The following is a 72,089-nucleotide window of genomic DNA, read 5'->3' as shown; positions in this document are numbered from 1 at the left end:
CAGTAATTTGCTTACACTAAACATACAAAAAACAAAATATCTCACATTTAGCGCTACCCTTGCAGGTCAACCCAAAACACCTCATCACCTCACAATACATAATATTAAGTGTAGCCTTGGAAATAATAACCATACTTGTAAATCCGAAACCCTTAAATGTGTTAAATCTATTAAATATTTAGGTATAATAGTGGATAACCATCTTAAATGGAAACAACAAATTGAAAACACAGCTAATAAAGTGCGCAAACTTATTTATATATTTATAGCATTGCGGGAAATTATAAAAACTCAAGACATTAAAAAAATATACTACGGGCTCTGCAACTCCGTCATAACCTACGGTTGCATTGGATGGGGTGGAACAGGATTAACAATATTATACCCGCTACTGATGGCACAGAAATCCATTCTACGCGTCATTATGAAGAAACCCTTCAGATACTCGAGCGACGCTCTCTTCAAGGAGTTTAATGTGCTTGATGTTCGACAGTGTCACATAAAAAATAACAATCTGCGTCCACAAAAATAAAAACAAAACGATAACAGTCGATCATAATCATCAAACCAGAAGTAAGAGCAGAAACGACCTTTCTATTCCAACTAGCAATACTGCGGCTTATCAAAAAGTTTTCTCATACCTGGGACCAAAAATATACAACAAAATCCCCTCTCAATTTAAACTGTGTGAATTATCAGCCTTCGGTACTAAAATAACAAAATGGTTATTAGACTTAGGTAGGACAGATTCAGAAAAATTATTAAAAAACGTAGTCTGAGTTGATTTCTTCGATTTTGTATTTTGTATTTACCTAAAAAATATTTTTTTTATTTTTCTTTCTTACATTGATATATTATATTTTAATTTTATATTGTACATGTACCTTTCTGGATTTTATTGTTTATTACTGCTAAATTGTATTTTCCTAAAAAAATATTTTCTTTCTATTTTTCTTTCTTACATTTATATGTTATATTTTAATTTTATTTTATATTTTACATGTACCTACCTGGAATTATGTACACGCAACCTGCCAATTTGACTGTCCAAAAACGGGAAACTTCCTAGTTGGACAGTCAAAGCTTCCTTTTATATTTGTATATCTTGTATGTAATAAATGTAATAATAATAAATAAATAAAAATAAAATAAATAAATAAATATGTGGCTATGGAAGATTATACTACAGCTACTGCCGGCTACATTCCAGAGTGGAAGACGTGACTGGTAACCCCATGGGGAAAGGCGAACATTCAGGAAAGTATCTTCTAATCTATTTACAATTTGGTACTGCCACCCCGGGAACCATTTATTGGATAACTACACCTCTGCCATAGGTCACCCCAAGTGGTTTGGTGACTTAGCGTGGGTTCATGGGGTGAGGTTTGCTCGGGTCTTGGCGGTGGATGTGTCCTCCAGCTACGTGGAAGGCCGGAGAGACAGGTTGAGGGAAACCTTGTGACCTTTCCGGCAGAACTCTTTTGGAACATCGTCTTGCACCGCAGTGGGAGGGATGGATTCATACGTCCGTCACTCCTGGACCCACAGACCTCGGTTTCCTACCCACCCCTCAAACCTTATCCTTCCCAAAACTTCCTCTCCTTCCCTTCCTTTAAAAGACCCTCCACACAGCATCTTCAAAGATGACATAGGTCTGAGGGAAAATATTTTCCTCGGGGCTTCCTGTGTGGAGCTATTGTTAAACAAACAAAAAAAAATGGCTCAGTAACATAACTAGTTCTGAATATTTCAAATAATTGAGGTTAATGAGGGCGTACTGTATAGGGCCCGCAAATACTTTAATAGTACACAACTGCTAACCCTGTACAAATCACAAGTGCGCCCCACGGTTGGATTTGGCAGCCCGAAAATACCTGAAAAAACCCTTATTTTAATTATTTTTTAACTGATTCTCAATATACGGGCCCATGTAAAGTGGGATTATTTTCACAATGTCTACATTTCTGTCGGTAGAGTGTCCGACTCCTGATTGTACGATACAAAATTTCAGCCCTTTGACTTTTAATTAATCGCTCAGATGGCTCAGTCTGTTTTCGGAGTTCCGCGCGTTCGTAGCGGCGCTGCAAGCAACTATTTTTTAAAACTTTTCGCGCTGCTAACATTGAATTTTACGACCATGTATCCCCAAGAAACAGAAGACAGCGTATTGCAAAACATAGTGAAAATAGTTTATTATTCCGGGTACAAATTAATACAAAGGAATAGACAGAGACATTATGGACCTCCTCCAAATTGGATCGGCCCGCCTCCGACGGGCTGCGAAGTCTTCATGGGAAAACTTCCCAGAGACCTTTATGAAGACGAACTTATTCCGGTTTTCGAGGAAGTTGGAACGATCTACGAGCTGCGACGGATGATGGATTTTTCTGGATTTAACAGGGGATTTGGATTCGTGCGTTACACCAACGAACAGGACGCCTGGAAAGCGGTAGAAATGTTGAACAATTGCAGAATTCGACCTAGTAATGCTATCGTGGTAGCAAAATCTTTCGATAATAACCGCCTCTTCGTTAGTGGGCTGCCATTAGACGCAAGTAAAGAAGAAATCTTGAAAGAATTTAGTAAGCTTGTGTCTGGTCTAGTTGATGTGATGATGTATCCTCTCATGCATAACCCTTTACATAACCGAGGGTACGTCTTTCTGCATTTTGATAGTCATCGTTCAGCAGCTTTGGCCCGAAGGGCTCTCATACCTGGTCCTCTGACATCCTTTGGAGACAAGCTGGTGGTAGACTGGGCCGAACCGGAACCCATCGTCGGAAATAATATCATGAAGCAGGTAAGAACCAATAGGTTATATTGTATTTTTTACATTTTTGTTGTTTTCCAATCTAAATTTTCTAGTTGTACAATCGTAAAATCCTAACTTAATATCATTTTCGTGTATGTTCGATGTAGATCTTTGGTACTTTTATTGGTAAATTTTCCGAACAATATTATAAATACGACCAAATTATCTAAATAACACTTCGTTTCAACGTAATTAGTACAATTTTGGCTTTATGTTTGAGATAGAAAATTGGTTATTATTTTTCGTAGGTAGTACGAATATTTTATAGTAAGTACCTTTGTTTTCTAATATGCACCGCCGTTTTTTTTGTTGAGTTTGTGATTGCACCTTCAGGTGAAAATCCCAAAACTGCATTGTGTCATGATCATCATTTTGATTATTATTGTGCAATACTTTTCAATTGTTCTCACTGCGTTTATATTTTAGTTCAAGTATTTATTTTTTTAATATTTTTATTTATTTTGTAAAATACTGTTTTATTATTCAAATTTACATAGTAAGAACATATTTCAATAAAAATTAACATGTTTACCTTTACAAGAGTCTAAAATTCGTGTGTAAAGGGAAAAAAAACTTTTCATACATATTTATTTATTTATTATTATAACACCCCCTAATGGGCTTTTACACACTACAAAGTTTAATAGTAGAGTATCACAGTTATTATAGATTCTACAAAATTAAAACAATAAAGGAAACATAATACAACGAAAAAAGAAAAAATATTAAATGTTACAACAAAAGCATATAATAAAATAAGATACATTAGTAAAAATGATAAGAAGTCTCACATAAATAGATATTCAAAATAAAAATTTATATATTGCGGAAATTATAGATGTCTATTTGTGTATCGATCTATAAAAGAATTGAAATAAACAATATTTATATTGATTATTTTTAAGATGAAATATATCTCCAAGATCAGAGTATTTATTTCCGAGACTGTGAAGTCTTGGAATTGGGGAATTGAAGTCTTGAATTTGGGGAAAAAACACAGTGACTATTCAACACACTTTTAAAAAGTGATATAAAGTCATTAAAAACGATGAAATTTTTTCTTCACGGGTGTTGTTACTCTTGTGCAATCATAAAAAGGCGAACAGACCATAATGTTACATTGATATACTCAAATTTCCGGTCGGTGGCGTCGTTAGTGTATATTTTGTGGTTATAAAAAATTATTGACAAAAATTATAGAAAATTTTGTTTTTTAATTCCTCTTTTGGCCACCTGCAAAGTTAAGTATGTCATTCTGTGCCGTTGATAGAACTGTTGTCACCTCTCCCTCTTAAATGAATCTAATAAATAATAACAATAGAACTAGAGTACAATAGTCAGCCACACGGAGTGAATCTTGAATAAAAATGATTGATTTTGTTTCATTTCTTTGTCATTTAGGTAAAGATTTTGTTCGTCCGAAACGTATCCGCCAGAGCAACGGAAAACGACATATTGATAACTTTTAGCAGATACATCGATCCATTCACTATCGAACGAATTAAAAAGGTTGAAGATTTTGCCTTTGTTCATTTTATCACCAGACAAGATGCTGAAAAAGCATTGCGATTGTTGAAATGCTGCACTTTGGACGGGTTCAAGTTAGAACTGAAATGGGCTAGACCTGTCGACAAGATATATACTAAGAATATACGCAGAGAAAGCAAAAATGGTTGTTTTTCGGTAGAGTTAAAAAATCCTCACCAGATATATGAAAAACAGGATTTGAAGCCTGTGAATTTGAGTATCAATAATTTAGGCATAATTGGTCAAATGCCAGAAAAAAGTAATAATGTTTATGCAAAATCTGCCCCCGATGTACTTGATGACTACTGCAAAAGGTTAGTTTTTTTCTATTTTATTATTTAAACATATATTTTTGTATTACAAAATATAATAATTATACATGTGTCCTGGGGTAAAGTGCACAAATCTTGGGAGGTAATTCTACATTGATGGTAGAAGTAAAAAATATATATAACTTTTATTCAATAATACTTTACTCCCAGACACCCTGAATACGAGCTGAAGTTCTCTGCTTTGTCCCGGGACTAACACAATAGTTTTTCGAAATCAGACCTTTTTCCATAGGAGAATATTTATTTTCCCATAAAAAACAATTCAACTTTTTTTAAATATTTTTTATTTACCTAAAAACTACCTTCAGATGTTGGAATTTCGAAAAAAGTAATGTCGACAAGATCTTCGTGTGATATTGACCTAGAAAGGTTTTTGATACTCTTAACAATCGGCGTCACAACACCCCGACGGGAACAACCCCTTATTTACACCGGTAAGAATACCCAGCAAGAAAAAACCCAACAAACAGAATACAGCGTATTGCAAAACATAGTGAAAATAGTTAATAAATCCGGGTACGAATTAATACAAAGAAATGGACAGAGATATTATGGACCTCCTCCGAATTGGATCGGCCGATGTAAGTTCCCGGCGACGTGGAATTTACAGCGTTTTCTGGAGTTGGCATGTAACTTGAGACCTTACGTGTCACATTTTCGTGACTAGATTCCAATTACTCGTTTATACGATTGAATCCCATGTGATTTAAATTCTAAACGTTTACACGTGCTTTAATATTTTGTGTGCTTAGTTCTTAGAAAAAATATAGGCATAACCAAAGCTAAAGCGGTGAATAAAATGTTTTTTGTAAAATTTTTATATTTGAAATTAAATATATACATTCTATTATTTTAATTCATAAAAGTTTTTATGTGTTAGTTTATAAAAGTTTTGCTAAATACACAAATGTAATATTTAACTATTTTATGATAATTTTATTATAAAGGTTTATAATACGGCACTTTGTACCTCTTAGCGTCTGCAAATAACCGGAACTATTGGATCATTTCGAGTTACTAGATCATTTAACACTTACTCAATCATCGACAAATCGAGATTTATATACCATTTTAATCGTCTCGGCGAGACGAGATCAGTGGCATTTTCAACTCAATTTGATTTGACAAGTACGATTATCGTGAGCAATAGATATGATCCTATATGCGATTTTATCCCAGATATTCAACGTCACTTTGTTAATTGTTTCTATCGTGTATTAAACTAACTCCATTGATATCAACAAGCGACGTTGCCGTCGTTATTTGTGTCAAACGCAGGTGTACAAATAATTTTATAAAGTAATGAAATATTTTAACAATTGTATGCCAAAATAGCCTCTAAAGTAATATTATTTAGAGCTCATTATCGTACGACATTGCGTATTAGTCTAAACAATATTCGAAAGGAACTATAAGGCTCAAGAATTGTGTGCAAAATCTAAAGTAATATTATTAAGAGCCCATTATCGAATGATGTTGTGTGCTAGCCAAAGCTGGTTTGTTTGTATTGGTACATCTGAAGCTAGCTTCAGTTTAGTTTACGGGAATACATGAATGACTTGCTACTGGCTAATTTATAATATTAAATATTACCGTTATTCATGTGTAAAACTCGGTTGACTGGTTGGTTTGTTCTTGCTTTTTGTCAGATAGTATATTTACTTACAATATGTCACAGAGGAGAGTTGATAAAATCTTTCAGCTTTGCGAAATGGATTTTAAATACGGTAAGCTATTACATATTTCTAAATAATAACCTAAATTGTAAAATATAGAAATTAACAATTTTAATCTATGCTTATCAAATGAGTACAGAATAATTACCGTATTTTATTATATAGGTCATGATTTTTTTCTTTCTTTTTTGAGAACCCAAGCAGTAAAATTATTACTCTGCCTACTTCTGCGCGGAAACGGCGTGATGGTTAGCTAGTTAGTTAGTTAGTTAGATAATAATCTGAAATATTACAGAGCTACCTTAGCTTGTAGTAAATTGTTATAGGTAATATCAGAAATGCTGCTAATTAATATTCCCTTGCAAATGCGTAATAAGTCTGTTATTTTGTCATTATATTAGGATAGGTTTCACATTTGTTTGACTTACTTACTACATTGAGCTATTATTATTAGATAAATATATAATATATTATGCTTTATTTTAGAAACCAAAACTGAAGTAATGTTAGAAAGGGGTCCGTCGATGTCCGACGATGATGATTCACTATACAAACCGAACAACGTTACTTCTTCGACTGAATCAGGTATCTACAGAAAACATGTTTAATACTCTTGAAACAATCAATACGTAACATATAATTTGATTATTATATGGTCAGAGGTGCGGCCCAGAAAGCCGAAGGTCCTAGGTGCGATTCCCAGATGTGACCGTATCTTTTCTGTTTCAGATTTTAGATTGAGTGATGCTAATATTGTCTTCATTTAATTAAATAATTTAATTTAATTATAATTATTTTACAAGCAATAATTATTCGCCTGAAACACTCATCCGAATTGAAAAAAACTCCTGATAAAAGATACATGACGCCAACGGGACTCGAACCCGTGTCCCCTCGATTTCCGGTCGACAGCTCTGACCACTGATCTATGGCGGCTTATCGCTTATCCGCGAAATAATTCAATATATACTAGTGTTTCATTAAAAATTACTGCTTGTTTATAATTTGAGGTTTTACTAATTAAGTTTAAAGAAAGCTAATTAATGTATTGTTCTTTTTTAGATATGAAAATTTCCAACGCCGATGATGAGCAACATCATTTAGAGAAGCAGGAGGCAATCGAAGTGTCATCGACTACAACTCGAAGCACTATTTCTACTAGTAAAGGAGCACGAGTGCATGACCGTAAAAACTCATGTCCTTATTGTACTAAACTGGTAACGAACTTCACACGTCACTTCACGTTCACTTGAGACCATGATTCCTATCACTATTGTATTAGCACCCAACATCCCTTAGAGGCAGAAGTTATTGAACACAATAAAATTTTGGATACTGATCTGCGAGAAAGAAAAAGAAAGCGAGAATTGATTTCAAGGCAAATAAGAAACATAGGTAATTATCTTTATAATCAGAACGTTATCAGTAAACCAGATGGAATAATGATACCGTATCGCCGTCCAAGGAAGACTGTGGATGCTAAAATCATCTTCTATATTACTATGCCCAGACAATTCTGAAATTTGAGAATCTTTGAGAACTCAAATATTTCCTGTATTTCAAAATGATAATATTGCAAAAATAGCAATGTCTGACCCATTAATATGTTTATATGGGTCTTTATTATTAAGTAATCACACGGAACACCATTTGAAGACACATATAACATCGAAGATGAGGGATTTAGCCAAGCTGTATATAGTTATTATAGAACCGAAACCTTCAATTTCAACCTTTGATTTAGCGTTTGACCCTGTGCATTTTGATGTTTTTATTAAAACCGTACAGATAAATAGTGGTTACGATGAAATTACAGGTTCTGTAAAAATTCCTAGCATGCCTCAACGACTTTGTACGGCTATAAAAGATTGTGCTGATATCTTTATTCGTCGAACAATACAGAATTCTACGCTAACCACTTCATCGAAAGAAATTTAAAAAAATAAATTGTCTGATTTTAAAACGGTCTTAAATCATTCTTGGAAGTTAGAAATATCTACCAATGCTGAAAAATCAAGAAAAAAACAAAAAATGTTGAAATCTGATGCTATGCCTTCAACTATCGATCTTAAAAAAATGTGCGACGAAGTTATGAAACTAGAACTGAATATAGCACAACGATTTGAAAATGAAAAATCTTATGCGGTCTATGAGGAACTTTGTAAAACAACAATTGCTCATATTATAATATTTAATAGGAGAAGAGCTGGTGAGGTAGCGAGAGCACCTTTGGAAAATTATATAGCCGGCCAACATGAAAAACAAGATATTCCTAAAGAAATTATGGAAATCATGAGTTCTGAGGAGCAAAATGCTATAAATGCTTTAAACTGCTTCCATATTCCAGGAAAAAGAGGAAGAACAGTTCCAATTCTTCTTCGAGATCAAATGAAAAAAAATATAGACACTCTATTTGCATACCGACATTTAGTTGGAATTTCAAATGAAAACAAATACTTATTTCCAAAGGCAGCAGGTGAACCTTATTTCTGTGGTACGCAAATTCTAAGAGACCTAAGAAGTAAGTTTTCCCTCATAAATCCGGATCATATGACTTCAACTGGGCTACGACACCATGTTGCAACCATGAGCCAAGTAGCTGGAAAAAATAATGCATATGTGAATGCATTGTCCCATTTCTTAGGGCATACACCAGGTACAAATAAGGGCAATTATATAATACCCCACCCGGCCCTCGAGAAAGGTAAAGTTGGCTTGAATTTACTACAATTAGCTGAAGAAAAAAAAGGTTCCTTAAGAAAATCTGATAAAACGAACATTACTTGTCAAAACGAAATAGACAATTCTGACCCTCTACCTACTGAACCACATTTGTTGACTGAAGAAACAGTAAAAGAGAATGTGAATTCTAATATGGATACATCGGATAATTGTTTAGAGGAGGCTGAAAGTAATACATTACCGACTCATTCACTTGCAAAAAGAAAGGGTAACATAATTAGAAGGAGATGGGATGAGAAAGAAAAAGATGCGCTTTATAAAAACTTTGAAAATTACTTTGTCGAAGGAAGAGATCCAGGCGCTGGAAAAATCAACGAAATTAAAAGAGAAAGGGGAATCTTATCAACACGATCGTGGAAACAGATAAATACATTTATAAATAATCATCGTGTGAAGAAATTGCCCTTACCTAAAGAACTGCAGAGAAAAAGAGATTTCTCCTTGCAAGATGCTTAACGAATGCTCGAACGACTCCAGTAACATACGTTATGAGCCAACGTCATGAAACGTAAAGTCATGCGATTCAGTTGGTGCCAAGTAAAGTAGCTATTGACTCGTTACTCGTTGTATCTATGAGTTTTTTTTTCAGTCTGATAAAGATTTGGTATGCATATTATTTTAAATAATTAATTAGTTGAAAATGAATGCAATTTTTTTTTTAATATGATTTATTTCTCTATTTTGTTAAACTCTGATAATGTCAGTTTTGTATAACGTATTGTATATAATTTTAAACTGCAATTATGTAAAAATCATTACTTAAATAGTTTTTAAGTTTGTTTTAGTTCTGTAGAATTTCCTAATGAAAGTTTTTAAGAATGTCTGAAAATAAATAAATGAAAATGTGAATTTTTTCAAATTTGTTTTTTATTTTACCAAACAATGAATTTGTGCAAAATTTTATTAAAACACAAGACTTGTGCAATATTCATGGCAACATATTGTCTACCAGTGTTGACGTATTTTGACAGCTGCTTCAATTGATCTAGCTTTAACAATCATAATACTAGAAAATCAAACTAAAAAAGTGGTTAACTCGTCTAATCAGTAGAGTGCGCGTTGGGACAGTGAATTTTTTATCCCACAAATTATCTCGCTAAGGCGGAATACTCGTCATTATTCTGGTGTTTGTACCACAAAATACAACTCAGTGCAAAAGTGACTCGATCATTATATAAACACAAAAAACCTATCCCAAAGGCGTTTTTAGCGTCACAAAGGCTCTGCCATCTCTCATACAAGAAACAAGCAATGTGTCGTTTTTTTCTTTTGTGTGAAACTTTGAAATCAACTACCTTAATGAATACACTATGCTCCATCTGTAAAAAAAACATTGACACCCCGTCAGACTTCATCTCATGTTGTATCTGCGACGATAACTACCACTTCATTTGTGCCGATTTTTTTTTTTTTTTTTACAGTGAATACCTCACAAGAGTCCCAACTGCTCCCGTCTGGAGCCAGTGAGACTATGGCATCCCCAATTGGGGGATGTTGTGAGGCTGAAGGTAAGTGGGGAAGGGAAAGAGGAAGGTGGGGAAGTACCTGGCTATTCAGATCTAGTCACTAAACACGGCTAAAGCCATTTGGAGCAACGTTTCAATTCTGAATGGTGGTCTTACACCAGGGCGATACTGGTACTATCTTCCACTCTGGAACGTGCCGCAAATATACTATATATTATTTTAATTAATTAATTGTGAAATAACACAAATTAATCAAATAAAATATCCGATATCGCAGAGACCTCACGGCGAGGAACTAAGATTTTACAGTGGCGCTGCAAACTTTGCACAAAAACACAAAAAAACTCAAAAAAAAATACGTCTGAAAAAAATCTAGAACTGACATCTATCGAGAAACCTAATAAACAACCATCATCAACACCAAAATCTACAATTGCCGCCTCATCATACGCCAGTGTGAACTTACCACCAACAACCACAGATGGCTCTAGTAATCTGACAATCGATCTATTTTTAACTGAATTCGCAAATTTCAAAGACTCAGTTAATGAATCTGTTGGAAAAAAATACGATGCAATCCTGCTCCAAAATAATGAAATATTAAAAACCATTCAAAACATATCTCAACAGCAAGAAGATTTAAAATATCGAATAAATAATTTGGAAAAACTACATGAACAAGTAAACTCAGCCTTAAATTCAAGACTTGAGGACTTAGAAAAAAAAAGCGAAAAAAATAAAGAAAATGAAATAAAAATTTGTCTCTTGATAGAACGAAATGAAGACCTAGAAAAAAGAATAATAGCGATCGAGATTGACCAAGAAAACAGGAACAGACGAATTAACAATACTTGTTTGGAACTTCGAGGGCTTCCAGAATTCAAAGAGGAAACATCACAAACCTTAAAAGACATTATATTCAACACCAGTAAAATAGTAGACTGCCAACTAAATACAAATGATATTTATAATATATATAGAGTATCACAAAGAAACAAAAATATTCCTCCAACAGTTAAACCTAGGTCAGTGGTAATTAATTTTAATTCAATACCGTTAAAAGAGGAGCTCCTTAATGCTATAAAAAAATATAACAGGTCTTGCTAAAAGATTGGGGACAAACTAAACACGGGAACAATCGGATTGTCTGGCCCCATTACACCCATATACGTTGTGACGAATCAAATTTCGTCACAAATAAATTTGAGTTATAAACTGAGAGTGTCCCTAAGTGGGCGCTCAAAGACAAGTGTTGACAGACGGGGGTTGTAAAGAAAGAAGGAGAAGTGCGGGTAGTAGAAGTAGGGCGAAGTAGGGCGTAGAAGTAGGGCGACAGGTCCTACGAGCTCAGGAACGAGGACATTCAAGATCGAGAGGGGAGAGAGAGGAGACCGAGACAGGAGTGGTGGTGAAGTACGCGCTCCCCGCCCAGCGGTGTGATGCTGGGCGGCGGATGAAGAAGTTACAGTCGAGTCAGAGAAAGTGATTTTCAAGTGTTATCCTCCGCCCGGCGACGTAATGTTGGGCGGGAGACGAAGAAAGTGCGGTGATCAGACGCGGCCGGGAGGGCCTGAGCTGCAGAACTGCAGAAGCTGCCACCTAGGACTTCGGCCTTACTAAGGCCATCGAACAGAATCAACTCAGTGACAACAGTGTAGCTACAGTGAACAATGACAATGCGAATAGTGAAGAAGTGATCCGAACCATATGACAACTAGTTAAGTTATAGATGTAAGTAGATCTAAGTATAATTTAGATTTAGTATTAACACTTGACAAACCTAATTATAATAGAGACTCATTATTAATAGATGTTCATAATTAAATTCACCTCCCTAGTCTCCACCCAAGCAACCCGAATTGGTGAGAAGGCAGAGTATACGGCTGAAGAGGTAAGTATAAAACAGCAATATATTTAAATATTATTCTGAGCTAGATGCCGGAGGAGAAGTTAACGTGATTTTGTCACAACGTCTCAGAACTCCTCACGTCTAAAGGCAAACGGCTTTGGTATCTAGCTCGCCAACGTGCGACTGAATGTAAATATAGGTACGTCTGGACGAAAGCAGGTCTAATCTACATGAAAAAAGATGACTCTTCTCGACCTATATTAATAGACTCAGAACAAGCTATACCGAAGCTCTGACTACCTGCTCTTTATTCTAATTATCGTGATAAAACTACTCACTACCGCTTTATATCGCCATTTCATACTCTATTACATAACAGCACTATATTATATGAACACCTAGGTTTTTGCATAACTCCAATTTGTACTGGAATAATTTTAATCCTAATTTTAATTTTAACTTTAATTTTAATCTTTATTCTCTCTAGAATGGTAACTACACTTTTTTTAAACTTCCGATTTAGTTGTCCGGGTTAAGTCTTCCCCAAAGGAAAAACTTAACCCTTCCACTCACTTTTCCACAAATGATCAGCTAGTCAATCAACACTATGTAAGTGCATTATATAAGTAAAATAAATACAAAACAATACAAGAACAACAACACGTCAAATCACCAGATATCAAATGGGAAAAAAAATTCACCGTCTCCAGATATTTTCATATCAGAGGGTTCGGCTCGGTAGAACTTCTAACAGGGCCTATAAATCCTACTGATCCCTCAACATAAATATTTCAAAAATCTTTTGTTATCCTACATGTATTCAAAATGACCGACTTTTGCATCTTTATATATAAATTTTTTGATAGATCTAATACGCCTAAATTTTTAATTAGAGAGCTAGGTATAATGCCAGTAGCCGAAATAACGAATGGTAATATTTTTATAGTCTGAGAATGCCAAATTCTTTTTATTTCATTTCCTAAATCTGTGTATTTTCTTATTTTTTCACTAACAGATTTTTGAATATTACAGGAATTTGGAATAGCAACATCAATGATATAAGTTATTTTTTTTATTTTGTCATGTAAAACTATATCGGGTCTATTATGACTAATCGCTCGGTCTGTTAGTATAGTTTTATCATAATATATTTTATAAAATTCGTTTTCTAAAAATTTATTAGTAATATTACTAATAATTCGGCAAAAGAGAACTCTAATCAACATATTTTATATAACCCAGATATTACTTATTGTTCATACTTATACTACTTTTTACTGTCTTTTGAAAGAGAAAATGCCTCACACTAACTACATACGTTATTTATTTCCTGGATTTTATTTCAGATATTATTTCTTACTCAGATATATTTTATTTTTCCTAACTACATCATTTTGTTTACAGTTTTGTCGCTACATATTTCGTACTACAAGTATTTATATGATAATAAAATACTGTTTTAAAACTTTACCCAGAAAACAACAATTAATTTTTGAATTCTAATGGTAATAAACGATCTTCAACATGAAATCGATAGTATCTTAGTGCCAAATACTGAAATAATTCTTGAAAACATTAACGAAATTGTGCAATTTAATTGGGAATCCAATAGGATTAATATTGTTCATCAAAATATTCGAACGATGGGAAACTTGGATGATTTTCTTATATTTTTGGAAGAATTAAAAGCTCTGGTAAAGTTCCATGTACTAATTCTCACTGAATGCAGGTTAAATGATTCATACATAGCCAAACAAATTTCAGGCTATAACGAATACCATACAACATCGCATATTAACCAAAATAGCGGAGTAGTAGTATATATCGACAACACATTAAATTCCTTAGTACAAGAAATAAACATAAATCAGTGTAATTGTTTAAAAATCAACATTAATCAGAATTTAGGTATCCTAGCTATCTACCGATCACCATCGTTCAATGACATCCAAGATTTCCTGGAAAATCTTATTGGTGAGTTAAAAAAAACTAAGGATTATGCACAATATGTACTGATCGGGGACATGAATATAAATACTATAGGAGAAGTATTGCATAGGCAGTCCGACGACTACTTATGTGCTATGGCTGAAAGTTACTTTATTTCCAATATTAATTCTCCAACTAGGGTACAAGGTAGCTCAAGCTCATGTTTGGATCATACATATACCAGAAATATAACAAATTCAAATGCATTTGTAATAAATAATACAATCACTGATCATTACACCACTGCAATCAGTATCCCAAACTCAACACCCAAAAAACATAAAATTAATCACAAACAGATTATCGATTATGAGGCTTTATTAAATGATCTTAATAATAAAAATTGTGAATATGTTTATAAAGAGACTGAAGTTAACAATGCTCTAAACTATTTTATTAATGAAATCAATACATTCATAACAAAACACACAATAACTAAACGCATTCCATATAGTAAAATACATCTCACACCATGGATTACCAACGGCATTGTTAAATCTATACACAAAAGAAATCACCTTCATAAAATAGCTAAACGAGACCCATTGAACGATACTAAACAGCAAAACTATTACCGATACCGTAATATTTGCAAAACCGTTATTCGCAAATGCAAAGAGCGTTATTATAAATTCTAACTTGATAAGGATAATTCCAGCAAAAACATGTGGAATGTTGTCAGAGACATAACTAAAAGTAAAAGAAATACCAATGCATCTGTAACTGAATTAAATACCTAAAATTTGATTATAACTGACAATCAATTAATTGCATGTCATACTAATCAATATTTTGCATCCGTTGGATCAAATCTAGCAAAAAAAAATTATTAGAAACCCAGAAAACGGAAGACTCTTTAGCATCGACAATTGAAACAAAGGAACAATCTTTTTCATTTAATATTAAACCAACTACTGTAGAAGAGGTCTTAAAAATAATCAACAGCCTTAATACTACACATGCAAAGGGTCCAGATAGTCTAAATACACAAATACTAAAAAAAATAAAAATCAGATTTCTGCTCCGCTATCATATATTTACAACTTAAGTTTTGCATCAGGAATATTTCCTGATCACTTCAAAAAATCAATAATTGTCCCAATTCACAAAAGTGGACCTAAATCTCTTGTAGAAAACTATAGGCCAATATCACTATTAAGCGCGATATCCAAAGTCATTCAAAAGCTTTTCAAAACTAGGTTAAACGAATATGTGGAGAAACATAACATTCTAAGTCCTAACCAATACGGCTTTCGGTCGGGTAAGGGAACGGATGATGCCATCGCATGTCTCACTGAAACTATTGCAGGGAATATGAACCGTGGCAAGAAAACTATTGCCCTTTTCCTGGACCTGGCCAAGGCATTTGACACAATATCTCATAAAATTCTTTTACAGAGACTTAGAAATATAGGAATAAAGGGAAAAGCTTTTCAATGGATAGAAAGTTATATATCTAATAGATTTCAACAAACCAGAATTAACGAGGCTATTAGCACTTCACTAAAATACACTTTTTGGGTACCACAAGGAAGTACACTTGGGCCCCTTCTCTTTATTATATACATAAACGAACTTTGTAACCAACACATTGGTGGTAAAATTATCACGTTCGCTGACGATACAGTTATTTTGTTTGAAGGAGATGATTGGAAAGAAACACACCACCTTGCGAACACAGGTATAAACAGAGTAAAACAGTGGCTGGACAGTAATTTGCTTACACTAAACATACAAAAAACAAAATATCTCACATTTAGCGCTACCCTTGCAGGTCAACCCAAAACACCTCATCACCTCACAATACATAATATTAAGTGTAGCCTTGGAAATAATAACCATACTTGTAAATGCGAAACCCTTGAATGTGTTAAATCTATTAAATATTTAGGTATAATAGTGGATAACCATCTTAAATGGAAACAACAAATCGAAAACACAGCTAATAAAGTGCGCAAACTTATTTATATATTTATAGCATTGCGGGAAATTATAAAAACTCAAGACATTAAAAAAATATACTACGGGCTCTGTAACTCCGTCATAACCTACGGTTGCATTGGATGGGGTGGAACAGGATTAACAATATTATACCCGCTACTGATGGCACAGAAATCCATTCTACGCGTCATTATGAAGAAACCCTTCAGATACTCGAGCGACGCTTTAAAAAATATTTTTTTTATTTTTCTTTCTTACATTGATATATTATATTTTTATTTTATATTGTACATGTACCTATCTGGATTTTATTGTTTATTACTGCTAAATTGTATTTTCCTAAAAAAATATTTTCTTTCTATTTTTCTTTCTTACATTTATATGTTATATTTTAATTTTATTTTATATTTTTCATGTACCTACCTACCTGGAATTATGTACACGCAACCTGCCAATTTGACTGTCCAAAAACGGGAAACTTCCTAGTTGGGCAGTCAAAGCTTCCTTTTATATTTGTATATCTTGTATGTAATAAATGTAATAATAATAAATAAATAAAAATAAAATAAATAAATAAATATGTGGCTATGGAAGATTATACTACAGCTACTGCCGGCTACATTCCAGAGTGGAAGACGTGACTGATAACCCCATGGGGAAAGGCGAACATTCAGGAAAGTATCTTCTAATCTATTTACAATTTGGTACTGCCACCCCGGGAACCATTTATTGGATAACTACACCTCTGCCATAGGTCACCCCAAGTGGTTTGGTGACTTAGCGTGGGTTCATGGGGTGAGGTTTGCTCGGGTCTTGGCGGTGGATGTGTCCTCCAGCTACGTGGAAGGCCGGAGAGACAGGTTGAGGGAAACCTTGTGACCTTTCCGGCAGAACTCTTTTGGAACATCGTCTTGCACCGCAGTGGGAGGGATGGATTCATACGTCCGTCACCCCTGGACCCACAGACCTCGGTTTCCTACCCACCCCTCAAACCTTATCCTTCCCAAAACTTCCTCTCCTTCCCTTCCTTTAAAAGACCCTCCACACAGCATCTTCAAAGATGACATAGGTCTGAGGGAAAATATTTTCCTCAGGGCTTCCTGTGTGGAGCTATTGTTAAACAAACAAAAAAAAATGGCTCAGTAACATAACTAGTTCTGAATATTTCAAATAATTGAGGTTAATGAGGGCGTACTGTATAGGGCCCGCAAATACTTTAATAGTACACAACTGCTAACCCTGTACAAATCACAAGTGCGCCCCACGGTTGGATTTGGCAGCCCGAAAATACCTGAAAAAACCCTTATTTTAATTATTTTTTAACTGATTCTCAATATACGGGCCCATGTAAAGTGGGATTATTTTCACAATGTCTACATTTCTGTCGGTAGAGTGTCCGACTCCTGATTGTACGATACAAAATTTCAGCCCTTTGACTTTTAATTAATCGCTCAGATGGCTCAGTCTGTTTTGGGAGTTCCGCGCGTTCGTAGCGGCGCTGCAAGCAACTATTTTTTAAAACTTTTCGCGCTGCTAACATTGAATTTTACGACCATGTATCCCCAAGAAACAGAAGACAGCGTATTGCAAAACATAGTGAAAATAGTTTATTATTCCGGGTACAAATTAATACAAAGGAATAGACAGAGACATTATGGACCTCCTCCAAAATGGATCGGCCCGCCTCCGACGGGCTGCGAAGTCTTCATGGGAAAACTTCCCAGAGACCTTTATGAAGACGAACTTATTCCGGTTTTCGAGGAAGTTGGAACGATCTACGAGCTGCGACGGATGATGGATTTTTCTGGATTTAACAGGGGATTTGGATTCGTGCGTTACACCAACGAACAGGACGCCTGGAAAGCGGTAGAAATGTTGAACAATTGCAGAATTCGACCTAGTAATGCTATCGTGGTAGCAAAATCTTTCGATAATAACCGCCTCTTCGTTAGTGGGCTGCCATTAGACGCAAGTAAAGAAGAAATCTTGAAAGAATTTAGTAAGCTTGTGTCTGGTCTAGTTGATGTGATGATGTATCCTCTCATGCATAACCCTTTACATAACCGAGGGTACGTCTTTCTGCATTTTGATAGTCATCGTTCAGCAGCTTTGGCCCGAAGGGCTCTCATACCTGGTCCTCTGACATCCTTTGGAGACAAGCTGGTGGTAGACTGGGCCGAACCGGAACCCATCGTCGGAAATAATATCATGAAGCAGGTAAGAACCAATAGGTTATATTGTATTTTTTACATTTTTGTTGTTTTCCAATCTAAATTTTCTAGTTGTACAATCGTAAAATCCTAACTTAATATCATTTTCGTGTATGTTCGATGTAGATCTTTGGTACTTTTATTGGTAAAATTTCCGAACAATATTATAAATACGACCAAATTATCTAAATAACACTTCGTTTCAACGTAATTAGTACAATTTTGGCTTTATGTTTGAGATAGAAAATTGGTTATTATTATTCGTAGGTAGTACGAATATTTTATAGTAAGTACCTTTGTTTTCTAATATGCACCGCCGTTTTTTTTGTTGAGTTTGTGATTGCACCTTCAGGTGAAAATCCCAAAACTGCATTGTGTCATGATCATCATTTTGATTATTATTGTGCAATACTTTTCAATTGTTCTCACTGCGTTTATATTTTAGTTCAAGTATTTATTTTTTTTATATTTTTATTTATTTTATAAAATACTGTTTTATTATTCAAATTTACATAGTAAGAACATATTTCAATAAAAATTAACATGTTTACCTTTACAAGAGTCTAAAATTCGTGTGTAAAGGGAAAAAAAACTTTTCATACATATTTATTTATTTATTATTATAACACCCCCTAATGGGCTTTTACACACTACAAAGTTTAATAGTAGAGTATCACAGTTATTATAGATTCTACAAAATTAAAACAATAAAGGAAACATAATACAACGAAAAAAGAAAAAATATTAAATGTTACAACAAAAGCATATAATAAAATAAGATACATTAGTAAAAATGATAAGAAGTCTCACATAAATAGATATTCAAAATAAAAATTTATATATTGCGGAAATTATAGATGTCTATTTGTGTATCGATCTATAAAAGAATTGAAATAAACAATATTTATATTGATTATTTTTAAGATGAAATATATCTCCAAGATCAGAGTATTTATTTCCGAGACTGTGAAGTCTTGGAATTGGGGAATTGAAGTCTTGAATTTGGGGAAAAAACACAGTGACTATTCAACACACTTTTAAAAAGTGATATAAAGTCATTAAAAACGATGAAATTTTTTCTTCACGGGTGTTGTTACTCTTGTGCAATCATAAAAAGGCGAACAGACCATAATGTTACATTGATATACTCAAATTTCCGGTCGGTGGCGTCGTTAGTGTATATTTTGTGGTTATAAAAAATTATTGACAAAAATTATAGAAAATTTTGTTTTTTAATTCCTCTTTTGGCCACCTGCAAAGTTAAGTATGTCATTCTGTGCCGTTGATAGAACTGTTGTCACCTCTCCCTCTTAAATGAATCTAATAAATAATAACAATAGAACTAGAGTACAATAGTCAGCCACACGGAGTGAATCTTGAATAAAAATGATTTATTTTGTTTCATTTCTTTGTCATTTAGGTAAAGATTTTGTTCGTCCGAAACGTATCCGCCAGAGCAACGGAAAACGACATATTGATAACTTTTAGCAGATACATCGATCCATTCACTATCGAACGAATTAAAAAGGTTGAAGATTTTGCCTTTGTTCATTTTATCACCAGACAAGATGCTGAAAAAGCATTGCGATTGTTGAAATGCTGCACTTTGGACGGGTTCAAGTTAGAACTGAAATGGGCTAGACCTGTCGACAAGATATATACTAAGAATATACGCAGAGAAAGCAAAAATGGTTGTTTTTCGGTAGAGTTAAAAAATCCTCACCAGATATATGAAAAACAGGATTTGAAGCCTGTGAATTTGAGTATCAATAATTTAGGCATAATTGGTCAAATGCCAGAAAATAGTAATAATGTTTATGCAAAATCTGCCCCCGATGTACTTGATGACTACTGCAAAAGGTTAGTTTTTTTCTAATTTATTATTTAAACATATATTTTTTTATTACATAATATAATAATTATACATGTGTCCTGGGGTAAAGTGCACAAATCTTGGGAGGTAATTCTACATTGATGGTAGAAGTAAAAAATATAAATAACTTTTATTCAATAATACTTTACTCCCAGACACCCTGAATACGAGCTGAAGTTCTCTGCTTTGTCCCGGGACTAACACAATAGTTTTTCGAAATCAGACCTTTTTCCATAGGAGAATATTTATTTTCCCATAAAAAACAATTCAACTTTTTTTAAATATTTTTTATTTACCTAAAAACTACCTTCAGATGTTGGAATTTCGAAAAAAGTAATGTCGACAAGATCTTCGTGTGATATTGACCTAGAAAGGTTTTTGATACTCTTAACAATCGGCGTCACAACACCCCGACGGGAACAACCCCTTATTTAAACCGGTAAGAATACCCAGCAAGAAAAAACCCAACAAACAGAATACAGCGTATTGCAAAACATAGTGAAAATAGTTAATAAATCCGGGTACGAATTAATACAAAGAAATGGACAGAGATATTATGGACCTCCTCCGAATTGGATCGGCCGATGTAAGTTCCCGGCGACGTGGAATTTACAGCGTTTTCTGGAGTTGGCATGTAACTTGAGACCTTACGTGTCACATTTTCGTGACTAGATTCCAATTACTCGTTTATACGATTGAATCCCATGTGATTTAAATTCTAAATGTTTACACGTGCTTTAATATTTTGTGTGCTTAGTTCTTAGAAAAAATATAGGCATAACCAAAGCTAAAGCGGTGAATAAAATGTTTTTTGTAAAATTTTTATATTTGAAATTAAAAATATACATTCTATTATTTTAATTCATAAAAGTTTTTATGTGTTAGTTTATAAAAGTTTTGCTAAATACACAAATGTAATATTTAACTATTTTATGATAATTTTATTTTATAGGTTTATAATACGGCACTTTGTACCTCTTAGCGTCTGCAAATAACCGGAACTATTGGATCATTTCGAGTTACTAGATCATTTAACACTTACTCAATCATCGACAAATCGAGATTTATATACCATTTTAATCGTCTCGGCGAGACGAGATCAGTGGCATTTTCAACTCAATTTGATTTGACAAGTACGATTATCGTGAGCAATAGATATGATCCTATATGCGATTTTATCCCAGATATTCAACGTCACTTTGTTAATTGTTTCTATCGTGTATTAAACTAACTCCATTGATATCAACAAGCGACGTTGCCGTCGTTATTTGTGTCAAACGCAGGTGTACAAATAATTTTATAAAGTAATGAAATATTTTAACAATTGTATGCCAAAATAGCCTCTAAAGTAATATTATTTAGAGCTCATTATCGTACGACATTGCGTATTAGTCTAAACAATATTCGAAAGGAACTATAAGGCTCAAGAATTGTGTGCAAAATCTAAAGTCATATTATTAAGAGCCCATTATCGAATGATGTTGTGTGCTAGCCAAAGCTGGTTTGTTTGTATTGGTACATCTGAAGCTAGCTTCAGTTTAGTTTACGGGAATACATAAATGACTTGCTACTGGCTAATTTATAATATTAAATATTACCGTTATTCATGTGTAAAACTCGGTTGACTGGTTGGTTTGTTCTTGCTTTTTGTCAGATAGTATATTTACTTACAATATGTCACAGAGGAGAGTTGATAAAATCTTTCAGCTTTGCGAAATGGATTTTAAATACGGTAAGCTATTACATATTTCTAAATAATAACCTAAATTGTAAAATATAGAAAATAACAATTTTAATCTATGCTTATCAAATGAGTACAGAATAATTACCGTATTTTATTATATAGGTCATGATTTTTTTCTTTCTTTTTTGAGAACCCAAGCAGTAAAATTATTACTCTGCCTACCCCTGCGCGGAAACGGCGTGATGGTTAGTTAGTTAGTTAGATAATAATCTGAAATATTACAGAGCTACCTTAGCTTGTAGTAAATTGTTATAGGTAATATCAGAAATGCTGCTAATTAATATTCCCTTGCAAATGCGTAATAAGTCTGTTATTTTGTCATTATATTAGGATAGGTTTCACATTTGTTTGACTTACTTACTACATTGAGCTATTATTATTAGATAAATATATAATATATTATGCTTTATTTTAGAAACCAAAACTGAAGTAATGTTAGAAAGGGGTCCGTCGATGTCCGACGATGATGATTCACTATACAAACCGAACAACGTTACTTCTTCGACTGAATCAGGTATCTACAGAAAACATGTTTAATACTCTTGAAACAATCAATACGTAACATATAATTTGATTATTATATGGTCAGAGGTGCGGCCCAGAAAGCCGAAGGTCCTAGGTGCGAGTCCCAGATGTGACCGTATCTTTTCTGTTTCAGATTTTAGATTGAGTGATGCTAATATTGTCTTCATTTAATTAAATAATTTAATTTAATTATAATTATTTTACAAGCAATAATTATTCGCCTGAAACACTCATCCGAATTGAAAAAAACTCCTGATAAAAGATACATGACGCCAACGGGACTCGAACCCGTGTCCCCTCGATTTCCGGTCGACAGCTCTGACCACTGATCTATGGCGGCTTATCGCTTATCCGCGAAATAATTCAATATATACTAGTGTTTCATTAAAAATTACTGCTTGTTTATAATTTGAGGTTTTACTAATTAAGTTTAAAGAAAGCTAATTAATGTATTGTTCTTTTTTAGATATGAAAATTTCCAACGCCGATGATGAGCAACATCATTTAGAGAAGCAGGAGGCAATCGAAGTGTCATCGACTACAACTCGAAGCACTATTTCTACTAGTAAAGGAGCACGAGTGCATGACCGTAAAAACTCATGTCCTTATTGTACTAAACTGGTAACGAACTTCACACGTCACTTCACGTTCACTTGAGACCATGATTCCTATCACTATTGTATTAGCACCCAACATCCCTTAGAGGCAGAAGTTATTGAAAACAATAAAATTTTGGATACTGATCTGCGAGAAAGAAAAAGAAAGCGAGAATTGATTTCAAGGCAAATAAGAAACATAGTTAATTATCTTTATAATCAGAACGTTATTAGTAAACCAGATGGAATATTTATACCTTATCGCCGTCCAAGGAAGACTGTGGATGCTAAAATCATCTTCTATATTACTATGCCCAGACAATTCTGAAATTTGAGAATCTTTGAGAACTCAAATATTTCCTGTATTTCAAAATGATAATATTGCAAAAATAGCAATGTCTGACCCATTAATATGTTTATATGGGTCTTTATTATTAAGTAATCACACGGAACACCATTTGAAGACACATATAACATCGAAGATGAGGGATTTAGCCAAGCTGTATATAGTTATTATAGAACAGAAACCTTCAATTTCAACCTTTAATTTAGCGTTTGACCCTGTGCATTTTGATGTTTTTATTAAAACCGTACAGATAAATAGTGGTTACGATGAAATTACAGGTTCTGTAAAAATTCCTATCATGCCTCAACGACTTTGTACGGCTATAAAAGATTGTGCTGATATCTTTATTCGTCGAACAATACAGAATTCTACGCTAACCACTTCATCGAAAGAAATTTAAAAAAATAAATTGTCTGATTTTAAAACGGTCTTAAATCATTCTTGGAAGTTAGAAATATCTACCAATGCTGAAAAATCAAGAAAAAAACAAATAAGTTTGAAATCTGATGTTATGCCTTCAACTATCGATCTTAAAAAAAATGTGCGACGAAGTTATGAAACTAGAACTGAATATAGCACAACGATTTGAAAATGAAAAATCTTATGCGGTCTATGAGGAACTTTGTAAAACAAAAATTGCTCATATTATAATATTTAATAGGAGAATAGCTGGTGAGGTAGCGAGAGCACCGTTGGAAAATTATATAGCCGGCTAACATGAAAAACAAGATATTCCTAAAGAAATTATGGAAATCATGAGTTCTGAGGAAAAAAATGCTATAAATGCTTTAAACTGCTTCCATATTCCAGGAAAAAGAGGAAGAACAGTTGCAATTCTTCTTCGAGATCAAATGAAAAAAAATATAGACACTCTATTTGCATACCGACATTTAGTTGGAATTTCAAATGAAAACAAATACTTATTTCCAAAAGCAGCAGGTGAACCTTATTTCTGTGGTACGCAAATTCTAAGAGACCTAAGAAGTAAGTTTTCCCTCATAAATCCGGATCATATGACTTCAACTGGGCAACCATGAGCCAAGTAGCTGGAAAAAATAATGCATATGTGAATGCATTGTCCCATTTCTTAGGGCATACACCAGGTACAAATAAGGGCAATTATATGATACCCCACCTGGCCCTCGAGAAAGGTAAAGTTGGCTTGAATTTACTACAATTAGCTGAAGGAAAAAAAGGTTTTTTTTGAAAACTTTGAAAATTACTTTGTCGAAGGAAGAGATCCAGGCGCTGGAAAAATTAACGAAATTAAAAGAGATAGGGGAATCTTATCAACACGATCGTGGAAACTGATAAATACATTAATAAATAATCATCGTGTGAAGAAATTGCACTTACCTAAAGAACTGCAGAGAAAAAGAGATTTCTACTTGCAAGATGCTTAACGAATGCTCGAACGACTCCAGTAACATACGTTATGAGCCAACGTCATGAAACGTAAAGTCATGCGATTCAGTTGGTGCCAAGTAAAGTAGCTATTGACTCGTTACTCGTTGTATCTATGAGTTTTTTTTCAGTCTGATAAAGATTTGGTATGCATATTATTTTAAATAATTAATTAGTTGAAAATGAATGCAATTTTTTTTTTAATATGATTTATTTCTATATTTTGTTAAACTCTGATAATGTCAGTTTTGTATAACGTATTGTATATAATTTTAAACTGCAATTATGTAAAAATCATTACTTAATTAGTTTTTAAGTTTGTTTTAGTTCTGTAGAATTTCCTAATGAAAGTTTTTAAGAATGTCTGAAAATAAATAAATGAAAATGTGAATTTTTCCAAATTTGTTTTTTATTTTACCAAACAATGAATTTGTGCAAAATTTTATTAAAACACAAGACTTGTGCAATATTCATGGCAACATATTGTTTTTTTTTTTTTTTTTTTTTTTTACAGTATTACCGCACAAGAGTCCCAACTGCTCCCGTCTGGAGCCAGTGAGACTATGGCATCCCCAATTGGGGTATGTTGTGAGGCTGAGGGTATTGGGGAGGGAAGGGAGATGGGGAAGAGGAAGGTGGGGAAGTACCTGGCTATTCAGATCTGGTCACCAAACACGGCTAAAGCCATTTCAAGCAACGTTTCAATTCTGAATGGTGGTCTTACACCAGGGCGATACTGGTAGTATCTTCCACTCTGGAACGTGCCGCAAATATACTATATATTATTTTAATTAATTAATTGTGAAATAACACAAATCAATCAAATAAAATTTATTTGCGCACGCCGGGTTCGAACCCGCGACCTTCGGATCTGTAGTCAAAAGCGTATACCACTAGACCACGCCGGCCGTCGATTGTCTACCAGTGTTGACGTATTTTGACAGCTGCTTCAATTGACCTAGCTTTAACAATCATAATACTAGAAAATCAAACTAAAAAAGTGGTTAACTCGTCTAATCAGGAGAGTGCGCGTTGGGACAGTGAATTTTTTATCCCACAAATTATCTCGCTAAGGCGGAATACTCGTCATTATTCTGGTGTTTGTACCACAAAATACAACTCAGTGCAAAAGTGACTCGATCATTATATAAACACAAAAAACCTATCCCAAAGGCGTTTTTAGCGTCACAAAGGCTCTGCCATCTCTCATACAAGAAACAAGCATTGTGTCGTTTTTTTCTCTTGTGTGAAACTTTGAAATCAACTACCTTAATGAATACACTATGCTCCATCTGTAAAAAAAACATTGACACCCCGTCAGACTTCATCTCATGTTGTATCTGCGACGATAACTACCACTTCATTTGTGCCGATTTTTTTATTTTTTTTTTATAGTGAATACCTCACAAGAGTCCCAACTGCTCCCGTCTGGAGCCAGTGAGACTAGGGCATCCCCAATTGGGGGATGTTGTGAGGCTGAAGGTAAGTGGGAAGGGAAAGAGGAAGGTGGGGAAGTACCTGGCTATTCAGATCTAGTCACTAAACACGGCTAAAGCCATTGGGAGCAACGTTTCAATTCTGAATGGTGGTCTTACACCAGGGCGATACTGGTAGTATCTTCCACTCTGGAACGTGCCACAAATATACTACATATTATTTTAATTAATTAATTGTGAAATAACACAAATTAATCAAATAAAATATCCGATATCGCAGAGACCTCACGGCGAGGAACTAAGATTTTACAGTGGCGCTGCAAACTTTGCACAAAAACACAAAAAAACTCAAAAAAAAATACGTCTGAAAAAAATCTAGAACTGACATCTATCGAGAAACCTAATAAACAACCATCATCAACACCAAAATCTACAATTGCCGCCTCATCATACGCCAGTGTGAACTTACCACCAACAACCACAGATGGCTCTAGTAAACTGACAATCGATCTATTTTTAACTGAATTCGCAAATTTCAAAGACTCAGTTAATGAATCTGTTGGAAAAAAATACGATGCAATCCTGCTCCAAAATAATGAAATATTAAAAACCATTCAAAACATATCTCAACAGCAAGAAGATTTAAAATATCGAATAAATAATTTGGAAAAACTACATGAACAAGTAAACTCAGCCTTAAATTCAAGACTTGAGGACTTAGAAAAAAAAAGCGAAAAAAATAAAGAAAATGAAATAAAAATTTGTCTCTTGATAGAACGAAATGAAGACCTAGAAAAAAGAATAATAGCGATCGAGATTGACCAAGAAAACAGGAACAGACGATTTAACAATACTTGTTTGGAACTTCGAGGGCTTCCAGAATTCAAAGAGGAAACATCACAAACCTTAAAAGACATTATATTCAACACCAGTAAAATAGTAGACTGCCAACTAAATACAAATGATATTTACAATATATATAGAGTATCACAAAGAAACAAAAATATTCCTCCAACAGTTAAACCTAGGTCAGTGGTAATTAATTTTAATTCAATACCGTTAAAAGAGGAGCTCCTTAATGCTATAAAAAAATATAACAGGTCTTGCGAAAAGATTGGGGACAAACTAAACACGGGAACAATCGGATTGTCTGGCCCCATTACACCCATATACGTCTCAGAACTCCTCACGTCTAAAGGCAAACGGCTTTGGTATCTAGCTCGCCAACGTGCGACTGAATGTAAATATAGGTACGTCTGGACGAAAGCAGGTCTAATCTACATGAAAAAAGATGACTCTTCTCGACCTATATTAATAGACTCAGAACAAGCTATACCGAAGCTCTGACTACCTGCTCTTTATTCTAATTATCGTGATAAAACTACTGACTACCGCTTTATATCGCCATTTCATACTCTATTACATAACAGCACTATATTATATGAACACCTAGGTTTTTGCATAACTCCAATTTGTACTGGAATAATTTTAATCCTAATTTTAATTTTAACTTTAATTTTAATCTTTATTCTCTCTAGAATGGTAACTACACTTATTATAAGATTATTATTTGATTTATTAGTAATATTACTAATAATTCGGCAAAAGAAAACTCTAATCAACATATTTTATATAACCCAGATATTACTTATTGTTCATACTTATACTACTTTTTACTGTCTTTTGAAAGAGAAAATGCCACACACTAACTACATACGTTATTTATTTCCTGGATTTTATTTCAGATATTATTTCTTACTCAGATATATTTTATTTTTCCTAACTACATCATTTTGTTTACAGTTTTGTCGGTACATATTTCGTACTACAAGTATTTATATGAAAATAAAATACTGTTTTAAAACTTTACCCAGAAAACAACAATTAATTTTTGAATTCTAATGGTAATAAACGATCTTCAACATGAAATCGATAGTACCGTAATATTTGCAAAACCGTTATTCGCAAATGCAAAGAGCGTTATTATAAATTCTTACTTGATAAGGATAACTCCAGCAAAAACATGTGGAATGTTGTCAGAGACATAACTAAAAGTAAAAGAAATACCAATGCATCTGTAACTGAATAAAATACCGGAAATTTGATTAAAACTGACAATCAATCAATTGCATGTCATACTAATCAATATTTTGCATCCGTTGGATCAAATCTAGCAAAAAAAAAATTATTAGAAACCCAGAAAACGGAAGACTCTTTAGCATCGACAATTGAAACAAAGGAACAATCTTTTTCATTTAATATTAAACCAACTACTGTAGAAGAGGTCTTAAAAATAATCAACAGCCTTAATACTACACATGCAAAGGGTCCAGATAGTCTAAATACACAAATACTAAAAAAAAATAAAAATCAGATTTCTGCTCCGCTATCATATATTTAAAACTTAAGTTTTGCATCAGGAATATTTCCTGATCACTTCAAAAAATCAATAATTGTCCCAATTCACAAAAGTGGACCTAAATCTCTTGTAGAAAACTATAGGCCAATATCACTATTAAGCGCGATATCCAAAGTCATTGAAAAGCTTTTCAAAACTAGGTTAAACGAATATGTGGAGAAACATAACATTCTAAGTCCTAACCAATACGGCTTTCGGTCGGGTAAGGGAACGGATGATGCCATCGCATGTCTCACTGAAACTATTGCAGGGAATATGAACCGTGGCAAGAAAACTATTGCCCTTTTCCTGGACCTGGCCAAGGCATTTAACACAATATCTCATAAAATTCTTTTACAGAGACTTAGAAATATAGGAATAAAGGGAAAAGCTTTTCAATGGATAGAAAGTTATATATCTAATGGATTTCAACAAACCAGAATTAACGAGGCTATTAGCACATCACTAAAATACACTTTTGGGGTACCACAAGGAAGTACACTTGGGCCCCTTCTCTTTATTATATACATAAACGAACTTTGTAACCAACACATTGGTGGTAAAATTATCACGTTCGCTGACGATACAGTTATTTTGTTTGAAGGAGATGATTGGAAAGAAACACACCACCTTGCGAACACAGGTATAAACAGAGTAAAACAGTGGCTGGACAGTAATTTGCTTACACTAAACATACAAAAAACAAAATATCTCACATTTAGCGCTACCCTTGCAGGTCAACCCAAAACACCTCATCACCTCACAATACATAATATTAAGTGTAGCCTTGGAAATAATAACCATACTTGTAAATGCGAAACCCTTGAATGTGTTAAATCTATTAAATATTTAGGTATAATAGTGGATAACCATCTTAAATGGAAACAACAAATCGAAAACACAGCTAATAAAGTGCGCAAACTTATTTATATATTTATAGCATTGCGGGAAATTATAAAAACTCAAGACATTAAAAAAATATACTACGGGCTCTGTAACTCCGTCATAACCTACGGTTGCATTGGATGGGGTGGAACAGGATTTATTTATTTATTTATTTATTTATTATTGGATAATTTGTATAGCGCCGCTTTTGTGAGATATCACCTCAGGGGCACTTTACATTTGATGCAGGTATTACAGAAAATATAAATATTACAAAAATAGAGTGAAGTTAAGTTAAGTAAAATGAAGTAAAGGAACAGGTGACACGAAGATAGAAGATGGAGATTAACAATATTATACCCGCTACTGATGGCACAGAAATCCATTCTACGCGTCATTATGAAGAAACCCTTCAGATACTCGAGCGACGCTTTCTTCAAGGAGTTTAATGTGCTTGATGTTCGACAGTGTCACATAAAAAATAACAATCTGCGTCCACAAAAATAAAAACAAAACGATAACAGTCGATCATAATCATCAAACCAGAAGTAAGAGCAGAAACGACCTTTCTATTCCAACTAGCAATACTGCGGCTTATCAAAAAGTTTTCTCATACCTGGGACCAAAAATATACAACAAAATCCCCTCTCAATTTAAACTCTGTGAATTATCAGCCTTCGGTACTAAAATAACAAAATGGTTATTAGACTTAGGTAGGACAGATTCAGAAAAATTATTAAAAAACGTAGTCTGAGTTGATTTCTTCGATTTTGTATTTTGTATTTACCTAAAAAATATTTTTTTTATTTTTCTTTCTTACATTGATATATTATATTTTAATTTTATATTGTACATGTACCTATCTGGATTTTATTGTTTATTACTGCTAAATTGTATTTTCCTAAAAAAATATTTTCTTTCTATTTTTCTTTCTTACATTTATATGTTATATTTTAATTTTATTTTATATTTTACATGTACCTACCTGGAATTATGTACACGCAACCTGCCAATTTGACTGTCCAAAAACGGGAAACTTCCTAGTTGGACAGTCAAAGCTTCCTTTTATATTTGTATATCTTGTATGTAATAAATGTAATAATAATAAATAAATAAAAATAAAATAAATAAATAAATATGTGGCTATGGAAGATTATACTACAGCTACTGCCGGCTACATTCCAGAGTGGAAGACGTGACTGGTAACCCCATGGGGAAAGGCGAACATTCAGGAAAGTATCTTCTAATCTATTTACAATTTGGTACTGCCACCCCGGGAACCATTTATTGGATAACTACACCTCTGCCATAGGTCACCCCAAGTGGTTTGGTGACTTAGCGTGGGTTCATGGGGTGAGGTTTGCTCGGGTCTTGGCGGTGGATGTGTCCTCCAGCTACGTGGAAGGCCGGAGAGACAGGTTGAGGGAAACCTTGTGACCTTTCCGGCAGAACTCTTTTGGAACATCGTCTTGCACCGCAGTGGGAGGGATGGATTCATACGTCCGTCACTCCTGGACCCACAGACCTCGGTTTCCTACCCACCCCTCAAACCTTATCCTTCCCAAAACTTCCTCTCCTTCCCTTCCTTTAAAAGACCCTCCACACAGCATCTTCAAAGATGACATAGGTCTGAGGGAAAATATTTTCCTCAGGGCTTCCTGTGTGGAGCTATTGTTAAACAAACAAAAAAAATGGCTCAGTAACATAACTAGTTCTGAATATTTCAAATAATTGAGGTTAATGAGGGCGTACTGTATAGGGCCCGCAAATACTTTAATAGTACACAACTGCTAACCCTGTACAAATCACAAGTGCGCCCCACGGTTGGATTTGGCAGCCCGAAAATACCTGAAAAAACCCTCGACTCTGTGCAGAAAATCTGTGCAGGTCTGTTTGATAGATTCTCCCATCTTAAAAAAACGGATTGCAATCTTTAGAGCATATGCTTGTTCTACCGGTATTTCTATGGAAGATGCTCCGAGGAACTAGCATCATTAATCCGTTCAGCACCGGAGCATAGTCGGGAAACACGCCAAATGCATACCCAACATATGTACACGGTTAACATTACTCGCATGAGAACGGGTCGTTTCTACGGCTCGTTTCTGTGTTCAACGGCTCGGCTGTGGATATCTTATCTATCTGTCTATATTATGATAATTTTGTATCCTGATCATTTGTTATCCTGACTAAGAAACCATTGGTTTCGAAACATGTCAATCCTATTTGATTTAAATAGTTGTGTATACAAAGTATTTTAATTATTTTTTAACTGATTCTCAATATACGGGCCCATGTAAAGTGGGATTATTTTCACAATGTCTACATTTCTGTCGGTAGAGTGTCCGACTCCTGATTGTACGATACAAAATTTCAGCCCTTTGACTTTTAATTAATCGCTCAGATGGCTCAGTCTGTTTTGGGAGTTCCGCGCGTTCGTAGCGGCGCTGCAAGCAACTATTTTTTAAAACTTTTCGCGCTGCTAACATTGAATTTTACGACCATGTATCCCCAAGAAACAGAAGACAGCGTATTGCAAAACATAGTGAAAATAGTTTATTATTCCGGGTACAAATTAATACAAAGGAATAGACAGAGACATTATGGACCTCCTCCAAATTGGATCGGCCCGCCTCCGACGGGCTGCGAAGTCTTCATGGGAAAACTTCCCAGAGACCTTTATGAAGACGAACTTATTCCGGTTTTCGAGGAAGTTGGAACGATCTACGAGCTGCGACGGATGATGGATTTTTCTGGATTTAACAGGGGATTTGGATTCGTGCGTTACACCAACGAACAGGACGCCTGGAAAGCGGTAGAAATGTTGAACAATTGCAGAATTCGACCTAGTAATGCTATCGTGGTAGCAAAATCTTTCGATAATAACCGCCTCTTCGTTAGTGGGCTGCCATTAGACGCAAGTAAAGAAGAAATCTTGAAAGAATTTAGTAAGCTTGTGTCTGGTCTAGTTGATGTGATGATGTATCCTCTCATGCATAACCCTTTACATAACCGAGGGTACGTCTTTCTGCATTTTGATAGTCATCGTTCAGCAGCTTTGGCCCGAAGGGCTCTCATACCTGGTCCTCTGACATCCTTTGGAGACAAGCTGGTGGTAGACTGGGCCGAACCGGAACCCATCGTCGGAAATAATATCATGAAGCAGGTAAGAACCAATAAGTTATATTGTATTTTATACATTTTTGTTGTTTTCCTATCTAAATTTTCTAGTTGTACAATCGTAAAATCCTAACTTAATATCATTTCCGTGTATGTTAGATGTAGATCTTTGGTACTTTTATTGGTAAAATTTCCGAACAATATTATAAATACGACCAAATTATCTAAATAACACTTCGTTTCAACGTAATTAGTACAATTTTGGCTTTATGTTTGAGATAGAAAATTGGTTATTATTATTCGTAGGTAGTACGAATATTTTAAAGTAAGTACCTTTGTTTTCTAATATGCACCGCCGTTTTTTTTGTTGAGTTTGTGATTGCACCTTCAGGTGAAAATCCCAAAACTGCATTGTGTCATGATCATCATTTTGATTATTATTGTGCAATACTTTTCAATTGTTCTCACTGCGTTTATATTTTAGTTCAAGTATTTATTTTTTTTATATTTTTATTTATTTTATAAAATACTGTTTTATTATTCAAATTTACATAGTAAGAACATATTTCAATAAAAATTAACATGTTTACCTTTACAAGAGTCTAAAATTCGTGTGTAAAGGGAAAAAAAACTTTTCATACATATTTATTTATTTATTATTATAACACCCCCTAATGGGCTTTTACACACTACAAAGTTTAATAGTAGAGTATCACAGTTATTATAGATTCTACAAAATTAAAACAATAAAGGAAACATAATACAACGAAAAAAGAAAAAATATTAAATGTTACAACAAAAGCATATAATAAAATAAGATTAGTAAAAATGATAAGAAGTCTCACATAAATAGATATTCAAAATAAAAATATATATATTGCGGAAATTATAGATGTCTATTTGTGTATCGATCTATAAAAGAATTGAAATAAACAATATTTATATTGATTATTTTTAAGATGAAATATATCTCCAAGATCAGAGTATTTATTTCCGAGACTGTGAAGTCTTGGAATTGGGGAATTGAAGTCTTGAATTTGGGGAAAAAACACAGTGACTATTCAACACACTTTTAAAAAGTGATATAAAGTCATTAAAAACGATGAAATTTTTTCTTCACGGGTGTTGTTACTCTTGTGCAATCATAAAAAGGCGAACAGACCATAATGTTACATTGATATACTCAAATTTCCGGTCGGTGGCGTCGTTAGTGTATATTTTGTGGTTATAAAAAATTATTGACAAAAATTATAGAAAATTTTGTTTTTTAATTCCTCTTTTGGCCACCTGCAAAGTTAAGTATGTCATTCTGTGCCGTTGATAGAACTGTTGTCACCTCTCCCTCTTAAATGAATCTAATAAATAATAACAATAGAACTAGAGTACAATAGTCAGCCACACGGAGTGAATCTTGAATAAAAATGATTGATTTTGTTTCATTTCTTTGTCATTTAGGTAAAGATTTTGTTCGTCCGAAACGTATCCGCCAGAGCAACGGAAAACGACATATTGATAACTTTTAGCAGATACATCGATCCATTCACTATCGAACGAATTAAAAAGGTTGAAGATTTTGCCTTTGTTCATTTTATCACCAGACAAGATGCTGAAAAAGCATTGCGATTGTTGAAATGCTGCACTTTGGACGGGTTCAAGTTAGAACTGAAATGGGCTAGACCTGTCGACAAGATATATACTAAGAATATACGCAGAGAAAGCAAAAATGGTTGTTTTTCGGTAGAGTTAAAAAATCCTCACCAGATATATGAAAAACAGGATTTGAAGCCTGTGAATTTGAGTATCAATAATTTAGGCATAATTGGTCAAATGCCAGAAAAAAGTAATAATGTTTATGCAAAATCTGCCCCCGATGTACTTGATGACTACTGCAAAAGGTTAGTTTTTTTCTATTTTATTATTTAAACATATATTTTTGTATTACAAAATATAATAATTATACATGTGTCCTGGGGTAGAGTGCACAAATCTTGGGAGGTAATTCTACATTGATGGTAGAAGTAAAAAATATATATAACTTTTATTCAATAATACTTTACTCCCAGACACCCTGAATACGAGCTGAAGTTCTCTGCTTTGTCCCGGGACTAACACAATAGTTTTTCGAAATCAGACCTTTTTCCATAGGAGAATATTTATTTTCCCATAAAAAACAATTCAACTTTTTTTAAATATTTTTTATTTACCTAAAAACTACCTTCAGATGTTGGAATTTCGAAAAAAGTAATGTCGACAAGATCTTCGTGTGATATTGACCTAGAAAGGTTTTTGATACTCTTAACAATCGGCGTCACAACACCCCGACGGGAACAACCCCTTATTTAAACCGGTAAGAATACCCAGCAAGAAAAAACCCAACAAACAGAATACAGCGTATTGCAAAACATAGTGAAAATAGTTAATAAATCCGGGTACGAATTAATACAAAGAAATGGACAGAGATATTATGGACCTCCTCCGAATTGGATCGGCCGATGTAAGTTCCCGGCGACGTGGAATTTACAGCGTTTTCTGGAGTTGGCATGTAACTTGAGACCTTACGTGTCACATTTTCGTGACTAGATTCCAACTACTCGTTTATACGATTGAATCCCATGTGATTTAAATTCTAAACGTTTACACGTGCTTTAATATTTTGTGTGCTTAGTTCTTAGAAAAAATATAGGCATAACCAAAGCTAAAGCGGTGAATAAAATGTTTTTTGTAAAATTTTTATATTTGAAATTAAATATATACATTCTATTATTTTAATTCATAAAAGTTTTTATGTGTTAGTTTATAAAAGTTTTGCTAAATACACAAATGTAATATTTAACTATTTTATGATAATTTTATTATAAAGGTTTATAATACGGCACTTTGTACCTCTTAGCGTCTGCAAATAACCGGAACTATTGGATCTTTTCGAGTTACTAGATAATTTAACACTTACTCAATCATCGACAAATCGAGATTTATATACCATTTTAATCGTCTCGGCGAGACGAGATCAGTGGCATTTTCAACTCAATTTGATTTGACAAGTACGATTATCGTGAGCAATAGATATGATCCTATATGCGATTTTATCCCAGATATTCAACGTCACTTTGTTAATTGTTTCTATCGTGTATTAAACTAACTCCATTGATATCAACAAGCGACGTTGCCGTCGTTATTTGTGTCAAACGCAGGTGTACTAATAATTTTATAAAGTAATGTAATATTTTAACAATTGTATGCCAAAATAGCCTCTAAAGTAATATTATTTAGAGCTCATTATCGTACGACATTGCGTATTAGTCTAAACAATATTCGAAAGGAACTATAAGGCTCAAGAATTGTGTGCAAAATCTAAAGTAATATTATTAAGAGCCCATTATCGAATGATGTTGTGTGCTAGCCAAAGCTGGTTTGTTTGTATTGGTACATCTGAAGCTAGCTTCAGTTTAGTTTACGGGAATACATGAATGACTTGCTACTGGCTAATTTATAATATTAAATATTACCGTTATTCATGTGTAAAACTCGGTTGACTGGTTGGTTTGTTCTTGCTTTTTGTCAGATAGTATATTTACTTACAATATGTCACAGAGGAGAGTTGATAAAATCTTTCAGCTTTGCGAAATGGATTTTAAATACGGTAAGCTATTTCATATTTCTAAATAATAACCTAAATTGTAAAATATAGAAATTAACAATTTTAATCTATGCTTATCAAATGAGTACAGAATAATTACCGTATTTTATTATATAGGTCATGATTTTTTTCTTTCTTTTTTGAGAACCCAAGCAGTAAAATTATTACTCTGCCTACCCCTGCGCGGAAACGGCGTGATGGTTAGTTAGTTAGTTAGATAATAATCTGAAATATTACAGAGCTACCTTAGCTTGTAGTAAATTGTTATAGGTAATATCAGAAATGCTGCTAATTAATATTCCCTTGCAAATGCGTAATAAGTCTGTTATTTTGTCATTATATTAGGATAGGTTTCACATTTGTTTGACTTACTTACTACATTGAGCTATTATTATTAGATAAATATATAATATATTATGCTTTATTTTAGAAACCAAAACTGAAGTAATGTTAGAAAGGGGTCCGTCGATGTCCGACGATGATGATTCACTATACAAACCGAACAACGTTACTTCTTCGACTGAATCAGGTATCTACAGAAAACATGTTTAATACTCATGAAACAATCAATACGTAACATATAATTTGATTATTATATGGTCAGAGGTGCGGCCCAGAAAGCCGAAGGTCCTAGGTGCGATTCCCAGATGTGACCGTATCTTTTCTGTTTCAGATTTTAGATTGAGTGATGCTAATATTGTCTTCATTTAATTAAATAATTTAATTTAATTATAATTATTTTACAAGCAATAATTATTCGCCTGAAACACTCATCCGAATTGAAAAAAACTCCTGATAAAAGATACATGACGCCAACGGGACTCGAACCCGTGTCCCCTCGATTTCCGGTCGACAGCTCTGACCACTGATCTATGGCGGCTTATCGCTTATCCGCGAAATAATTCAATATATACTAGTGTTTCATTAAAAATTACTGCTTGTTTATAATTTGAGGTTTTACTAATTAAGTTTAAAGAAAGCTAATTAATGTATTGTTCTTTTTTAGATATGAAAATTTCCAACGCCGATGATGAGCAACATCATTTAGAGAAGCAGGAGGCAATCGAAGTGTCATCGACTACAACTCGAAGCACTATTTCTACTAGTAAAGGAGCACGAGTGCATGACCGTAAAAACTCATGTCCTTATTGTACTAAACTGGTAACGAACTTCACACGTCACTTCACGTTCACTTGAGACCATGATTCCTATCACTATTGTATTAGCACCCAACATCCCTTAGAGGCAGAAGTTATTGAACACAATAAAATTTTGGATACTGATCTGCGAGAAAGAAAAAGAAAGCGAGAATTGATTTCAAGGCAAATAAGAAACATAGGTAATTATCTTTATAATCAGAACGTTATCAGTAAACCAGATGGAATAATGATACCGTATCGCCGTCCAAGGAAGACTGTGGATGCTAAAATCATCTTCTATATTACTATGCCCAGACAATTCTGAAATTTGAGAATCTTTGAGAACTCAAATATTTCCTGTATTTCAAAATGATAATATTGCAAAAATAGCAATGTCTGACCCATTAATATGTTTATATGGGTCTTTATTATTAAGTAATCACACGGAACACCATTTGAAGACACATATAACATCGAAGATGAGGGATTTAGCCAAGCTGTATATAGTTATTATAGAACCGAAACCTTCAATTTCAACCTTTGATTTAGCGTTTGACCCTGTGCATTTTGATGTTTTTATTAAAACCGTACAGATAAATAGTGGTTACGATGAAATTACAGGTTCTGTAAAAATTCCTAGCATGCCTCAACGACTTTGTACGGCTATAAAAGATTGTGCTGATATCTTTATTCGTCGAACAATACAGAATTCTACGCTAACCACTTCATCGAAAGAAATTTAAAAAAATAAATTGTCTGATTTTAAAACGGTCTTAAATCATTCTTGGAAGTTAGAAATATCTACCAATGCTGAAAAATCAAGAAAAAAACAAAAAATGTTGAAATCTGATGCTATGCCTTCAACTATCGATCTTAAAAAAATGTGCGACGAAGTTATGAAACTAGAACTGAATATAGCACAACGATTTGAAAATGAAAAATCTTATGCGGTCTATGAGGAACTTTGTAAAACAACAATTGCTCATATTATAATATTTAATAGGAGAAGAGCTGGTGAGGTAGCGAGAGCACCTTTGGAAAATTATATAGCCGGCCAACATGAAAAACAAGATATTCCTAAAGAAATTATGGAAATCATGAGTTCTGAGGAACAAAATGCTATAAATGCTTTAAACTGCTTCCATATTCCAGGAAAAAGAGGAAGAACAGTTCCAATTCTTCTTCGAGATCAAATGAAAAAAAATATAGACACTCTATTTGCATACCGACATTTAGTTGGAATTTCAAATGAAAACAAATACTTATTTCCAAAAGCAGCAGGTGAACCTTATTTCTGTGGTACGCAAATTCTAAGAGACCTAAGAAGTAAGTTTTCCCTCATAAATCCGGATCATATGACTTCAACTGGGCTACGACACCATGTTGCAACCATGAGCCAAGTAGCTGGAAAAAATAATGCATATGTGAATGCATTGTCCCATTTCTTAGGGCATACACCAGGTACAAATAAGGGCAATTATATAATACCCCACCCGGCCCTCGAGAAAGGTAAAGTTGGCTTGAATTTACTACAATTAGCTGAAGAAAAAAAAGGTTCCTTAAGAAAATCTGATAAAACGAACATTACTTGTCAAAACGAAATAGACAATTCTGACCCTCTACCTACTGAACCAAATTTGTTGACTGAAGAAACAGTAAAAGAGAATGTGAATTCTAATATGGATACATCGGATAATTGTTTAGAGGAGGCTGAAAGTAATACATTACCGACTCATTCACTTGCAAAAAGAAAGGGTAACATAATTAGAAGGAGATGGGATGAGAAAGAAAAAGATGCGCTTTATAAAAACTTTGAAAATTACTTTGTCGAAGGAAGAGATCCAGGCGCTGGAAAAATCAACGAAATTAAAAGAGAAAGGGGAATCTTATCAACACGATCGTGGAAACAGATAAATACATTTATAAATAATCATCGTGTGAAGAAATTGCCCTTACCTAAAGAACTGCAGAGAAAAAGAGATTTCTCCTTGCAAGATGCTTAACGAATGCTCGAACGACTCCAGTAACATACGTTATGAGCCAACGTCATGAAACGTAAAGTCATGCGATTCAGTTGGTGCCAAGTAAAGTAGCTATTGACTCGTTACTCGTTGTATCTATGAGTTTTTTTTTCAGTCTGATAAAGATTTGGTATGCATATTATTTTAAATAATTAATTAGTTGAAAATGAATGCAATTTTTTTTTTAATATGATTTATTTCTCTATTTTGTTAAACTCTGATAATGTCAGTTTTGTATAACGTATTGTATATAATTTTAAACTGCAATTATGTAAAAATCATTACTTAAATAGTTTTTAAGTTTGTTTTAGTTCTGTAGAATTTCCTAATGAAAGTTTTTAAGAATGTCTGAAAATAAAAAAATGAAAATGTGAATTTTTTCAAATTTGTTTTTTATTTTACCAAACAATGAATTTGTGCAAAATTTTATTAAAACACAAGACTTGTGCAATATTCATGGCAACATATTGTCTACCAGTGTTGACGTATTTTGACAGCTGCTTCAATTGATCTAGCTTTAACAATCATAATACTAGAAAATCAAACTAAAAAAGTGGTTAACTCGTCTAATCAGTAGAGTGCGCGTTGGGACAGTGAATTTTTTATCCCACAAATTATCTCGCTAAGGCGGAATACTCGTCATTATTCTGGTGTTTGTACCACAAAATACAACTCAGTGCAAAAGTGACTCGATCATTATATAAACACAAAAAACCTATCCCAAAGGCGTTTTTAGCGTCACAAAGGCTCTGCCATCTCTCATACAAGAAACAAGCAATGTGTCGTTTTTTTCTTTTGTGTGAAACTTTGAAATCAACTACCTTAATGAATACACTATGCTCCATCTGTAAAAAAAACATTGACACCCCGTCAGACTTCATCTCATGTTGTATCTGCGACGATAACTACCACTTCATTTGTGCCGATTTTTTTTTTTTTTTTTTTACAGTGAATACCTCACAAGGGTCCCAACTGCTCCCGTCTGGAGCCAGTGAGACTATGGCATCCCCAATTGGGGGATGTTGTGAGGCTGAAGGTAAGTGGGGAAGGGAAAGAGGAAGGTGGGGAAGTACCTGGCTATTCAGATCTAGTCACTAAACACGGCTAAAGCCATTTGGAGCAACGTTTCAATTCTGAATGGTGGTCTTACACCAGGGCGATCCTGGTAGTATCTTCCACTCTGGAACGTGCCGCAAATATACTATATATTATTTTAATTAATTAATTGTGAAATAACACAAATTAATCAAATAAAATATCCGATATCGCAGAGACCTCACGGCGAGGAACTAAGATTTTACAGTGGCGCTGCAAACTTTGCACAAAAACACAAAAAAACTCAAAAAAAAATACGTCTGAAAAAAATCTAGAACTGACATCTATCGAGAAACCTAATAAACAACCATCATCAACACCAAAATCTACAATTGCCGCCTCATCATACGCCAGTGTGAACTTACCACCAACAACCACAGATGGCTCTAGTAATCTGACAATCGATCTATTTTTAACTGAATTCGCAAATTTCAAAGACTCAGTTAATGAATCTGTTGGAAAAAAATACGATGCAATCCTGCTCCAAAATAATGAAATATTAAAAACCATTCAAAACATATCTCAACAGCAAGAAGATTTAAAATATCGAATAAATAATTTGGAAAAACTACATGAACAAGTAAACTCAGCCTTAAATTCAAGACTTGGGGACAAACTAAACACGGGAACAATCGGATTGTCTGGCCCCATTACACCCATATACGTCTCAGAACTCCTCACGTCTAAAGGCAAACGGCTTTGGTATCTAGCTCGCCAACGTGCGACTGAATGTAAATATAGGTACGTCTGGACGAAAGCAGGTCTAATCTACATGAAAAAAGATGACTCTTCTCGACCTATATTAATAGACTCAGAACAAGCTATACCGAAGCTCTGACTACCTGCTCTTTATTCTAATTATCGTTATAAAACTACTCACTACCGCTTTATATCGCCATTTCATACTCTATAACATAACAGCACTATATTATATGAACACCTAGGTTTTTGCATAACTCCAATTTGTACTGGAATAATTTTAATCCTAATTTTAATTTTAACTTTAATTTTAATCTTTATTCTCTCTAGAATGGTAACTACACTTATTATAAGATTATTATTTGATTTATTAGTAATATTACTAATAATTCGGCAAAAGAGAACTCTAATCAACATATTTTATATTACCCAGATATTACTTATTGTTCATACTTATACTACTTTTTACTGTCTTTTGAAAGAGAAAATGCCACACACTAACTACATACGTTATTTATTTCCTGGATTTTATTTCAGATATTATTTCTTACTCAGATATATTTTATTTTTCCTAACTACATCATTTTGTTTACAGTTTTGTCGCTACATATTTCGTACTACAAGTATTTATATGATAATAAAATACTGTTTTAAAACTTTACCCAGAAAACAATAATTAATTTTTGAATTCTAATGGTAATAAACGATCTTCAACATAAAATCGATAGTATCTTAGTGCCAAATACTGAAATAATTCTTGAAAACATTAACGAAATTGTGCAATTTAATTGGGAATCCAATAGGATTAATATTGTTCATCAAAATATTCGAACGATGGGAAACTTGGATGATTTTCTTATATTTTTGGAAGAATTAAAAGCTGTGGTAAAGTTCCATGTACTAATTCTCACTGAATGCAGGTTAAATGATTCATACATAGCCAAACAAATTTCAGGCTATAACGAATACCATACAACATCGCATATTAACCAAAATAGCGGAGTAGTAGTATATATCGACAACACATTAAATTCCTTAGTACAAGAAATAAACATAAATCAGTGTAATTGTTTAAAAATCAACCCAAAAAACATAAAATTAATCACAAACAGATTATCGATTATGAGGCTTTATTAAATGATCTTAATAATAAAAATTGGGAATATGTTTATAAAGAGACTGAAGTTAACAATGCTCTAAACTATTTTATTAATGAAATCAATACATTCATAACAAAACACACAATAACTAAACGCATACCATATAGTAAAATACATCTCACACCATGGATTACCAACGGCATTGTTAAATCTATACACAAAATAAATCACCTTCATAAAATAGCTAAACGAGACCCATTGAACGATACTAAACAGCAAAACTATTACCGATACTATATTATAATAAAACAAATAAAAAACTTTATTCCACTTGATTTTATTTTGACCGTAACCGGTTTCAGCTCGTCAAAGCCATCTTCAGACTGGTACTGGTACCGATACCGTAATATTTGCAAAACCGTTATTCGCAAATGCAAAGAGCGTTATTATAAATTCTTACTTGATAAGGATAATTCCAGCAAAAACATGTGGAATGTTGGCATCGACAATTGAAACAAAGGAACAATCTTTTTCATTTAATATTAAACCAACTACTGTAGAAGAGGTCTTAAAAATAATCAACAGCCTTAATACTACACATGCAAAGGGTCCAGATAGTCTAAATACACAAATACTAAAAAAAAAAAAAAATCAGATTTCTGCTCCGCTATCATATATTTACAACTTAAGTTTTGCATCAGGAATATTTCCTGATCACTTCAAAAAATCAATAATTGTCCCAATTCACAAAAGTGGACCTAAATCTCTTGTAGAAAACTATAGGCCAATATCACTATTAAGCGCGATATCCAAAGTCATTGAAAAGCTTTTCAAAACTAGGTTAAACGAATATGTGGAGAAACATAACATTCTAAGTCCTAACCAATACGGCTTTCGGTCGGGTAAGGGAACGGATGATGCCATCGCATGTCTCACTGAAACTTCTACAGGGAATATGAACCGTGGCAAGAAAACTATTGCCCTTTTCCTGGACCTGGCCAAGGCATTTGACACAATATCTTATAAAATTCTTTTACAGAGACTTAGAAATATAGGAATAAAGGGAAAAGCTTTTCAATGGATAGAAAGTTATATATCTAATAGATTTCAACAAACCAGAATTAACAAGGCTATTAGCACTTCACTAAAATACACTTTTGGGGTACCACAAGGAAGTACACTTGGGCCCCTTCTCTTTATTATATACATAAACGAACTTTGTAACCAACACATTGGTGGTAAAATTATCACGTTCGCTGACGATACAGTTATTTTGTTTGAAGGAGATGATTGGAAAGAAACACACCACCTTGCGAACTTAGGTATAAACAGAGTAAAACAGTGGCTGGACAGTAATTTGCTTACACTAAACATACAAAAAACAAAATATCTCACATTTAGCGCTACCCTTGCAGGTCAACCCAAAACACCTCATCACCTCACAATACATAATATTAAGTGTAGCCTTGGAAATAATAACCATACTTGTAAATCCGAAACCCTTAAATGTGTTAAATCTATTAAATATTTAGGTATAATAGTGGATAACCATCTTAAATGGAAACAACAAATTGAAAACACAGCTAATAAAGTGCGCAAACTTATTTATATATTTATAGCATTGCGGGAAATTATAAAAACTCAAGACATTAAAAAAATATACTACGGGCTCTGCAACTCCGTCATAACCTACGGTTGCATTGGATGGGGTGGAACAGGATTAACAATATTATACCCGCTACTGATGGCACAGAAATCCATTCTACGCGTCATTATGAAGAAACCCTTCAGATACTCGAGCGACGCTCTCTTCAAGGAGTTTAATGTGCTTGATGTTCGACAGTGTCACATAAAAAATAACAATCTGCGTCCACAAAAATAAAAACAAAACGATAACAGTCGATCATAATCATCAAACCAGAAGTAAGAGCAGAAACGACCTTTCTATTCCAACTAGCAATACTGCGGCTTATCAAAAAGTTTTCTCATACCTGGGACCAAAAATATACAACAAAATCCCCTCTCAATTTAAACTGTGTGAATTATCAGCCTTCGGTACTAAAATAACAAAATGGTTATTAGACTTAAGTAGGACAGATTCAGAAAAATTATTAAAAAACGTAGTCTGAGTTGATTTCTTCGATTTTGTATTTTGTATTTACATAAAAAATATTTTTTTTATTTTTCTTTCATACATTGATATATTATATTTTTATTTTATATTGTACATGTACCTATCTGGATTTTATTGTTTATTACTGCTCAATTGTATTTTCCTAAAAAAATATTTTCTTTCTATTTTTCTTTCTTACATTTATATGTTATATTTTAATTTTATTTTATATTTTACATGTACCTACCTGGAATTATGTACACGCAACCTGCCAATTTGACTGTCCAAAAACGGGAAACTTCCTAGTTGGACAGTCAAAGCTTCCTTTTATATTTGTATATCTTGTATGTAATAAATGTAATAATAATAAATAAATAAAAATAAAATAAATAAATAAATATGTGGCTATGGAAGATTATACTACAGCTACTGCCGGCTACATCCCAGAGTGGAAGACGTGACTGGTAACCCCATGGGGAAAGGCGAACATTCAGGAAAGTATCTTCTAATCTATTTACAATTTGGTACTGCCACCCCGGGAACCATTTATTGGATAACTACACCTCTGCCATAGGTCACCCCAAGTGGTTTGGTGACTTAGCGTGGGTTCATGGGGTGAGGTTTGCTCGGGTCTTGGCGGTGGATGTGTCCTCCAGCTACGTGGAAGGCCGGAGAGACAGGTTGAGGGAAACCTTGTGACCTTTCCGGCAGAACTCTTTTGGAACATCGTCTTGCACCGCAGTGGGAGGGATGGATTCATACGTCCGTCACTCCTGGACCCACAGACCTCGGTTTCCTACCCACCCCTCAAACCTTATCCTTCCCAAAACTTCCTCTCCTTCCCTTCCTTTAAAAGACCCTCCACACAGCATCTTCAAAGATGACATAGGTCTGAGGAAAAATATTTTCCTCAGGGCTTCCTGTGTGGAGCTATTGTTAAACAAACAAAAAAAAATGGCTCAGTAACATAACTAGTTCTGAATATTTCAAATAATTGAGGTTAATGAGGGCGTACTGTATAGGGCCCGCAAATACTTTAATAGTACACAACTGCTAACCCTGTACAAATCACAAGTGCGCCCCACGGTTGGATTTGGCAGCCCGAAAATACCTGAAAAAACCCTTATTTTAATTATTTTTTAACTGATTCTCAATATACGGGCCCATGTAAAGTGGGATTATTTTCACAATGTCTACATTTCTGTCGGTAGAGTGTCCGACTCCTGATTGTACGATACAAAATTTCAGCCCTTTGACTTTTAATTAATCGCTCAGATGGCTCAGTCTGTTTTGGGAGTTCCGCGCGTTCGTAGCGGCGCTGCAAGCAACTATTTTTTAAAACTTTTCGCGCTGCTAACATTGAATTTTACGACCATAGACAACATAGATAAACAGAAGACAGCGTATTGCAAAACATAGTGAAAATAGTTTATTATTCCGGGTACAAATTAATACAAAGGAATAGACAGAGACATTATGGACCTCCTCCAAATTGGATCGGCCCGCCTCCGACGGGCTGCGAAGTCTTCATGGGAAAACTTCCCAGAGACCTTTATGAAGACGAACTTATTCCGGTTTTCGAGGAAGTTGGAACGATCTACGAGCTGCGACGGATGATGGATTTTTCTGGATTTAACAGGGGATTTGGATTCGTGCGTTACACCAACGAACAGGACGCCTGGAAAGCGGTAGAAATGTTGAACAATTGCAGAATTCGACCTAGTAATGCTATCGTGGTAGCAAAATCTTTCGATAATAACCGCCTCTTCGTTAGTGGGCTGCCATTAGACGCAAGTAAAGAAGAAATCTTGAAAGAATTTAGTAAGCTTGTGTCTGGTCTAGTTGATGTGATGATGTATCCTCTCATGCATAACCCTTTACATAACCGAGGGTACGTCTTTCTGCATTTTGATAGTCATCGTTCAGCAGCTTTGGCCCGAAGGGCTCTCATACCTGGTCCTCTGACATCCTTTGGAGACAAGCTGGTGGTAGACTGGGCCGAACCGGAACCCATCGTCGGAAATAATATCATGAAGCAGGTAAGAACCAATAGGTTATATTGTATTTTTTACATTTTTGTTGTTTTCCAATCTAAATTTTCTAGTTGTACAATCGTAAAATCCTAACTTAATATCATTTTCGTGTATGTTCGATGTAGATCTTTGGTACTTTTATTGGTAAATTTTCCGAACAATATTATAAATACGACCAAATTATCTAAATAACACTTCGTTTCAACGTAATTAGTACAATTTTGGCTTTATGTTTGAGATAGAAAATTGGTTATTATTTTTCGTAGGTAGTACGAATATTTTATAGTAAGTACCTTTGTTTTCTAATATGCACCGCCGTTTTTTTTGTTGAGTTTGTGATTGCACCTTCAGGTGAAAATCCCAAAACTGCATTGTGTCATGATCATCATTTTGATTATTATTGTGCAATACTTTTCAATTGTTCTCACTGCGTTTATATTTTAGTTCAAGTATTTATTTTTTTAATATTTTTATTTATTTTATAAAATACTGTTTTATTATTCAAATTTACATAGTAAGAACATATTTCAATAAAAATTAACATGTTTACCTTTACAAGAGTCTAAAATTCGTGTGTAAAGGGAAAAAAAACTTTTCATACATATTTATTTATTTATTATTATAACACCCCCTAATGGGCTTTTACACACTACAAAGTTTAATAGTAGAGTATCACAGTTATTATAGATTCTACAAAATTAAAACAATAAAGGAAACATAATACAACGAAAAAAGAAAAAATATTAAATGTTACAACAAAAGCATATAATAAAATAAGATACATTAGTAAAAATGATAAGAAGTCTCACATAAATAGATATTCAAAATAAAAATTTATATATTGCGGAAATTATAGATGTCTATTTGTGTATCGATCTATAAAAGAATTGAAATAAACAATATTTATATTGATTATTTTTAAGATGAAATATATCTCCAAGATCAGAGTATTTATTTCCGAGACTGTGAAGTCTTGGAATTGGGGAATTGAAGTCTTGAATTTGGGGAAAAAACACAGTGACTATTCAACACACTTTTAAAAAGTGATATAAAGTCATTAAAAACGATGAAATTTTTTCTTCACGGGTGTTGTTACTCTTGTGCAATCATAAAAAGGCGAACAGACCATAATGTTACATTGATATACTCAAATTTCCGGTCGGTGGCGTCGTTAGTGTATATTTTGTGGTTATAAAAAATTATTGACAAAAATTATAGAAAATTTTGTTTTTTAATTCCTCTTTTGGCCACCTGCAAAGTTAAGTATGTCATTCTGTGCCGTTGATAGAACTGTTGTCACCTCTCCCTCTTAAATGAATCTAATAAATAATAACAATAGAACTAGAGTACAATAGTCAGCCACACGGAGTGAATCTTGAATAAAAATGATTGATTTTGTTTCATTTCTTTGTCATTTAGGTAAAGATTTTGTTCGTCCGAAACGTATCCGCCAGAGCAACGGAAAACGACATATTGATAACTTTTAGCAGATACATCGATCCATTCACTATCGAACGAATTAAAAAGGTTGAAGATTTTGCCTTTGTTCATTTTATCACCAGACAAGATGCTGAAAAAGCATTGCGATTGTTGAAATGCTGCACTTTGGACGGGTTCAAGTTAGAACTGAAATGGGCTAGACCTGTCGACAAGATATATACTAAGAATATACGCAGAGAAAGCAAAAATGGTTGTTTTTCGGTAGAGTTAAAAAATCCTCACCAGATATATGAAAAACAGGATTTGAAGCCTGTGAATTTGAGTATCAATAATTTAGGCATAATTGGTCAAATGCCAGAAAATAGTAATAATGTTTATGCAAAATCTGCCCCCGATGTACTTGATGACTACTGCAAAAGGTTAGTTTTTTTCTAATTTATTATTTAAACATATATTTTTTTATTACATAATATAATAATTATACATGTGTCCTGGGGTAAAGTGCACAAATCTTGGGAGGTAATTCTACATTGATGGTAGAAGTAAAAAATATAAATAACTTTTATTCAATAATACTTTACTCCCAGACACCCTGAATACGAGCTGAAGTTCTCTGCTTTGTCCCGGGACTTACACAATAGTTTTTCGAAATCAGACCTTTTTCCATAGGAGAATATTTATTTTCCCATAAAAAACAATTCAACTTTTTTTAAATATTTTTTATTTACCTAAAAACTACCTTTAGATGTTGGAATTTCGAAAAAAGTAATGTCGACAAGATCTTCGTGTGATATTGACCTAGAAAGGTTTTTGATACTCTTAACAATCGGCGTCACAACACCCCGACGGGAACAACCCCTTATTTAAACCGGTAAGAATACCCAGCAAGAAAAAACCCAACAAACAGAATACAGCGTATTGCAAAACATAGTGAAAATAGTTAATAAATCCGGGTACGAATTAATACAAAGAAATGGACAGAGATATTATGGACCTCCTCCGAATTGGATCGGCCGATGTAAGTTCCCGGCGACGTGGAATTATCAGCGTTTTCTGGAGTTGGCATGTAACTTGAGACCTTACGTGTCACATTTTCGTGACTAGATTCCAATTACTCGTTTATACGATTGAATCCCATGTGATTTAAATTCTAAATGTTTACACGTGCTTTAATATTTTGTGTGCTTAGTTCTTAGAAAAAATATAGGCATAACCAAAGCTAAAGCGGTGAATAAAATGTTTTTTGTAAAATTTTTATATTTGAAATTAAATATATACATTCTATTATTTTAATTCATAAAAGTTTTTATGTGTTAGTTTATAAAAGTTTTGCTAAATACACAAATGTAATATTTAACTATTTTATGATAATTTTATTATATAGGTTTATAATACGGCACTTTGTACCTCTTAGCGTCTGCAAATAACCGGAACTATTGGATCATTTCGAGTTACTAGATCATTTAACACTTACTCAATCATCGACAAATCGAGATTTATATACCATTTTAATCGTCTCGGCGAGACGAGATCAGTGGCATTTTCAACTCAATTTGATTTGACAAGTACGATTATCGTGAGCAATAGATATGATCCTATATGCGATTTTATCCCAGATATTCAACGTCACTTTGTTAATTGTTTCTATCGTGTATTAAACTAACTCCATTGATATCAACAAGCGACGTTGCCGTCGTTATTTGTGTCAAACGCAGGTGTACAAATAATTTTATAAAGTAATGAAATATTTTAACAATTGTATGCCAAAATAGCCTCTAAAGTAATATTATTTAGAGCTCATTATCGTACGACATTGCGTATTAGTCTAAACAATATTCGAAAGGAACTATAAGGCTCAAGAATTGTGTGCAAAATCTAAAGTAATATTATTAAGAGCCCATTATCGAATGATGTTGTGTGCTAGCCAAAGCTGGTTTGTTTGTATTGGTACATCTGAAGCTAGCTTCAGTTTAGTTTACGGGAATACATGAATGACTTGCTACTGGCTAATTTAAAATATTAAATATTACCGTTATTCATGTGTAAAACTCGGTTGACTGGTTGGTTTGTTCTTGCTTTTTGTCAGATAGTATATTTACTTACAATATGTCACAGAGGAGAGTTGATAAAATCTTTCAGCTTTGCGAAATGGATTTTAAATACGGTAAGCTATTACATATTTCTAAATAATAACCTAAATTGTAAAATATAGAAATTAACAATTTTAATCTATGCTTATCAAATGAGTACAGAATAATTACCGTATTTTATTATATAGGTCATGATTTTTTTCTTTCTTTTTTGAGAACCCAAGCAGTAAAATTATTACTCTGCCTACTTCTGCGCGGAAACGGCGTGATGGTTAGCTAGTTAGTTAGTTTGTTAGATAATTATCTGAAATATTACAGAGCTACCTTAGCTTGTAGTAAATTGTTATAGGTAATATCAGAAATGCTGCTAATTAATATTCCCTTGCAAATGCGTAATAAGTCTGTTATTTTGTCATTATATTAGGATAGGTTTCACAATCAATACGTAACATATAATTTGATTATTATATGGTCAGAGGTGCGGCCCAGGAAGCCGAAGGTCCTAGGTGCGAGTCCCAGATGTGACCGTATCTTTTCTGTTTCAGATTTTAGATTGAGTGATGCTAATATTGTCTTCATTTAATTAAATAATTTAATTTAATTATAATTATTTTACAAGCAATAATTATTCGCCTGAAACACTCATCCGAATTGAAAAAAACTCCTGATAAAAGATACATGATGCCAACGGGACTCGAACCCGTGTCCCCTCGATTTCCGGTCGACAGCTCTGACCACTGATCTATGGCGGCTTATCGCTTATCCGCGAAATAATTCAATATATACTAGTGTTTCATTAAAAATTACTGCTTGTTTATAATTTGAGGTTTTACTAATTAAGTTTAAAGAAAGCTTATAAATGTATTGTTCTTTTTTAGATATGAAAATTTCCAACGCCGATGATGAGCAACATCATTTAGAGAAGCAGGAGGCAATCGAAGTGTCATCGACTACAACTCGAAGCACTATTTCTACTAGTAAAGGAGCACGAGTGCATGACCGTAAAAACTCATGTCCTTATTGTACTAAACTGGTAACGAACTTCACACGTCACTTCACGTTCACTTGAGACCATGATTCCTATCACTATTGTATTAGCACCCAACATCCCTTAGAGGCAGAAGTTATTGAATACAATAAAATTTTGGATACTGATCTGCGAGAAAGAAAAAGAAAGCGAGAATTGATTTCAAGGCAAATAAGAAACATAGTTAATTATCTTTATAATCAGAACGTTATTAGTAAACCAGATGGAATATTTATACCGTATCGCCGTCCAAGGAAGACTGTGGATGCTAAAATCATCTTCTATATTACTATGCCCAGACAATTCTGAAATTTGAGAATCTTTGAGAACTCAAATATTTCCTGTATTTCAAAATGATAATATTGCAAAAATAGCAATGTCTGACCCATTAATATGTTTATATGGGTCTTTATTATTAAGTAATCACACGGAACACCATTTGAAGACACATATAACATCGAAGATGAGAGATTTAGCCAAGCTGTATATAGTTATTATAGAACAGAAACCTTCAATTTCAACCTTTAATTTAGCGTTTGACCCTGTGCATTTTGATGTTTTTATTAAAACCGTACAGATAAATAGTGGTTACGATGAAATTACAGGTTCTGTAAAAATTCCTAGCATGCCTCAACGACTTTGTACGGCTATAAAAGATTGTGCTGATATCTTTATTCGTCGAACAATACAGAATTCTACGCTAACCACTTCATCGAAAGAAATTTAAAAAAATAAATTGTCTGATTTTAAAACGGTCTTAAATCATTCTTGGAAGTTAGAAATATCTACCAATGCTGAAAAATCAAGAAAAAAACAAATAAGTTTGAAATCTGATGTTATGCCTTCAACTATCGATCTTAAAAAAAATGTGCGACGAAGTTATGAAACTAGAACTGAATATAGCACAACGATTTGAAAATGAAAAATCTTATGCGGTCTATGAGGAACTTTGTAAAACAAAAATTGCTCATATTATAATATTTAATAGGAGAATAGCTGGTGAGGTAGCGAGAGCACCGTTGGAAAATTATATAGCCGGCCAACATGAAAAACAAGATATTCCTAAAGAAATTATGGAAATCATGAGTTCTGAGGAACAAAATGCTATAAATGCTTTAAACTGCTTCCATATTCCAGGAAAAAGAGGAAGAACAGTTGCAATTCTTCTTCGAGATCAAATGAAAAAAAATATAGACACTCTATTTGCATACCGACATTTAGTTGGAATTTCAAATGAAAACAAATACTTATTTCCAAAAGCAGCAGGTGAACCTTATTTCTGTGGTACGCAAATTCTAAGAGACCTAAGAAGTAAGTTTTCCCTCATAAATCCGGATCATATGACTTCAACTGGGCAACCATGAGCCAAGTAGCTGGAAAAAATAATGCATATGTGAATGCATTGTCCCATTTCTTAGGGCATACACCAGGTACAAATAAGGGCAATTATATGATACCCCACCTGGCCCTCGAGAAAGGTAAAGTTGGCTTGAATTTACTACAATTAGCTGAAGGAAAAAAAGGTTTTTTTTGAAAACTTTGAAAATTACTTTGTCGAAGGAAGAGATCCAGGCGCTGGAAAAATTAACGAAATTAAAAGAGATAGGGGAATCTTATCAACACGATCGTGGAAACTGATAAATACATTAATAAATAATCATCGTGTGAAGAAATTGCACTTACCTAAAGAACTGCAGAGAAAAAGAGATTTCTACTTGCAAGATGCTTAACGAATGCTCGAACGACTCCAGTAACATACGTTATGAGCCAACGTCATGAAACGTAAAGTCATGCGATTCAGTTGGTGCCAAGTAAAGTAGCTATTGACTCGTTACTCGTTGTATCTATGAGTTTTTTTTCAGTCTGATAAAGATTTGGTATGCATATTATTTTAAATAATTAATTAGTTGAAAATGAATGCAATTTTTTTTTTTAATATGATTTATTTCTATAATTTGTTAAACTCTGATAATGTCAGTTTTGTATAACGTATTGTATATAATTTTAAACTGCAATTATGTAAAAATCATTACTTAATTAGTTTTTAAGTTTGTTTTAGTTCTGTAGAATTTCCTAATGAAAGTTTTTTAGAATGTCTGAAAATAAATAAATGAAAATGTGAATTTTTCCAAATTTGTTTTTTATTTTACCAAACAATGAATTTGTGCAAAATTTTATTAAAACACAAGACTTGTGCAATATTCATGGCAACATATTGTTTTTTTTTTTTTTTACAGTATTACCGCACAAGAGTCCCAACTGCTCCCGTCTGGAGCCAGTGAGACTATGGCATCCCCAATTGGGGTATGTTGTGAGGCTGAGGGTATTGGGGAGGGAAGGGAGATGGGGAAGAGGAAGGTGGGGAAGTACCTGGCTATTCAGATCTGGTCACCAAACACGGCTAAAGCCATTTCAAGCAACGTTTCAATTCTGAATGGTGGTCTTACACCAGGGCGATACTGGTAGTATCTTCCACTCTGAAACGTGCCGCAAATATACTTTATATTATTTTAATTAATTAATTGTGAAATAACACAAATCAATCAAATAAAATTTATTTGCGCACGCCGGGTTCGAACCCGCGACCTTCGGATCTGTAGTCAAAAGCGTATACCACTAGACCACGCCGGCCGTCGATTGTTTACCAGTGTTGACGTATTTTGACAGCTGCTTCAATTGACCTAGCTTTAACAATCATAATACTAGAAAATCAAACTAAAAAAGTGGTTAACTCGTCTAATCAGGAGAGTGCGCGTTGGGACAGTGAATTTTTTATCCCACAAATTATCTCGCTAAGGCGGAATACTCGTCATTATTCTGGTGTTTGTACCACAAAATACAACTCAGTGCAAAAGTGACTCGATCATTATATAAACACAAAAAACCTATCCCAAAGGCGTTTTTAGCGTCACAAAGGCTCTGCCATCTCTCATACAAGAAACAAGCATTGTGTCGTTTTTTTCTCTTGTGTGAAACTTTGAAATCAACTACCTTAATGAATACACTATGCTCCATCTGTAAAAAAAACATTGACACCCCGTCAGACTTCATCTCATGTTGTATCTGCGACGATAACTACCACTTTATTTGTGCCGATTTTTTTATTTTTTTTTTATAGTGAATACCTCACAAGAGTCCCAACTGCTCCCGTCTGGAGCCAGTGAGACTAGGGCATCCCCAATTGGGGGATGTTGTGAGGCTGAAGGTAAGTGGGAAGGGAAAGAGGAAGGTGGGGAAGTACCTGGCTATTCAGATCTAGTCACTAAACACGGCTAAAGCCATTGGGAGCAACGTTTCAATTCTGAATGGTGGTCTTACACCAGGGCGATACTGGTAGTATCTTCCACTCTGGAACGTGCCACAAATATACTACATATTATTTTAATTAATTAATTGTGAAATAACACAAATTAATAAAATAAAATATCCGATATCGCAGAGACCTCACGGCGAGGAACTAAGATTTTACAGTGGCGCTGCAAACTTTGCACAAAAACACAAAAAAACTCAAAAAAAAATACGTCTGAAAAAAATCTAGAACTGACATCTATCGAGAAACCTAATAAACAACCATCATCAACACCAAAATCTACAATTGCCGCCTCATCATACGCCAGTGTGAACTTACCACCAACAACCACAGATGGCTCTAGTAAACTGACAATCGATCTATTTTTAACTGAATTCGCAAATTTCAAAGACTCAGTTAATGAATCTGTTGGAAAAAAATACGATGCAATCCTGCTCCAAAATAATGAAATATTAAAAACCATTCAAAACATATCTCAACAGCAAGAAGATTTAAAATATCGAATAAATAATTTGGAAAAACTACATGAACAAGTAAACTCAGCCTTAAATTCAAGACTTGAGGACTTAGAAAAAAAAAGCGAAAAAAATAAAGAAAATGAAATAAAAATTTGTCTCTTGATAGAACGAAATGAAGACCTAGAAAAAAGAATAATAGCGATCGAGATTGACCAAGAAAACAGGAACAGACGATTTAACAATACTTGTTTGGAACTTCGAGGGCTTCCAGAATTCAAAGAGGAAACATCACAAACCTTAAAAGACATTATATTCAACACCAGTAAAATAGTAGACTGCCAACTAAATACAAATGATATTTATAATATATATAGAGTATCACAAAGAAACAAAAATATTCCTCCAACAGTTAAACCTAGGTCAGTGGTAATTAATTTTAATTCAATACCGTTAAAAGAGGAGCTCCTTAATGCTATAAAAAAATATAACAGGTCTTGCGAAAAGATTGGGGACAAACTAAACACGGGAACAATCGGATTGTCTGGCCCCATTACACCCATATACGTCTCAGAACTCCTCACGTCTTAAGGCAAACGGCTTTGGTATCTAGCTCGCCAACGTGCGACTGAATGTAAATATAGGTACGTCTGGACGAAAGCAGGTCTAATCTACATGAAAAAAGATGACTCTTCTCGACCTATATTAATAGACTCAGAACAAGCTATACCGAAGCTCTGACTACCTGCTCTTTATTCTAATTATCGTGATAAAACTACTGACTACCGCTTTATATCGCCATTTCATACTCTATTACATAACAGCACTATATTATATGAACACCTAGGTTTTTGCATAACTCCAATTTGTACTGGAATAATTTTAATCCTAATTTTAATTTTAACTTTAATTTTAATCTTTATTCTCTCTAGAATGGTAACTACACTTATTATAAGATAATTATTTGATTTATTAGTAATATTACTAATAATTCGGCAAAAGAAAACTCTAATCAACATATTTTATATAACCCAGATATTACTTATTGTTCATACTTATACTACTTTTTACTGTCTTTTGAAAGAGAAAATGCCACACACTAACTACATACGTTATTTATTTCCTGGATTTTATTTCAGATATTATTTCTTACTCAGATATATTTTATTTTTCCTAACTACATCATTTTGTTTACAGTTTTGTCGGTACATATTTCGTACTACAAGTATTTATATGATAATAAAATACTGTTTTAAAACTTTACCCAGAAAACAACAATTAATTTTTGAATTCTAATGGTAATAAACGATCTTCAACATGAAATCGATAGTATCTTAGTTCCAAATACTGAAATAATTTTTGAAAACATTAACGAAATTGTGCAATTTAATTGGGAACAATATTTATATTGATTATTTTTAAGATGAAATATATCTCCAAGATCAGAGTATTTATTTCCGAGACTGTGAAGTCTTGGAATTGGGGAATTGAAGTCTTGAATTTGGGGAAAAAACACAGTGACTATTCAACACACTTTTAAAAAGTGATATAAAGTCATTAAAAACGATGAAATTTTTTCTTCACGGGTGTTGTTACTCTTGTGCAATCATAAAAAGGCGAACAGACCATAATGTTACATTGATATACTCAAATTTCCGGTCGGTGGCGTCGTTAGTGTATATTTTGTGGTTATAAAAAATTATTGACAAAAATTATAGAAAATTTTGTTTTTTAATTCCTCTTTTGGCCACCTGCAAAGTTAAGTATGTCATTCTGTGCCGTTGATAGAACTGTTGTCACCTCTCCCTCTTAAATGAATCTAATAAATAATAACAATAGAACTAGAGTACAATAGTCAGCCACACGGAGTGAATCTTGAATAAAAATGATTGATTTTGTTTCATTTCTTTGTCATTTAGGTAAAGATTTTGTTCGTCCGAAACGTATCCGCCAGAGCAACGGAAAACGACATATTGATAACTTTTAGCAGATACATCGATCCATTCACTATCGAACGAATTAAAAAGGTTGAAGATTTTGCCTTTGTTCATTTTATCACCAGACAAGATGCTGAAAAAGCATTGGGATTGTTGAAATGCTGCACTTTGGACGGGTTCAAGTTAGAACTGAAATGGGCTAGACCTGTCGACAAGATATATACTAAGAATATACGCAGAGAAAGCAAAAATGGTTGTTTTTCGGTAGAGTTAAAAAATCCTCACCAGATATATGAAAAACAGGATTTGAAGCCTGTGAATTTGAGTATCAATAATTTAGGCATAATTGGTCAAATGCCAGAAAAAAGTAATAATGTTTATGCAAAATCTGCCCCCGATGTACTTGATGACTACTGCAAAAGGTTAGTTTTTTTCTATTTTATTATTTAAACATATATTTTTGTATTACAAAATATAATAATTATACATGTGTCCTGGGGTAAAGTGCACAAATCTTGGGAGGTAATTCTACATTGATGGTAAAAGTAAAAAATATATATAACTTTTATTCAATAATACTTTACTCCCAGACACCCTGAATACGAGCTGAAGTTCTCTGCTTTGTCCCGGGACTAACACAATAGTTTTTCGAAATCAGACCTTTTTCCATAGGAGAATATTTATTTTCCCATAAAAAACAATTCAACTTTTTTTAAATATTTTTTATTTACCTAAAAACTACCTTCAGATGTTGGAATTTCGAAAAAAGTAATGTCGACAAGATCTTCGTGTGATATTGACCTAGAAAGGTTTTTGATACTCTTAACAATCGGCGTCACAACACCCCGACGGGAACAACCCCTTATTTAAACCGGTAAGAATACCCAGCAAGAAAAAACCCAACAAACAGAATACAGCGTATTGCAAAACATAGTGAAAATAGTTAATAAATCCGGGTACGAATTAATACAAAGAAATGGACAGAGATATTATGGACCTCCTCCGAATTGGATCGGCCGATGTAAGTTCCCGGCGACGTGGAATTTACAGCGTTTTCTGGAGTTGGCATGTAACTTGAGACCTTACGTGTCACATTTTCGTGACTAGATTCCAATTACTCGTTTATACGATTGAATCCCATGTGATTTAAATTCTAAACGTTTACACGTGCTTTAATATTTTGTGTGCTTAGTTCTTAGAAAAAATATAGGCATAACCAAAGCTAAAGCGGTGAATAAAATGTTTTTTGTAAAATTTTTATATTTGAAATTAAATATATACATTCTATTATTTTAATTCATAAAAGTTTTTATGTGTTAGTTTATAAAAGTTTTGCTAAATACACAAATGTAATATTTAACTATTTTATGATAATTTTATTATATAGGTTTATAATACGGCACTTTGTACCTCTTAGCGTCTGCAAATAACCGGAACTATTGGATCATTTCGAGTTACCAGATCATTTAACACTTACTCAATCATCGACAAATCGAGATTTATATACCATTTTAATCGTCTCGGCGAGACGAGATCAGTGGCATTTTCAACTCAATTTGATTTGACAAGTACGATTATCGTGAGCAATAGATATGATCCTATATGCGATTTTATCTCAGATATTCAACGTCACTTTGTTAATTGTTTCTATCGTGTATTAAACTAACTCCATTGATATCAACAAGCGACGTTGCCGTCGTTATTTGTGTCAAACGCAGGTGTACAAATAATTTTATAAAGTAATGAAATATTTTAACAATTGTATGCCAAAATAGCCTCTAAAGTAATATTATTTAGAGCTCATTATCGTACGACATTGCGTATTAGTCTAAACAATATTCGAAAGGAACTATAAGGCTCAAGAATTGTGTGCAAAATCTAAAGTAATATTATTAAGAGCCCATTATCGAATGATGTTGTGTGCTAGCCAAAGCTGGTTTGTTTGTATTGGTACATCTGAAGCTAGCTTCAGTTTAGTTTACGGGAATACATAAATGACTTGCTACTGGCTAATTTATAATATTAAATATTACCGTTATTCATGTGTAAAACTCGGTTGACTGGTTGGTTTGTTCTTGCTTTTTGTCAGATAGTATATTTACTTACAATATGTCACAGAGGAGAGTTGATAAAATCTTTCAGCTTTGCGAAATGGATTTTAAATACGGTAAGCTATTTCATATTTCTAAATAATAACCTAAATTGTAAAATATAGAAATTAACAATTTTAATCTATGCTTATCAAATGAGTACAGAATAATTACCGTATTTTATTATATAGGTCATGATTTTTTTCTTTCTTTTTTGAGAACCCAAGCAGTAAAATTATTACTCTGCCTACCCCTGCGCGGAAACGGCGTGATGGTTAGTTAGTTAGTTAGATAATAATCTGAAATATTACAGAGCTACCTTAGCTTGTAGTAAATTGTTATAGGTAATATCAGAAATGCTGCTAATTAATATTCCCTTGCAAATGCGTAATAAGTCTGTTATTTTGTCATTATATTAGGATAGGTTTCACATTTGTTTGACTTACTTACTACATTGAGCTATTATTATTAGATAAATATATAATATATTATGCTTTATTTTAGAAACCAAAACTGAAGTAATGTTAGAAAGGGGTCCGTCGATGTCCGACGATGATGATTCACTATACAAACCGAACAACGTTACTTCTTCGACTGAATCAGGTATCTACAGAAAACATGTTTAATACTCTTGAAACAATCAATACGTAACATATAATTATATTATTATATGGTCAGAGGTGCGGCCCAGAAAGCCGAAGGTCCTAGGTGCGAGTCCCAGATGTGACCGTATCTTTTCTGTTTCAGATTTTTGATTGAGTGATGCTAATATTGTCTTCATTTAATTAAATAATTTAATTTAATTATAATTATTTTACAAGCAATAATTATTCGCCTGAAACACTCATCCGAATTGAAAAAAACTCCTGATAAAAGATACATGACGCCAACGGGACTCGAACCCGTGTCCCCTCGATTTCCGGTCGACAGCTCTGACCACTGATCTATGGCGGCTTATCGCTTATCCGCGAAATAATTCAATATATACTAGTGTTTCATTAAAAATTACTGCTTGTTTATAATTTGAGGTTTTACTAATTAAGTTTAAAGAAAGCTAATTAATGTATTGTTCTTTTTTAGATATGAAAATTTCCAACGCCGATGATGAGCAACATCATTTAGAGAAGCAGGAGGCAATCGAAGTGTCATCGACTACAACTCGAAGCACTATTTCTACTAGTAAAGGAGCACGAGTGCATGACCGTAAAAACTCATGTCCTTATTGTACTAAACTGGTAACGAACTTCACACGTCACTTCACGTTCACTTGAGACCATGATTCCTATCACTATTGTATTAGCACCCAACATCCCTTAGAGGCAGAAGTTATTGAACACAATAAAATTTTGGATACTGATCTGCGAGAAAGAAAAAGAAAGCGAGAATTGATTTCAAGGCAAATAAGAAACATAGGTAATTATCTATATAATCAGAACGTTATTAGTAAACCAGATGGAATATTTATACCGTATCGCCGTCCAAGGAAGACTGTGGATGCTAAAATCATCTTCTATATTACTATGCCCAGACAATTCTGAAATTTGAGAATCTTTGAGAACTCAAATATTTCCTGTATTTCAAAATGATAATATTGCAAAAATAGCAATGTCTGACCCATTAATATGTTTATATGGGTCTTTATTATTAAGTAATCACACGGAACACCATTTGAAGACACATATAACATCGAAGATGAGGGATTTAGCCAAGCTGTATATAGTTATTATAGAACAGAAACCTTCAATTTCAACCTTTGATTTAGCGTTTGACCCTGTGCATTTTGATGTTTTTATTAAAACCGTACAGATAAATAGTGGTTACGATGAAATTACAGGTTCTGTAAAAATTCCTAGCATGCCTCAACGACTTTGTACGGCTATAAAAGATTGTGCTGATATCTTTATTCGTCGAACAATACAGAATTCTACGCTAACCACTTCATCGAAAGAAATTAAAAAAAATAAATTGTCTGATTTTAAAACGGTCTTAAATCATTCTTGGAAGTTAGAAATATCTACCAATGCTGAAAAATCAAGAAAAAAACAAAAAATGTTGAAATCTGATGTTTTGCCTTCAACTATCGATCTTAAAAAAATGTGCGACGAAGTTATGAAACTAGAACTGAATATAGCACAACGATTTGAAAATGAAAAATCTTATGCGGTCTATGAGGAACTTTGTAAAACAACAATTGCTCATATTATAATATTTAATAGGAGAAGAGCTGGTGAGGTAGCGAGAGCACCTTTGGAAAATTATATAGCCGGCCAACATGAAAAACAAGATATTCCTAAAGAAATTATGGAAATCATGAGTTCTGAGGAGCAAAATGCTATAAATGCTTTAAACTGCTTCCATATTCCAGGAAAAAGAGGAAGAACAGTTCCAATTCTTCTTCGAGATCAAATGAAAAAAAATATAGACACTCTATTTGCATACCGACATTTAGTTGGAATTTCAAATGAAAACAAATACTTATTTCCAAAGGCAGCAGGTGAACCTTATTTCTGTGGTACGCAAATTCTAAGAGACCTAAGAAGTAAGTTTTCCCTCATAAATCCGGATCATATGACTTCAACTGGGCTACGACACCATGTTGCAACCATGAGCCAAGTAGCTGGAAAAAATAATGCATATGTGAATGCATTGTCCCATTTCTTAGGGCATACACCAGGTACAAATAAGGGCAATTATATAATACCCCACCCGGCCCTCGAGAAAGGTAAAGTTGGCTTGAATTTACTACAATTAGCTGAAGAAAAAAAAGGTTCCTTAAGAAAATCTGATAAAACGAACATTACTTGTCAAAACGAAATAGACAATTCTGACCCTCTACCTACTGAACCAAATTTGTTGACTGAAGAAACAGTAAAAGAGAATGTGAATTCTAATATGGATACATCGGATAATTGTTTAGAGGAGGCTGAAAGTAATACATTACCGACTCATTCACTTGCAAAAAGAAAGGGTAACATAATTAGAAGGAGATGGGATGAGAAAGAAAAAGATGCGCTTTATAAAAACTTTGAAAATTACTTTGTCGAAGGAAGAGATCCAGGCGCTGGAAAAATCAACGAAATTAAAAGAGAAAGGGGAATCTTATCAACACGATCGTGGAAACAGATAAATACATTTATAAATAATCATCGTGTGAAGAAATTGCCCTTACCTAAAGAACTGCAGAGAAAAAGAGATTTCTCCTTGCAAGATGCTTAACGAATGCTCGAACGACTCCAGTAACATACGTTATGAGCCAACGTCATGAAACGTAAAGTCATGCGATTCAGTTGGTGCCAAGTAAAGTAGCTATTGACTCGTTACTCGTTGTATCTATGAGTTTTTTTTTCAGTCTGATAAAGATTTGGTATGCATATTATTTTAAATAATTAATTAGTTGAAAATGAATGCAATTTTTTTTTTAATATGATTTATTTCTCTATTTTGTTAAACTCTGATAATGTCAGTTTTGTATAACGTATTGTATATAATTTTAAACTGCAATTATGTAAAAATCATTACTTAAATAGTTTTTAAGTTTGTTTTAGTTCTGTAGAATTTCCTAATGAAAGTTTTTAAGAATGTCTGAAAATAAATAAATGAAAATGTGAATTTTTTCAAATTTGTTTTTTATTTTACCAAACAATGAATTTGTGCAAAATTTTATTAAAACACAAGACTTGTGCAATATTCATGGCAACATATTGTCTACCAGTGTTGACGTATTTTGACAGCTGCTTCAATTGATCTAGCTTTAACAATCATAATACTAGAAAATCAAACTAAAAAAGTGGTTAACTCGTCTAATCAGTAGAGTGCGCGTTGGGACAGTGAATTTTTTATCCCACAAATTATCTCGCTAAGGCGGAATACTCGTCATTATTCTGGTGTTTGTACCACAAAATACAACTCAGTGCAAAAGTGACTCGATCATTATATAAACACAAAAAACCTATCCCAAAGGCGTTTTTAGCGTCACAAAGGCTCTGCCATCTCTCATACAAGAAACAAGCAATGTGTCGTTTTTTTCTTTTGTGTGAAACTTTGAAATCAACTACCTTAATGAATACACTATGCTCCATCTGTAAAAAAAACATTGACACCCCGTCAGACTTCATCTCATGTTGTATCTGCGACGATAACTACCACTTCATTTGTGCCGATTTTTTTTTTTTTTTTTACAGTGAATACCTCACAAGAGTCCCAACTGCTCCCGTCTGGAGCCAGTGAGACTATGGCATCCCCAATTGGGGGATGTTGTGAGGCTGAAGGTAAGTGGGGAAGGGAAAGAGGAAGGTGGGGAAGTACCTGGCTATTCAGATCTAGTCACTAAACACGGCTAAAGCCATTTGGAGCAACGTTTCAATTCTGAATGGTGGTCTTACACCAGGGCGATACTGGTACTATCTTCCACTCTGGAACGTGCCGCAAATATACTATATATTATTTTAATTAATTAATTGTGAAATAACACAAATTAATCAAATAAAATATCCGATATCGCAGAGACCTCACGGCGAGGAACTAAGATTTTACAGTGGCGCTGCAAACTTTGCACAAAAACACAAAAAAACTCAAAAAAAAATACGTCTGAAAAAAATCTAGAACTGACATCTATCGAGAAACCTAATAAACAACCATCATCAACACCAAAATCTACAATTGCCGCCTCATCATACGCCAGTGTGAACTTACCACCAACAACCACAGATGGCTCTAGTAATCTGACAATCGATCTATTTTTAACTGAATTCGCAAATTTCAAAGACTCAGTTAATGAATCTGTTGGAAAAAAATACGATGCAATCCTGCTCCAAAATAATGAAATATTAAAAACCATTCAAAACATATCTCAACAGCAAGAAGATTTAAAATATCGAATAAATAATTTGGAAAAACTACATGAACAAGTAAACTCAGCCTTAAATTCAAGACTTGAGGACTTAGAAAAAAAAAGCGAAAAAAATAAAGAAAATGAAATAAAAATTTGTCTCTTGATAGAACGAAATGAAGACCTAGAAAAAAGAATAATAGCGATCGAGATTGACCAAGAAAACAGGAACAGACGAATTAACAATACTTGTTTGGAACTTCGAGGGCTTCCAGAATTCAAAGAGGAAACATCACAAACCTTAAAAGACATTATATTCAACACCAGTAAAATAGTAGACTGCCAACTAAATACAAATGATATTTATAATATATATAGAGTATCACAAAGAAACAAAAATATTCCTCCAACAGTTAAACCTAGGTCAGTGGTAATTAATTTTAATTCAATACCGTTAAAAGAGGAGCTCCTTAATGCTATAAAAAAATATAACAGGTCTTGCTAAAAGATTGGGGACAAACTAAACACGGGAACAATCGGATTGTCTGGCCCCATTACACCCATATACGTTGTGACGAATCAAATTTCGTCACAAATAAATTTGAGTTATAAACTGAGAGTGTCCCTAAGTGGGCGCTCAAAGACAAGTGTTGACAGACGGGGGTTGTAAAGAAAGAAGGAGAAGTGCGGGTAGTAGAAGTAGGGCGAAGTAGGGCGTAGAAGTAGGGCGACAGGTCCTACGAGCTCAGGAACGAGGACATTCAAGATCGAGAGGGGAGAGAGAGGAGACCGAGACAGGAGTGGTGGTGAAGTACGCGCTCCCCGCCCAGCGGTGTGATGCTGGGCGGCGGATGAAGAAGTTACAGTCGAGTCAGAGAAAGTGATTTTCAAGTGTTATCCTCCGCCCGGCGACGTAATGTTGGGCGGGAGACGAAGAAAGTGCGGTGATCAGACGCGGCCGGGAGGGCCTGAGCTGCAGAACTGCAGAAGCTGCCACCTAGGACTTCGGCCTTACTAAGGCCATCGAACAGAATCAACTCAGTGACAACAGTGTAGCTACAGTGAACAATGACAATGCGAATAGTGAAGAAGTGATCCGAACCATATGACAACTAGTTAAGTTATAGATGTAAGTAGATCTAAGTATAATTTAGATTTAGTATTAACACTTGACAAACCTAATTATAATAGAGACTCATTATTAATAGATGTTCATAATTAAATTCACCTCCCTAGTCTCCACCCAAGCAACCCGAATTGGTGAGAAGGCAGAGTATACGGCTGAAGAGGTAAGTATAAAACAGCAATATATTTAAATATTATTCTGAGCTAGATGCCGGAGGAGAAGTTAACGTGATTTTGTCACAACGTCTCAGAACTCCTCACGTCTAAAGGCAAACGGCTTTGGTATCTAGCTCGCCAACGTGCGACTGAATGTAAATATAGGTACGTCTGGACGAAAGCAGGTCTAATCTACATGAAAAAAGATGACTCTTCTCGACCTATATTAATAGACTCAGAACAAGCTATACCGAAGCTCTGACTACCTGCTCTTTATTCTAATTATCGTGATAAAACTACTCACTACCGCTTTATATCGCCATTTCATACTCTATTACATAACAGCACTATATTATATGAACACCTAGGTTTTTGCATAACTCCAATTTGTACTGGAATAATTTTAATCCTAATTTTAATTTTAACTTTAATTTTAATCTTTATTCTCTCTAGAATGGTAACTACACTTTTTTTAAACTTCCGATTTAGTTGTCCGGGTTAAGTCTTCCCCAAAGGAAAAACTTAACCCTTCCACTCACTTTTCCACAAATGATCAGCTAGTCAATCAACACTATGTAAGTGCATTATATAAGTAAAATAAATACAAAACAATACAAGAACAACAACACGTCAAATCACCAGATATCAAATGGGAAAAAAAATTCACCGTCTCCAGATATTTTCATATCAGAGGGTTCGGCTCGGTAGAACTTCTAACAGGGCCTATAAATCCTACTGATCCCTCAACATAAATATTTAAAAAATCTTTTGTTATCCTACATGTATTCAAAATGACCGACTTTTGCATCTTTATATATAAATTTTTTGATAGATCTAATACGCCTAAATTTTTAATTAGAGAGCTAGGTATAATGCCAGTAGCCGAAATAACGAATGGTAATATTTTTATAGTCTGAGAATGCCAAATTCTTTTTATTTCATTTCCTAAATCTGTGTATTTTCTTATTTTTTCACTAACAGATTTTTGAATATTACAGGAATTTGGAATAGCAACATCAATGATATAAGTTATTTTTTTTATTTTGTCATGTAAAACTATATCGGGTCTATTATGACTAATCGCTCGGTCTGTTAGTATAGTTTTATCATAATATATTTTATAAAATTCGTTTTCTAAAAATTTATTAGTAATATTACTAATAATTCGGCAAAAGAGAACTATATCCACTCGAACGATCGCGCGTCAAAAAACTTTTTTCTCCGATTGCTCGCGGTTTTTTGGCGACGAATTTGAATATTTTCCGCCAACATTAAAAAAATCAAACCTCCGAATTTTAATACGGAGACATAAAACTGATTGTAGTGCTATACAGCCAATGAATTCACCTATATTTTTATAATTATTCTATATTTTTAGAATTGATAGATAAATTATTAAAAAATCTTAAACTTTATGAATGCGCGAAATTAGCGTTTTTGTGATTTGAAATTGCCGCCAGTGGCAGTTTTAAATATCTTTATAGAATATTTTCTACGTTTTTATGTTCTCTATGGCCTGTTTGATAACCACAGATGCAAGAATATAATGGGAAAATAATTTTTTGTACGTTATGCTCTCTTCAAAAGTTTGGTTAGAAAATAATTTTTTAAAATTTGAGTGCGTGACGTGTCAAAATTGAAATCACTGTATTATACTATATAATAAATTTACCACAAAAACTGGTATTACGTTAGGAAGATACATTAACTGTCTACAATTATTAATAAGCATAGTCGCCGTGTTGGCTTTATTTTATTCATTTGATGAATTATACAGAGAGCCTATTTCACGATGTCAAAATCATGGTGCTACTTTTTAAATAATTGTAAATTAGAACTGGAGATTTGTAACCATGTTTTTATATAACGTGCAAAACGAGGAAATAAGGCTTAAAATGAGATATACATCATAGATATAAACATTGCCAATATTTCAGGGGGATACTTTGAAAGTTGATGAAATTCACCAATATTTGACGAAAAATCACTACTGACAGCTACCTTAAGGTCAATCTACATAGGGTATATCGGAATATGTAAAATGATGATAAATTTGTATATATATATCAAACCTTTGTATGACCGTAGAATGGCAAATAAAATCATAGTGATAATTTTATATCTAAACGCAAAGGTATCGAAAAAAAATGGATGAGGGGAAAATAATTGATGGAACCAATAATTGATTTATTTATTAAGCCCTAATATCCTTTTAAATCAATATTACAGTTGTATGGTTACAATGAAAGAGCAGTATTTTGATTTAAACATTGTTTACACACTTTGTCATAATAAAAATGTATTCAGTTTATTGGTTTATTCATAATTTAAGAAAATCAATACATAATAATATCATTGTGCCTCGCTATAGAGTGAGATTCTGAGTATCGCTCTGGTGAGGGACCACCATTCAGAATTGAACATTGCTTGAATTGGCTTAGTTATGTTTAGTGACTAGATCTGGAAAAGACTAATACCTTGATACATTAAAATTGCCAAGAATACATACATTTCCTCTTTATTCGTGGGAGCCCATTTATTGGTACGCGCATGACGCTTAAATTGTTTTTTCGCAATCCATTGATCTGCATACCTGTTGGTCTCTCTCGCGATCAGTTCAACGAAATCTGCATCAAAGATTTTAAGAAAGGCATCCACAGGTTTGCCCATTTCGTCGGTATTGAAAGTTGGTCCCGGCGTGCCTGTGAAAGTCTCCCTTATCCCAGTAAAACGTAAGATATCATTAGACCAATCGAAAGAGTAACCTTCAGGCGGCAGAATCAAACGCATTGCCTCACTATCTACCTGGTCTTGTCTACTAAAGTCTATGGCCATAGCGGAGTTAGGTGAAACGTTGATAATATTATGATAAGGTATTGGCGGCATGCAGAAGGTATCCTCATCGCTCTCTTCGTGGTCGACGTCACTCGCTTCGTCATCCTCGTCGCTCGATCTGTCCATTTCTGAAACAACAGAAAACCCAAATTAATTTAATGTGTCTATATTACGATAACCCACTGCCTCTGGTACGGCTTATGACTCGCAATACGATGGTCGCGGGATCAAATCAAATAAATTATATTTGAATAATTAGTGTTATTTTCACACAAAATTCATTTAAAATAATATATATTATATTTGCGGCACGTTCCAGAGTGGAAGATACCCATAGTATCGCCCTGGTGTAAGACCCCATTCAGAATTGAAACGTTGCTTGAAATGGCTTTTGACGGCCGGCATAGTCCAGTGGTAACGCATTGGACTGCCATTCCGAAGGTCGCCGGTTCGAACCCGGCGTGCGCAAATAAATTTTATTTGATTGATTTGTGTTATTTCACAATTAATTAATTAAAATAATAATTAAAATAATATATAGTATATTTGCGGCACGTTCCAGAGTGGAAGATACTACCAGTATCGCCCTGGTGTAAGACCACCATTCAGAATTGAAACGTTGCTCCAAATGGCTTTAGCCGTGTTTAGTGACTAGATCTGAATAGCCAGGTACTTCCCCATCTTCCTCTTTCCCTTCCCCACTTACCTTCAGCCTCACAACATCCCCCAATTGGGGATGCCATAGTCTCACTGGCTCCAGCTGAGGCTCTTGTGAGGTATTCATATAAAAAAAAATATAAAAAGTTAATCAAATACTTGAGGCGGGCAATGTCAGGAGTCAGAATAGCACAGTCAGGTAGGTATGGAATGAAGAAAAGAGTGTGTGTGCCAAGATCGAGTTGCATGGTGGTTCATCCTCTCTGCCTACCGAAATGGCGTGAAGGTAAGTTAGTTAGTTTTATAACTCACGGTTTCCAAGTACAGACTCTTCTAGTACAGCTGCCTCGTCCACGTTACTTTTTCTGCCCATGTCTGACTCTGAAATAAAAGAAAACACAAATTTACAGTAGAATTTGGATATAATGACTTTGCATTTAACGGTCTACTGTTTTAAGTGACGATAATGTAAACTCTAGTAAGGTTTCATAGCTTTTAGTAGGAAAACGTATCCGTTTAAAGTGACCAACTACGTAAAGCGACCTATTTTAATGATAATTTGTCCGGTTACAAAACCCACCTACCAATACAGCCTCGCAACACAATGAGTCCCGTGAAGCGAAAGTGTTTTTTCAATTTAAGAAAAAAATGCTGTATTACACCGTTTAGAAGCCGGTGAATCAAATGTAATCCTCGCAAAGAAGTTCGGCATGTCTTATTTCTCACTCTGCAATACCCGTTACAGAAAAAAGATGTGTAATGATGCATCCACGACATAACAACAATACATTTTGTATGTTTGTTATGTGGAATTTTTAAGTACTATGCTTATTTCCTGCCAATATACCAACAGTGAAACTGTGCTAGGGATATCAATATAAAATATAGATAATTGATTTTATATTGAGCCCCTGGTATGACATTTCAAAAAATAAACTCACCGTTCCCAAACGCCGACAATTCTTCGTAGAATGGTACGTCCACCCACAGCTCGCTGTGATAGCCGGCTTCCGGAGAGAAGAGTTCCCCACTCCGCGATGTCCCAGGTAACGGCTCGGGAGATGCTGCACGGATAGGCATAATTGGTGCATTGGGAGCCGTTGATTGGGTCTGTGCGGGAGTGGACATGCACGGTGGTGGTACGGGTCGTGGCAACGGTGAAGGCGTCCCTTGTGAAAAGGGACACGTTGTTCTCTCCGGAGATGGAATTCTGAAAACATTTACATAAATCATAGAAAATTGTTCTCAATCACGTGTGAAACAGTAAGTACAGTATGTAAATAAACAATAAAATAAGAACTCTGTAAAATATGCACTGAATGTGCCAAATGCACAGAGCGCTGAACTTACCAACTCTCACTGTAAGAGTGGAACGCTGTCAGGAAAAAACAATAATATTGTACCAAGCATCTAAATACGATTACTTACTTTTGTTTAGTTTTTCTTGGAGGTGCGGTAGGGAGCAAAATGCGCGCCGCCTGCTTCTTGAATTTTCGGCTTTCCAGCTCTAGCCGGATGGAAGCAGGCAGGGCCCTAACAGCCTTTAGGGCCTTGACGCGATCCTCTCGCACCAGTAGCAAAGCAGGGTCGCTGTTTAAATAAATACAAATATATGATGAGTTCAACGGCCACAGCAAAGTACTTTCATAAAAAAACATTAAAAAATACTAACACTCCAGACGAGGCTGCAATTGCAGCTCTGCGTTGACGTCCACGTGCAGGTAGTCCGGCACCAGCTCGTACCCCACGTCTCCCTTTTCCTCTGCCTCCTCTTGCAGTCAGCACCGCTCTATAAATTTTAAATTGAAAACACTTAATGTAAGTACTTAAATGTTTAAATTTTGTTAAATATTGCACTAATATAAAATTTGAAAATAATTATTGGGTTGTGGAGTGATCCCTTTCCCTGGACGACAGCTGTTTCTGCACAAATTTGGTAAAAGTAAACAAATTAATTAATTATACAACTAAATTACTAAATTTTTATTGTGTGACGAAGGCTTTACACCATTTTACATGTGAAAAAGAGTCAACTTTTTGACATATGACTTAAAATAATTGGTTAGCAAATATCTGTATTAATAATGAACCAATTCAAATAAAACTTATATATATCTCTTTGTTTTGAATCACTGTGATGGAATATCTATATTTCAAATGCGCGAGTGCAGTATTTAAGACATTATTGTAAATCAAAAACAGATGACGTCTTCAGTTGACGTAATCTTACACAAAAACTTCAACCAAAACAATATAATACAAACAAACGAATTAAAAACGCATTTCAAAGATAGATAAGTCAATCATGATTACACAGATATATAATTATGCGTTAAAAACCCAATAAATTAATTACTTACGGCATTTTAGGAAGAGTCCAAAATTTCGTGAATGTTGAAAATTTATAATTTTGTTTTTGACAGGACGCCATAAAAAAACCGCGAAAACTCGTTAAATAACACTTCAAAGACAACGGATAAGTTCATAGACAACAAGAATATATTATCAGCTATTCGATAAAACAAGTAGCTGGCCATGGAAACGTTTTAAATAATTACAATAAATATTTTACGAATGGTAGAAAAATCGGTCCATTTTTGGACCGATATCAATCGCAGAAAAATAAAAGTGGTCGATTTTTCGACCGAAATCGTTCCAGTGGCTAATCAACATATTTTATATAACCCAGATATTACTTATTGTTCATACTTATACTACTTTTTACTGTCTTTTGAAAGAGAAAATGCCTCACACTAACTACATACGTTATTTATTTCCTGGATTTTATTTCAGATATTATTTCTTACTCAGATATATTTTATTTTTCCTAACTACATCATTTTGTTTACAGTTTTGTCGCTACATATTTCGTACTACAAGTATTTATATGATAATAAAATACTGTTTTAAAACTTTACCCAGAAAACAACAATTAATTTTTGAATTCTAATGGTAATAAACGATCTTCAACATGAAATCGATAGTATCTTAGTGCCAAATACTGAAATAATTCTTGAAAACATTAACGAAATTGTGCAATTTAATTGGGAATCCAATAGGATTAATATTGTTCATCAAAATATTCGAACGATGGGAAACTTGGATGATTTTCTTATATTTTTGGAAGAATTAAAAGCTCTGGTAAAGTTCCATGTACTAATTCTCACTGAATGCAGGTTAAATGATTCATACATAGCCAAACAAATTTCAGGCTATAACGAATACCATACAACATCGCATATTAACCAAAATAGCGGAGTAGTAGTATATATCGACAACACATTAAATTCCTTAGTACAAGAAATAAACATAAATCAGTGTAATTGTTTAAAAATCAACATTAATCAGAATTTAGGTATCCTAGCTATCTACCGATCACCATCGTTCAATGACATCCAAGATTTCCTGGAAAATCTTATTGGTGAGTTAAA

General features: G+C 33.9%; 1 protein-coding gene and 4 pseudogenes across 1 annotated transcript; 4 read left to right on the top strand and 1 right to left on the bottom strand.

Moving 5' to 3' along the window:
• Positions 1 to 2,137: 2,137 nt before the first annotated feature.
• LOC149408963 (RNA-binding protein 47 pseudogene) lies at positions 2,138 to 8,739 on the top strand (annotated as a pseudogene).
• Positions 8,740 to 17,888: 9,149 nt separating this feature from the next.
• On the top strand, positions 17,889 to 24,483 carry LOC149408962 (RNA-binding protein 47 pseudogene; annotated as a pseudogene).
• A 7,771-nt stretch (positions 24,484 to 32,254) lies between these two features.
• LOC149408961 (RNA-binding protein 47 pseudogene) lies at positions 32,255 to 38,844 on the top strand (annotated as a pseudogene).
• A 7,360-nt stretch (positions 38,845 to 46,204) lies between these two features.
• Positions 46,205 to 52,447, top strand: LOC149408960 (putative RNA-binding protein 46 pseudogene; annotated as a pseudogene).
• A 1,434-nt stretch (positions 52,448 to 53,881) lies between these two features.
• LOC149408959 (uncharacterized) lies at positions 53,882 to 71,068 on the bottom strand. Its single transcript, XM_089650270.1, has 7 exons — positions 71,019 to 71,068; positions 70,331 to 70,447; positions 70,087 to 70,248; positions 69,600 to 69,868; positions 68,971 to 69,039; positions 67,972 to 68,129; positions 53,882 to 53,950 (listed from the first exon to the last, which is right to left on the bottom strand). Exons 1-7 carry the CDS (start codon positions 71,021 to 71,023, stop codon positions 53,882 to 53,884), a joined length of 849 nt encoding a protein of 282 aa, XP_089506396.1. The 5' UTR covers positions 71,024 to 71,068.
• Positions 71,069 to 72,089: the final 1,021 nt, after the last annotated feature.

The sequence above is a fragment of the Hesperophylax consimilis genome, unplaced genomic scaffold (genome assembly GCF_061612785.1).
Source record: "Hesperophylax consimilis isolate HC1 unplaced genomic scaffold, BYU_Hcon_1.0 scaffold_40, whole genome shotgun sequence".
Classification (NCBI taxonomy): domain Eukaryota; kingdom Metazoa; phylum Arthropoda; class Insecta; order Trichoptera; family Limnephilidae; genus Hesperophylax; species Hesperophylax consimilis.
Note: the sequence above shows the minus strand (reverse complement) of the source record. Positions and strands in the feature narration are given on the sequence as shown.

Coding starts and splice junctions, on each gene's coding strand:
- LOC149408959 (XM_089650270.1), bottom strand. Junction 69,869..70,086: donor CCAAGAAAAACTAAACAAAA/GTAAGTAATCGT, acceptor AAATGTTTTCAG/AATTCCATCTCCGGAGAGAA. Junction 53,951..67,971: donor ACTTTAGTAGACAAGACCAG/GTAGATAGTGAG, acceptor TGATTGTTAAAG/CTAGGTCAATTGAAGCAGCT.